At 36.4% G+C, this 72,089-nt stretch overlaps 10 protein-coding genes across 10 annotated transcripts in view; 6 read left to right on the forward strand and 4 right to left on the reverse strand.

The window, feature by feature from the left end:
* LOC116521389 (olfactory receptor 13G1-like) overlaps nt 1-41 on the reverse strand; it is a 1,960-nt gene extending 1,919 nt beyond the window's left edge. Inside the window, exon 1 of the mRNA XM_032236065.1 lies at nt 15-41. Within this exon, the coding sequence (XP_032091956.1) occupies nt 15-41 (27 nt within the window). The remainder of the gene's footprint in view (nt 1-14) is intronic.
* A 4,156-nt stretch (nt 42-4,197) lies between these two features.
* Nucleotides 4,198-7,577, reverse strand: LOC116521390 (olfactory receptor 13G1-like). The gene is made up of 2 exons (XM_032236066.1): nt 7,566-7,577; nt 4,198-5,157 (listed from the first exon to the last, which is right to left on the reverse strand). The coding sequence occupies exons 1-2, from the start codon at nt 7,575-7,577 to the stop codon at nt 4,198-4,200; spliced, it is 972 nt and encodes a 323-aa protein (XP_032091957.1).
* A 1,546-nt stretch (nt 7,578-9,123) lies between these two features.
* Nucleotides 9,124-11,024, reverse strand: LOC116521391 (olfactory receptor 13G1-like). The gene is made up of 2 exons (XM_032236067.1): nt 11,019-11,024; nt 9,124-10,086 (listed from the first exon to the last, which is right to left on the reverse strand). The coding sequence occupies exons 1-2, from the start codon at nt 11,022-11,024 to the stop codon at nt 9,124-9,126; spliced, it is 969 nt and encodes a 322-aa protein (XP_032091958.1).
* A 9,234-nt stretch (nt 11,025-20,258) lies between these two features.
* LOC116521392 (olfactory receptor 13G1-like) lies at nt 20,259-22,975 on the reverse strand. Its single transcript, XM_032236068.1, has 2 exons — nt 22,940-22,975; nt 20,259-21,215 (listed from the first exon to the last, which is right to left on the reverse strand). The coding sequence occupies exons 1-2, from the start codon at nt 22,973-22,975 to the stop codon at nt 20,259-20,261; spliced, it is 993 nt and encodes a 330-aa protein (XP_032091959.1).
* A 2,588-nt stretch (nt 22,976-25,563) lies between these two features.
* LOC116521393 (olfactory receptor 13G1-like) lies at nt 25,564-27,804 on the forward strand. The gene is made up of 2 exons (XM_032236070.1): nt 25,564-25,791; nt 26,851-27,804. Exons 1-2 carry the CDS (start codon nt 25,564-25,566, stop codon nt 27,802-27,804), a joined length of 1,182 nt encoding a protein of 393 aa, XP_032091961.1.
* Nucleotides 27,805-31,872: 4,068 nt separating this feature from the next.
* LOC116521394 (olfactory receptor 13G1-like) lies at nt 31,873-34,022 on the forward strand. The gene is made up of 2 exons (XM_032236071.1): nt 31,873-31,878; nt 33,081-34,022. Exons 1-2 carry the CDS (start codon nt 31,873-31,875, stop codon nt 34,020-34,022), a joined length of 948 nt encoding a protein of 315 aa, XP_032091962.1.
* A 7,563-nt stretch (nt 34,023-41,585) lies between these two features.
* LOC116521395 (olfactory receptor 13G1-like) lies at nt 41,586-42,728 on the forward strand. The gene is made up of 2 exons (XM_032236072.1): nt 41,586-41,591; nt 41,772-42,728. The coding sequence occupies exons 1-2, from the start codon at nt 41,586-41,588 to the stop codon at nt 42,726-42,728; spliced, it is 963 nt and encodes a 320-aa protein (XP_032091963.1).
* Nucleotides 42,729-49,856: 7,128 nt separating this feature from the next.
* LOC116521396 (olfactory receptor 13G1-like) lies at nt 49,857-50,544 on the forward strand. The gene is given in 2 exon segments (XM_032236073.1): nt 49,857-50,024; nt 50,027-50,544. Coding segments are annotated over 2 exon segments (636 nt in total). The 5' UTR covers nt 49,857-49,906.
* Nucleotides 50,545-51,258: 714 nt separating this feature from the next.
* On the forward strand, nt 51,259-56,639 carry LOC116521397 (olfactory receptor 13G1-like). Its single transcript, XM_032236074.1, has 3 exons — nt 51,259-51,330; nt 55,188-55,199; nt 55,683-56,639. The coding sequence occupies exons 1-3, from the start codon at nt 51,259-51,261 to the stop codon at nt 56,637-56,639; spliced, it is 1,041 nt and encodes a 346-aa protein (XP_032091965.1).
* An 11,852-nt stretch (nt 56,640-68,491) lies between these two features.
* LOC116522793 (olfactory receptor 13G1-like) lies at nt 68,492-69,412 on the forward strand. The gene has a single exon (XM_032237831.1). The coding sequence runs from the start codon at nt 68,492-68,494 to the stop codon at nt 69,410-69,412; it is 921 nt and encodes a 306-aa protein (XP_032093722.1).
* Nucleotides 69,413-72,089: the final 2,677 nt, after the last annotated feature.

Raw genomic sequence — 72,089 nt, forward strand, 5'->3', positions numbered from 1 at the left:
ACATCCTGGCATACCTCACTACTGAAGATAGGTTTCTTCATTACTCATCCCCAAGGCATGGTTTCCACGATATTTGGCAGGTAAATCCTTTGCATTGATCCCCCATCCTATACTTTTTGTGTAATAAATCTGGATAGAATATAACTCATTTTGCTCTGGAAAGTGAATAGACAGTGTTAGACTGGGTGAACGGGGGAGGCAGACTCAGGCTCAGTAACAACAGCTCTTTATTCAGTGACTACAATCCAGTGAAGGTCCTGTCCGGCAGCACCCTTTTTAGAGGACTTCGGTAAGGCCTTCAGCCAATCAGATTTAAATGAGTTCCCATTGGTAGCAATGGACCTTGGTGGAAACTACATGCATTCAAGGTGCTTAACATACTCAAACTACTTAACACCCCTGACCTCTTAGTTGGGTTCATCCAGCTTATGACGTAGTCATGCAGGTAGGTGGGTTTTTGGTGGCTCAGTGCAATCCCCCAGCATAGTTGTGGACGTAAAATCGATCCCCTACACTAAAATGTCTAACCTTGCTGTTTGAATCAGGCGGCATTATGGCAGAGTAGTTTGGGTGTAACTGGTCTAAATGCAACCTTAGCCGACAACCCATTAGAAGCTCAGAAGGGCTTCTCCCAATGGTAGAATTCAGTGTGACGTGTTGAATTAATAGAAATTGATCAACCCATGTTTGCCAATCCCCCAGCCACATCCTGGATAGGGCTTTTTTAGCAGATCGCACCATTCTCTCTGCCTGCCCTTTACTGGCTGGATGGAATGGAGTGACCAGTGTATGCCTGATTCCCTGTGCTGTAGGAAGGTCTCAAATTGCAGGGCCATAAATTGGGGCCCATTGTCAGAGACAAAGACATTGAGTAGGCCGGGAGTAGAGAAAAGTCTGTGGTGCCTTGATAACTGCTTCTGCCATGATGGAGTTATAAGGACTACCTCTATCCATTTCAAATATGCATCCACAACTACCATGAATTTTTGGCCATGAACTGGGCCGGCAAAGTCAATGTGCACCATAGACCATGGTGCTTGAGGTCACTCCCACTGCTTAGCAGGCACCTATGGGGGGAGGGGCTGGTCTGGGTTCCTGGCATGGTGTGCAGGTAGCCACCCATTCCTCAATCTCCTTGTCTATGTTAGACCAACTCCTGGTCAAAGATTTCATCCGGACAATTCCCGAATGCCCTAAGTGCCCTAATACTGCAACTCGCAGCTTGGCTGGAATAACAACCCAGTCCCCATACAGTAAACAACCATTAACAATGGATTGTTCATCCCTTTTAACAAAAAACATTTTAAACTCTGCCCAACCGGTCCCTTGGGCCACCCACTCCACATCCAGTTCAAAACTTGTTTCAGAGTCTAGTCTTTAGCTGAGTGGTGGGCGACTTCGCTGAAGGAACAGGACCAGCCTCCAGGCAGTCTATGAATAGAACTGGTATCTCGGGAGTCAAATCAGCAAGCAGTTCTGGTACAGGGCACTGGCTGAGGGTGCCAGAATGCCCCAATGTGATGCCCGGTCTGTGAATAAGGCAGTAACTGTATGCTGCAAGGAAAATAGATCAATGGGTTATCCATGGTGACAGTGAAACAAGTGTAGGTCGGTTCCCAGCCAGTAGACCCAGAAGTGGTTCCTGATGATTTTGAAATCACAGCCATATGGAACCATTTGAATCCTTACTCCATCCTAGTAGTTTATGTCCCAAGTAGGTGCAAATTATTTAAACCCATATAATACAGAATCAGTATCATACTTTATTCAGGTCACTTTATTCAGTCTGCTACTGGTTTGTTTCATGTGTGCATGAAACTTTTGTGATGCAGTTATCAAATGCAATTGTATTTCTATGCATCCAAAGACTTTCAAGTAATCTAGAAATTTTAACTGAGATGGATAATATATTTACTAAGAACAAATTGAATATGAGGAAATACATTGGTGTGTGAAGTTTCTTGAAAGTAGATATGGCAAAGATTATATAAAATTATACATAGTAATGTTTTACCTGTAAATGACTTTTTTTGTTTTAATCACAAAAATACACAAGCTAACAACCGATTTAAACTTAATATAAGTTGTTCTAAACTTGACTGTAAAAAATATGATTTCTGTAATACTTTGACATTCTGTAATGTCAAAGTCTGGAATGCTCTACCTGATTCAGTTGTTTCAGCTACAACTTTTCACAGTTTCAGTCACAAATGAACTTCTATGGACCTTATATTATACTTAAGTGGTAAGTAGAGGGGTTGGCAGTTACAGCTACAATATAGATAAATGCAAATATCCAGAAATGTATCTGCAGCTCAAGGGATAAACTCTGTAATGGCAGAATGTTTTTTTTATTTCAACAACTGTGAGTGAATATATTATTAATTTATTACTGATGTAACCAGTCCATCATTTGTAATATTAAAGGTAATTAATGGATGAATACAAAGGGTTAAAACATTTTACTTTGAAAATTCATGATCAATCAAGATGATCAGATTCATTCATTTTATATATTTTAAATAAAAAATAAAAAATAAATAATCTTCAAATAAACAACACAGTAAATAGCTCTTTGAACTGTTTCATTAAATAGTAGATGCAATTAAAAATGGAAAATTATTAGGACTGCCTATTTACTGTACTGCCATTTAAAAATAATCTTACCCATTGTAACCTTTAATAGACTATCCACGATGAGACAATTCATGAAAGAGTTATTTATTGATTGATTGCTTTATTCATTCACTCATGTATTGCATATAATAGCTAACCTTTGAGCTGGACACCAATGAAAATGAGTTATAGGCTTAATGCAAAGCTAAACAAGTGAAAGATAGAAAAGAAGCATCCTAAGTGGTCATAACATGGCACTCTCTTGCTCCAATTGTTTTTAAATTCTCTTCTAAACATAGCTGATTCAAATGTATTTATTTATCTGTCTGAATAAATAAATAAATTTAAATTTAAAATAAATTTATTTAAATAAATAAATTTAAATTTATCTGAATTAGCAATTGGAGTTACAACTGAATAAAGGAAAGTAATAAATTCACTTATCTAGAAAAGATGAAGGGAGGTCTGATATATGTGTGGATAACTGAGAAAAAGTAGAAACTGATTACAAGGAGTTGTGAAGAACACATGGAAAATGCTTTCTTCTTCCCTTCAGCTGAACAGATTCTGAAAATAAAAGTTGAAAAAAAAATAGGATGGCAAATAAGAGATGTGGCATTTTTCAAATGGGCCAATCTGAACACACACACACACACACACACACACACACACACACACACACACCATGTTTTCTCTCCACTTTTCTTAGATTTTTGTAGTAGAAGAGCAGGAAGAGGTAAGGGCAGAAGAATAAAATAAGTAATCAGTTTAGAGATCCAAATGAATTCCATTGACCCTATCTTGAACTAAATTATTGCTGACCATTAATTGTGTATAAGTAAGTATAGGTGAGTGAATCTTCTACCTGTGTATAAATTAGTAAATCTTCTATTCTGCAATTTTAACAAATGCTATTGATTTTGTGTGCCTAACACGTTTGGTAGTAACATGAATGTCCTGTGCTAATGTGTGGTTTTCTAACTACACAAGGCCTCTGAAAACAAATGTCCTCTAAGGGCCAACTCCTTGTGTCTTATTTCTAGAGAAACTTGTTGATTCTCCAGAACTTCTTCTCATTTGCTATTATCATGAATAGTGCAGCTTATCACATAATTTATCAGAAACCTGATTTCGTGGCTTCCTTCAACTTTTAATCTTTGAGACAATATTTTGTAAATATTTTGCAAACAATATGATATAAAATGCAGACAAAAGACTATTGTCCTTACAAGCCAAAGCAAAACAACTTTAAGTTCATGAACATTTCACCCAAACAAACATGAAAATGACTTGCAGGCTTTATGCAAAGCTGAACAGAGGAAAATAGAAAACTGGCATCCTAGGTGGCTATAACATGGCTTTCTCTAGTTCCAATTGGTTTGGATTTTTTTGTAAATTTCTCTTCCAATTTTAATTTATTCACATGCATTCATTGTCTCAAGATGTATTCTGAATATAATTTCCAGTTTATCTACCTGGTATTTATGTGTTTTCTATTGCATGAAATATTCCCAATAACAAACAGTAACATATTAGGAAACTTTGCAAATTAGAACTTTAGAAAAATGTTGTAACTGAATCTTAAGGCCTAAGAAACATTTTAAGATTTACAGTAAGCATTTTCAGTGCATCTTTAACATCTTTGTTCCTCAAAGAATAGATGAGTGGATTAACAACTGGAGTTACCACTGTATAAAGAAGAGCAATAAACTTGTCCTTGTCTAGAGAAGATGAAGGGGGCCTGATATATGTGTAGATGACTGAGGAAAAGTAAAAACTAATTACAAAGAGATGTGAGGAACATGTGGAGAAAGCTTTCTTCTTCCCTTCAGTTGAACGTATTCTGAAGATAGTCCTCAGTATAAAAAAATAGGATGTTAGAGTCAAGCCACAAGTAACAATCCCAAACAACACATCTGAGATGATTGCACTAACATGAATGATAGTGGTGTCTGAACATGTAAGATCTAATATTGGAGGTATGTCACAGAAGAAATGATTGATGATGTTGGAATCACAGAAAGAAAGCTGCAGCATAAGGACAGCTTGTATTGAAGTGTTTAGCATTCCAGTAATCCATACAAAGATTGCTATGCCAACACATACTTCTTTCCTCATGATAATGGTATATTGCAAAGGGTGGCAGATGGCAGCATAGCGGTCAAAAGCCATAAAAGAGAGAATGAACAATTCTGTTCCCAAAGTCCATATAAAGAAATATATTTGTGTGATGCAGCCATGAATTGAAATTGCTTTTCTGTTAGTCAAAAGGCTGTGGAGTAATCTAGGAGTTATAACCGAGATAGACAATATATTCACTAAGGACAAATTGAATACGAGGAAGTACATGGGTGTGTGGAGTTTCTTGACAATGCATATAATAAACATGAGCAGAATATTAGCAGCTAGAGCTGTGGCATAGATGAAGGCGAACACACAGAAGAGAAACATCTGCAGTTGAGGGGAATCAGTGAGACCCAGTAAAATAAATTCTGTAATGGCAGAATGGTTTTTTATTTCAAACATTCTGTGTCCAAAGACCTAGGAAGATATATTATATTATTAATTATTTCTTGAATTAACCCGCTTTTCACTTTTAATTTTAAAGGATATTAATATTTAAATAATGGAGAATGAAGAGCCAGAATAATGTTGTGGGGAAAGTCACTGGGCTGGAAATAGGGACTTTGTGAATTCTAGTCTTGCAATAGACACAAAGCCAGCTGCATGAATTTCTCATTTTCATCCTTAAGGTAAAAGTGGTAAGAAAGGCTTTCAAAAATGAAAGAAAGAAAGAAAAAACAATTAAACATAAAAATAAATAAAAACTAAAAATTAATGGAATCAAACATGTATGTATGAACAAATATATACAGAAATTCATACACATGCAAACACAGATGGTGAAGAACTTTAGGTAATTATTGTATTTTTTGGAGTATAAGACGCACTATTTCCCCGCAAAAAAGATGTTGAAAATCTGGGTGCATCTTATACACTGAATACAGTATTTTTGGCCTCCCGAAACCCTGCCTCACGCATCCTGGTTTTTTTTGCAAAAAAAGGATACACAGATGGCACTTTTTTTGTGTGCAAAAAATGAGCCTTTTTCTACTCATTTTTTGCCCTCTCTAGCCCCTAGGAACACTCTACTGGCCTTCCAGACACTCTGGATGCCCCCCTTTTTTGCAAAAACTGGGTTGTTTTTTGCTCGTTTTTGGCCTTTCCAGCTGCCAGGAGCACTCTACAGGCCACTACACCCTTTGCACTCCCCATTTTGCAACAAATGGGCCCATTTTTCACCTCCCAATCCCCCCCCATGCATCACATATTTTCCCTTCCCAACCTTTAGGAGCATTTTGCAGGCCTCTCAAACTTTCTGTGTGCTCCTTTTTCACAAAAAATGGGATGTGCAGAGGCTTTGGGAAGCCTGCAGAATGCTCCTAGGGGCCGGGGAGAGCAAAAACGTTTTTTTTTTAAAATTTACTTCTTCAAAACCTTGGTGCATTTTATACTCTGGTGCATCTTATAGACCGAAAAATATGGTTTATCCAGTTTCACATTACGCATTTTTGTATATATTACAAGTTTGGTGCAGATGTCAAATATACTTGAATTACAGGACCTTTAATGAGTCCTAATTCAGATTCATTTTTTCATCAGCTGTTCCTATTTCCTCTGTTAATTTGCTCTTTAGGGAAAATTGATTAACTGAAGGGTAGGACAATGTATGCAGGAAATAGTGCATTAGATACATTTGGAATGCTATTTAGTATCAGTAGTATTTATGTTTAATTCTTGGAGTCAGTCATTTTTTTGTAATTGTACTAAATGTAATCAAATCTAGATTATATACATTTATGCTGCAATTTGATGCTTACAACATTGATATATGTTTTCTATTGATTTAATATTTGAAAGATTATACAATGACTTATTATCTCTATTAATATTCTGTTCATTTTTAAGCCTCAATAACTTATTTAGATTATAATGAACTTAAAAAATATATTACTGACTTTTCTTAGTTATTCTTACTAATAAAATGCTATTAGTAAGAAAAAGAAGTAGCATCCTGGTTAATGTGTTTAGCTATTCACAGTTCTGGTCACAGTTAATTGTGTTGCATGTTTGACCTCAGTCCTTTTTGATTGATGAAGTCCTGAAATTAAAAAAAGAACATTAACATGTTTTTGTAGTTGAACAATAAGAAAAGAGGGAAAGACAATGATGGGAGTTCTATACTATGAGCATGCATTCTCCATACAAAACCTCTTTCTATTCCTGATACAGTCTTTGCAAATCCCACATATGAGAAATATATCATGGTGAGCCCATTTGGGAATATATCATGGTGAGCCCATTTGAGATGAAAATATGGGCATCTGAAACTGAGTGAATAATATTTAGAAATATAATTATGTTTCTACAAAGAAATATGGCATTTGTGGAAAGAATATAATACTCTGAAGATAATTAATTCAAGTATTTCCAAAATATTAGAAGCAGAGCATTTTAGTAAAATTGCAAGTAAAGATATGGGAGAAAAATGAGGTTAATAAGAACATCAATGTGAATTTCAGTTAATATTACATATAATGTTGAATATATTTACCTTCATTCTAATTTCCTCTTTGTTCTTACTGAATTATGTTTCTGTTGGATGAAACAAAAAATTATGGTTAGCATCTATCAGTTGCAAAACAAAGGAGCCGATCAATTTTCATCAGTTTAATAGGGAAGACTGTCATAGACATCTTTACCTCACATGGTACCCAGGTACAAGGTTAGAAGTCTTTCTTCTTATAAACTAGTGTTGCACCTGGAAAAAAGATCTTGGGGACTTCAAGGGAGTTGATAATTGGATGTTTCCAATTATGAAACAACAGTTCTCTTTAAGAATCAAATTATTAAACTGTGCTCAGAGAAAGGTTTGGTTTAATATTTACCTTCAAAGTCATGTTAGCTAGATTTTGAAATCCATATCATATGTATTCTCAACAATAATTAGTGTTTCTGTGAACAGTAAACATACTGTAGTTTGTAAGATTGTCATTTTTATGTCTCCATCAGTACAACTGGTATTATCAGCATCCCAGTAATCTATAGAAAGGTTGCTGTGCTGTTGTAGGTTAGAGATATTAATCTAGTATGATAAAATTGTTCTTCTGGAATTTATTAATGTCCAAAAGGCATTTTATAATCCATTTCCAGTATAACTGACTGAGAGAGGAAGTTGACAAATCTCTCATTCTCATGAAAGATTCCAATTATCACTTGGGTCAAGCTGTTTCTCCCAATCCCCAGAGCTCTGAAATCCACTGATGACACTACTTTACAGTCCCATAGTAGGGAATGCTATAAGGAGCCCTTTGGGTCATCCCAAATGCTCTTCTTTTCTCAAGAGGAATTAATGGAACTTTGCTTACTCCATTTATCATCATATTCACCAGCTCCACTAAAAGCAAAGCCATCTTAGTTTGCCATTATTCCCCAGAAGAGATAGATTTCTGGAGGTCTTTTCCACTACCCATTGTTATACTCCTTAGATATTTTTCCTGATCCCTCTGCTTCTTTCACATTCTGAAATAGGCAGGTCCACATTTGGTCCAGAGATATGGTTATATTGACAAATAGGAGACAAAACCCACAGAAGGTTATCCCACTGTGAACTCTTCCATGTTTTCTCCCTATTTTCCTTATTCTTTGGTGATAATGTTACCCATGTAGTTTTCATGCTATGCCACCCCTCTGGAAAAGAATGTTGTTCTAGTTCCTGCTCCTTGTCTCTCTTTTGAAGAGAAATTTGTGAATTCTCCAGATTTTTCCTCATTTGGTATTAGCAAGAAGGATACAGTTTATTACACAATTTTACAAAAAATCTGCTTTCATGGTTTCTTTCAAAGTTTGAATGTTTTAATTGTAATTCATATATTGTGAAAGAAAATACTTCTTTCTTTATTTCTTAGTGTTTATTCATTTCTTTCACATATTTTCCATTATTAGGTACATGCCTGAATAATCAATTTTTCAATGAACAATAACCAAAATATCCATTTCAGTCTAATTTTAGCTGAAAACTTCAATATAGTTTCCAAAACCAGTTAGCAGATAACAGGAATCTCTTATTCGATTTATATTATGCTGAACTAATTCAAGACACATACAGGAAATTTATTTTTACATATCTTTCCCTAATATATATGAGGGTATATTTAACAGATGGATGATGAATATCTTGAATATAGAATATGATAATTAAATAAATATTGTAGACACTCATATTTAAAGCACTAAATACTAAAGTACTAACACTAAAGAATGTATCCTATTTACATTAAATTTTATGATTTCTTTCTTCAAAAATGTACTAATAAATCCAGTATTGTATAGCTATTGCTACATGCATTTTATATTACATAAGAGGTTTCAAAGTACAATATGTAATTTATAAAGAGCAATTGTTTTCTGCACATCAAAAGTGAAGCAGCACTTTGTCTATGAATTTTAAGGTTTTGGAAGCAACCTTAGATAACCTGTGAGAATTTTCATTCTTTCTTTAAAATCTTTATTTCTCAGTGAGTATATGATTGGGTTAATAACTGGAGTTATCACCAAATAAATGAGGGACACAAGCTTGTCTTTGTCCAGGGAATACACTGAAGAGGGCCTGATGTATGTGTAGATTAGTGCAGTAAAGTAAAGACTGATTACAATGAGATGTGAGGAACATGTGGAGAATGCTTTCTTCTTCCCTTCAGCAGAATGGATCTTGAAGATGCTCCTCAGTATAAAACAATAAGAAGTTAGAGTCAACCCACAGCTACAAATCCCAAATACTACATTTGCAAGCATGGTCATAAATTGATTTATACTGGTGTCTGAGCATGCAAGATTCAACATTGGAGGGATATCACAAAAGAAATGATTGATGACATTGGAATCACAAAATGAAACGTGCAGCATAAGTCCAGCATGTACTGCCGAGTTTATCATTCCAGCAATCCATACAATGGTTGCTATGAAAATACACACTTCTTTCCTCATGATAATGGTATAATGCAAAGGGTGACAGATGGCAGCATAGCGATCAAAAGCCATAAATGAAAGAAGTAGCATTTCTGACCCCAAGGCCCATATAATGAAAAATACCTGTGTGATGCAACCATAAAATGAAATCATTTTTCTATTGGTCAAAAGACTTTGGAGTAACCTAGGAATTGTAACTGAAATAGAAAATACATTCAATAAGGATAAATTGAGTATGAGGAGATACATGGGTGTGTGGAATTTTTTGAAAGTGGATATGGTAAAGATAAGGAGAAAGTTGGCACTTAGAGCTGCAACATAGATGAATGTGAACAACCAGAAGAGAAGCATCTGTACTTTTGGGGAATCGGTGAGATCCAGTAGGATAAAGTCTGTAATAGCAGAATGGTTTTTTCTTTCAACAATTCTGATTCCAGTGACCTACAAAGATCCAAAATTATGTGCAGTATTTTTATGCTTCTGAATAAATGTTATTAATTTTCTGCAAAAGACCAATCATCCAAGAGATATAGTTTGTTCCTAAATCAAACAACACACAACCTAATTGTATATTTGCCATTGATATTTATGACGATAGTTTCCATTGCAAATCAGACAGATGTTTTCTTTTCTGTTAATTAAATTGATACAGTGATATGAGACCATTGTAAGATTGAACTGATACACTTTAGCTTCCTTAATAAATTATCTTTTTGTCCTCACAAAATGCCCAGTTTTGGGGAGAATTATGTACCCAAGGAAAAACTATCCTTGCAGCATATTGTCATTTGCACCTTTTTCATTTTGATTGAGCTACTTTTTCAATAGAATATTTAATTACCTTTAAATACAGTCCCAGTGTTTTTAATGTGATTATTCAAAGTATAATGAAATCTGGATGGAATACTGTTTTTTAAACTGCAACTTGTTCCTCACAAAATTATTATCCTCCTTCTATTTGATATAATTCTCATAAGATTAGAGAAAGAATCAAATTTACTTTTTCATATTCTTCTCATTATGATTTTTTTTTAAAAAAACCTAAGTAAATTCTGCTTAGATTGAGAAACTGTTTCTGACTTTACTTGTTCCTTTATATTGACAAAAGATATTATTAATATGAAACCCAGGAATTTTCTGTGGTTTTAACTATATACATAACTCAAAATTTAGTGAAATCTAAGAATGTTCAGAAGCCACAGTTATTTAGGTTGCTGATTTATTTTCATTTAATAGAACGTATCTGTTATATTCCTAATAGAAAATATGACACTTTGTGTGAGCCACAAAGTTCTAGTAAAAAGTGGAGGTAAAACTTAAGAACATCAATGTAAAATTCAGTTAATAATTCACATAATACTAAAAATATTTACCTGCATTCTTATTTCTTCTTTGTTCTTACTGGACTTGGATCTTCTGTTGGCTGGAAGGTTTGGATATTATGGTTTGGCATCTATGTGCTTCAAAACATTGAAATCAATCACATTTCATCAAGTCTGATGAAAAAGGCTGGTTCTGTGGTAGGCATTCTTATTTCTACAATAACCCAGGTTTCAGGTTAGAAATCTTTATTCTCATAAAAGGATGTTGCACCTGGGAGAAACACCTTGGGGACTTCAAATTAATCCATAATTGAATGCTTCCAATTATAAAGCAATATTTGTTCAAACTCTAAAAAGAAAAGTAAAGAAACTCCCAGTAGCTGTATCCGTTCAACTACGGTACTCAAAACTATTACAACAAATACAAAAAGATTTAGAAAATTGGGCAAAATTACAAATATCTTTGATTGGAAGAATTGCGACCATAAAAATGAATATTTTACCAAAAATTCTATTCTTATTCTAAACTGTACCAATAAAGTTAGGGAATTTTTTTTGTAGAATTAAATAAAATAATTTTAAAATTCATTTGGTTGGTGGGGGAAGCTAGGATAAACTTCCACAGGACTCTAAAATGCAAAGATGGTTTTGTCTCCCAGATTGGGAAATTTACTACCAGGCAGCAGCTGTAACATGGCTCAAAATAATAAAAATATTGATGATAGAGGGTCATGATTTATACCTGGGTTGGTACACCTTTATCTGGGAGTGTAAGAACAAAGCCCATAAATATTTTCAGGACACCAAGTGAGAGATGCCCTATTAGAGATTTGGATGAAAATTAAAAGAATGCAAAAAATCCTAGGTGGTTATCAACCATGGAAACAATGATTTACCCCAATGTAATGGATCTGAACAGGCTAGTGACCTACAGAGAGTTATTGGATGGGCAAGAGAAACTAAAATCAAATGAAGAATTAAAATTGCAGAGAATTGAAATAGACTGATGGCCATACATACAGATTCAAACAAAATATAAAAAGGATTTGGAACGATACGGGTTTCAAAATGATCAGCAACAATTGAAAAAAATAGTAACAGGGACAGAAGAAAAAATGATTACTAAAATGTATAATTGCCTTTAAAAATTCAAAATGGAGGAGGAAATTGTGAAGGAAACAATGGTTGTCTGGGCTAAAAATTTTGGGTACAACATTGAATTGGAGCATTGGGAGAAATTGTGGGAAAAATATAAATTGATAATGTTGGCTGTGTATAAGGAGAGTATCTACAAAATGTTTTATAGGTGGCATTTACCTCCAGCGAGATTGGCCCCAATAGACCTCCAAATTTCTGGAAATGCAACTATCAACAAGGGACCTTCTACTACATGTAGTGGACATGTCCCAAAGCTAGAGAGTATTGGTAAAAAAATTAAAAAATAATTGGAGGAAATAATGGAACAAAACTTGATATGAACCCAGAGCTGTTCCTTCTAGGAATAATAAAAGGAAATAAAACTAAAGAAATCCAATATATTATGCTTCACATTATTATTGCAGCCACAATTACCCAAATTTGGAAACAAAAAAAGTCCCCTCAAATGCAGAGATTAGAAAAAAAGGTGTTAGAATGCATGGAAATGTATAAATTAACAATGGAACTAAGGGATAGAGATGAAACAGAGTATTACAAGATGTGGAATAGGTGGTATAATTGGCTTGAAAAGAGATACAAAATTAATGCATAATGAATACATAGAAAATATAAGAAAAGGAAATAGTATATATTTAGAGACTAACAGAGGTGTAAATGTTGTATATGTTATATAAATGAGTAACTATGAAATAAGGAGGTATATGTATAAAACAATAGGTCTTAGAATGGAAAATTTGAAATCAGAAAAAAATACCAATAATGGAAAGTTGTAAAAGTGTAATTGTAACTTTAAAGTTTAAACAATGTTGAATAAAAATTATTTAAAAAAATAAAAAAAGATTAACCAATGTTGATTCATTCATTTATTTGAATTTATTAACTGGCCAAATTCAATCACTTCTGGGTGGCATATAAAAGCAATGAATGAATAAATAAATAAATATTTTTTTTAAAACAGTTTGTTAGTCCTTTCAGTTAGTCCAGAGAAGAAATGTCAACAATAATTATTAATATTACCCATATTGCAAGGTTACAATAACAGAATCTTGTAAATTTAAAAATACCACTCTCTTCTTTCAATTTTTCTCTGTCCAAATCTAGAGAGGGTCCCTCATAAAACACTCTTCCCTTGACCATTCAAACTTAGATTTCATTTATCAGACAAGATTGTTGCCTAAACTGCCACTCTTTCTGTTGTATAGTTAAAGTTAGTCCTCGCTGTTACGAATGACAGCTCGGCAGCAGCCAGGCGCGTCTTAGCCAATCAGACGCGCCTGTCAGTTGCCGGGCTGTCAGGCGCGCGAGTCTGCGGAACTATAAAAGGCAGACTCGTTCAAACTGTCAGTTGTTCAGCACCAGAGCAAACGAACACTCCAGTCCAGCTGGAGCTGCTTCTCTGCCTCTCTCTACACAGATCATCCTTCTGTTGCTACATTGTTAAACCAGCACCCTGCCTGGTTGTTTTCTGTTAATGTTACAAGTTGTGTTAAAATAAATTGGTTACAGAGTTACCGGACACGAGCCTCTGTCTCATTCCTGAAGATATAATACTGGCGACGAGGATGGGACCTGTAACCAGAAGAAAAAGGAACCAACTGCCACTTCTAGTCACATCGTCTACACTCCAACCAACTGCTATGGCCGGAATGCCAATGTTTGCCCCTTTTGGGGTTGGAGGTGAAACCTGGGAGGCATTTCTTGAACGGTTTGAATGCTTTTTAATCGCTAACAACCGTCAAGGTCAGTCTCAAGCGAGGAAATGTGGGTTCTTCCTTACGGCTTGTGGCCCAGAAATGTTTGCCACCGCAAGGTCCTTTGCCGCCCCTAGAGCGGTGTACGACCTCACCTGGCAAGAACTAACAGATGGATTGCAGGCATACTACGCACCTACTCCATCTCAAATAGCCAGACGCTTCGCTTACCGCAGGCGAGTCCAAAAGCCTGCAGAAACGGTAAATCAATTTTTGCAAGCCTTGAGAGTTGCTGCAGCGCAGTGTGAGTTCCCAGATCTTGAGGCAAATCTCGCAGAGCAATTCGTCTGTGGCCTAAAGGATATTTTTCTCAGGCGTATACTTTTGGGCAAGCCTAAGGTCACATTAGCTTATGCCATAGACGAGGCTCGCGCTGCGGAGTTGGCAGATTCATCCTCCAACGAAATAGAACGCTACCTCGCGCAGATGACGGTTGCTGGAGGGTTACCTGCCACTCAAGCCTCAACCGTTCCAACTCCTCCTCCGCTCCAGCAGCCAACGTACATTACAAATCTAATTGATGAGCTAGCCCCCCTGCCTGACTATCTACAACAACTTCAGGTAGATAGACTTGGGGCACAACCCCGCCGTCAGCAGCCTCGACAGAGTCAAGCCATCAGCCGTTTTCCTTCAAACTCCTCTGCTTGCATTGGCTGTGGCGGAGCGCACGCCCGGGCTAATTGCCCCTTCAAGGCAGCGGTTTGCCGCCGCTGCGGGAAGAAAGGACATTTAGCCCATGTCTGCAAAGCCTCACTTCCTACTCCTTCTGCAGCAATCGAGCCACCTCCTCCATATGGTCCTCCTCCACCCCCGCCGAAGAGCTCGCAGCAGCGGAAACCTGCTCAGCGTCAAGACGAATGCTTTAACATCAATCAAGCTTCTTCGTCCCTGCATGACACCTCCATCAACTCATCCTCACAGGGTACGGACAAAGTCAATATTAAAATACTGATTGAAGGGAAGCCGTGTCAGATGGAAGTGGACTCCGGCTCATCAAAATCCCTTCTTTCATGGGACACTTTTTCTATGTTGTGCCCCCACATGAAACGTTGTCACTTGTCACCCCTTAACGCAATTTTAACAGACTATCAAGGCTCCCATATCTCTATCCTTGGTTCATATGCCTTGAGGGTTTCTTATGGCAAGTTTTGCGCTGTTTTACCTGCTTTAATTGTTCAGAAACCCTTACCAGCAATTCTGGGGTTAGAGTGGTTTTCTCCCTTGGGTATCTCCCTTCAGGGGATTCATTCTACTGCGGACACGCCCCCAGACATAGCAGCAGTCTTGTCAGACTATGCTGATATTTTTGATGGCCAGCTAGGCCATTACAAAGGAAGCCCCATATGCCTTAGCCTGGACCCCCAGGTTGCACCAATCAGACTGAAGGCCCGCAGGGTGCCCTTTGCATTAAGGCCAAAGGTTGAAGCTGAGCTCGATAAGCTCGTGGCGCAGGGCATACTGGAGCCCGTCGACCACTCACCTTGGGAGACCCCCATTGTGATTGCGGTGAAGGCCGACAGCTCCATTAGGATCTGCGCCGACTATAAGTCGACCATCAACCTTGGCCTTCAGGCAAACCCCTATCCAGTCCCTGTTGTACAGCACCTGCTCCACTCCTTGGGGCAGGGCCGTATTTTTGCTAAACTGGATATGGCGCAGGCCTACCAGCAACTCCCTGTGGATGACGATGCAGCGGCTGCCCAAACCATCGTCACTCACCGGAGGGCTTTCCGTTGTCGCCGCCTTCAATTCGGCGTTTCCGTTGCCCCGGGGATTTTCCAGAGCCTCATGGAACGTCTGCTCCATGGGCTCCCTGGAGTGGTACCTTACTTTGATGACGTCCTGATCGCTGCTGACAGCCGCTCAGACCTCATCAAAGTACTGAGGAAAGTCCTCGACCGTTTCAGGGGCGCGGGTCTTAAATTTAAACGCAGCAAATGTTTCTTCGCTGTGCCCCAAGTGGATTTCCTGGGCTTCACAATTGATGCCCAGGGAATTCATCCTACCCCTTCTAAATTGGCAGCTATCAGGAACGCTCCCACTCCTACTACAAAGGCGCAGCTCCAATCGTTCCTGGGGCTTCTAAATTTCTACGCGCCTTTCATCCCTCACAAGGCATCACTAGCCGAGCCGCTACATCGGTTGCTCGACCGATCCGCGCCTTGGCAATGGGGCATGCGTTCGCGGCTGTCAAATCCCTGCTGATGTCAGAGGCAGTCTTAGTGCAATATAGCGACAAGATGCCCCTGACTCTAGCATGTGATGCCTCCCCCGTCGGTTTGGGGGCTGTTCTGAGTCACGTCCTGCCCAACGGCTCAGAAGCCCACATAGCTTTTTATTCCAGAACACTGTCCTCGGCTGAGAGGAACTACAGCCAGATTGACAAGGAGGCTCTGGCTGCAGTGTCTGGAATCAAAAAGTTTCACGACTACCTATATGGGCGGCACTTCACCCTATTCACAGACCATAAGCCACTCCTTGGGCTACTGGCTGGTGATAGACCGACCCCTCCTATCCTGTCCCCAAGGATGACCCGCTGGACGGAGTTCTTAGCGGCGTATTCTTACGCCCTGTGCTACCGTCCGGGCAAGCAAATAGGGCATGCAGATGCCCTTAGTCGCTGCCCTCTTCCGGACACGGAAGATCAAGCGGTTCCTTGCCATTCTGTTCTGGCAATTGCTCAGTTAGAATTGCCATTGACTTCTACCCATGTGGCCGCCTACTCTCGGTCTGACCCCACACTGTCACAGCTATTGAACTGGGTCCTGAGAGGCTGGCCTGCGGGTGAGTTACCACCTCAGTTCAAGCACTTCAAGAACAGACAGTGGGAGCTTTCTATACATTCAGGCTGCCTACTGTGGGGTGACCGTGTGGTCATCCCAACGGTCCTCCGACAACAGATTCTGCAACGCCTCCATGAAAGTCACCCCAGAGTAAGCAGAATGAAGGCCCTTGCTCGCAGTTTCGTTTGGTGGCCAGGGTTAGATGCAGAGATCGAAGCCTGGGTCGCCAAATGCGAAACCTGCCAGCAGTCCCGACCATCTCCTCCTTCCTCTCCCTCCCGGGAATGGGAGATGCCTCGGGGTCCCTGGTCTAGAATACATATAGACTTCGCTGGCCCCTTTCACGGCCAGACTTTCCTTATAGTTGTGGACGCGTACTCTCGATGGGTGGAAGTATTGCTCATGCACTCCACCACATCTGACAGTACTGTGCGAGTCTTGCGATGATTGTTCGCAACCCACGGGTTGCCGGACACAGTGGTGTCCGACAACGGCCCGCAATTCACGTCCACAACGTTCCAAACATACCTGGCCGAGCAAGGGGTCCGCCATGCGCTGGTTGCCCCTTACCACCCGGCCAGCAATGGCCGAGCAGAAAGGGCGGTTAGATCTGCCAAGGAGGCTTTGGGCCGTCTAAACCGTGGAGACTGGCAGGCAAGGGTGGATGCTTACTTATTGGCACAACACTCCACACCTTGCCCCCTGACACAGAAAAGCCCCGCGGAGATGTTGATGGGCAGGCGCCTGCGGACCACCCTGGATAGATTGCATCCCGTCTATTCAGGAATTCAGTCTGGCAACCTGGGGCCTCCAACCCCCTCCCGCACTTTTAAACCTGGGGACCTGGTTTGGGCTAGAAACTATGGAGGAGAGATGAGATGGGTGCCCGCAATTATAACCGAAATAACAGGGCCCGTTTCCTACAGGATTCAAGTTTCAGATGGATCAACCTGGAGAAGACACCTGGATCAATTGAGACAACGATGGTCATCAGAAAATAATTCTCAAGCCGACACGCAAGGTCCTGGCTTAACCGTTTCTCAGCCAGACCTGAATCCGCAACCGCAGTTAAATAACCAGAACTCTCCAGCCTTCTCCAATCCAGGCCAGCCTAGCTCAGTATCACAGCCCAGCGTTGCTTCTCAATCCGGAGTCGAAAACCCCAACCCATTACGTTCAGGCCAACATAGACCCAGCCTTCCCCTTCCAGAGGCCGCCTACCGGCCTAGTCACAAGCCGACAACATCCTCGGCCGCGCCCCCTTCGCCCAGCTTACCATTCAGTGGGAGTCATCCATTCAGGGTTCCTCTGCCATCAGACGTCACCTGGAGCTTCACTCCCCAAGGGGAGGAGCTCAGACAGGGACATCACTGCGATGATCCGCCTGCAATGCAATTGCGGCGTTCGGGGCGTGTCCGCCGTTCTCCTGTGTACTTACAAGACTACGCGTGCGCAAACATCACGCATGCGCACAGCTGGGGGGGAAGAAGTGTTGTATAGTTAAAGTTAGTCCTCGCTGTTACGAATGACAGCTCGGCAGCAGCCAGGCGCGTCTTAGCCAATCAGACGCGCCTGTCAGTTGCCGGGCTGTCAGGCGCGCGAGTCTGCGGAACTATAAAAGGCAGACTCGTTCAAACTGTCAGTTGTTCAGCACCAGAGCAAACGAACACTCCAGTCCAGCTGGAGCTGCTTCTCTGCCTCTCTCTACACAGATCATCCTTCTGTTGCTACATTGTTAAACCAGCACCCTGCCTGGTTGTTTTCTGTTAATGTTACAAGTTGTGTTAAAATAAATTGGTTACAGAGTTACCGGACACGAGCCTCTGTCTCATTCCTGAAGATATAATACTTTCTCCTTTCTCTCAAGGTCATTCCCACATAACTATTACATAGATTAAACATCAAATCATTCAAATAGCATACACTGTGTGCGATAAAAAAAGGAGTCCCAGAAATACAGTAATACTTTGATACATTAACCTTAGCCTTGGGACCAAAGGCAGATTTTAACAGTTTTCTTGAGCCCTAGAAGAAATGGCATGGTTCTTATCTTGGGGAGTGGGGGTTAATAATCCAGAGGATGGGGCTGCAACATAGAAAGTGTGCTTCCTCAGTCTCACAAGATTACAGCATTTAATGGAGGAGACCAAAAGCGCACCCATTTGTCCCCTCAGATATTCAAATTTTCAAAAAGTCCATAAGATGATTTTGGTATTGTGACCAGTATGTAATAGGTAGTATAGCTGCTACAAACTACTCCAACTGTAGGTTTTCAAAACTTAAAAATAGTCACACATTCCACAAATGGTAGTACTAAACTCATGATATAATAATATCTGATTATTTAAGCTGTAAGAAGAACATAATCCTAGCATTAAACAATTATTAAATATTTAGCATTATCTAAAGAGAAAATATGAAAGCCCCCGAATACTATCAATATTTCCGCAATGATTGTAGAATAAATAGCTACTATAAAAATGTGTAATTTAAAAATTCCACATGGCCTTAGATAAGAAAAGAAAAACACAGAGAGATATTTTATTATTTTAAATGGTCACAGGTATCCTACAAATTGATTGAATTTGATTGAATTTCACATATCAGAAATTTGGTAGATAGCAACTTGTTTGCCTCAGGAGATGAATAGAATTATGAATATACTCCCTTTTATAGGAGATGACTCAATGCAAAGGAATCTTATAATGATCCTCCTTGCCTATTTCACTCTGTGTCCTTAGTCTTAGAAATTTATATCAGCACCTGGCTTAAAAAAGGGTACTCCCTATTCTCTGTATAAATTGGAGTCTTTACATCCTTGGTGTGTATTTTTAAAAACAAATACACAAATAGAATTATGCATTTAAGATTGAAGAAATCTTGGAGGAGTTCAGAAATACATTAGCAAAAAAAAATTCATATATATATATGAATAACAGCTAAAAGTTCTAAGTATGTTTAGCTTAACAAGGAAAAAAAGAATGAGGGGAGACATGATCACAGTTTTCCAATACTTGAAGGCTTGCCACAGGGAAAGAGGTATCCATAATATTTGAGGTTAGAACAATGAGTTGAAGCAGATCCTACCTGGAAATAATTTCCTGACAGTGTCAGGAATTTCCTGACAGTGAAAACTATTAAGCAGTGGAATAATTTGCTTCTCAGAGTTATTGATGCCCCAACACTGGAGGTTTTACAAGAAAAAATTAGACAAATATGCCTATGTCAGCTTCTGGCTTGTACAAAGTATTAGACTGGAAGACTTCAAAGGTTCCCCCGAACATAATTATTGTAGAATAGACACTAAATTAATATTCTATTTATTTTTAATATACAGCTCTTCCATCCTAAATTATGTAAATTTTAAATAAATGTAATCCATACAAAAGTCTATTTTGTATTTTTATTAAATAGTAGTGACAGTACAGATATTTTAACAATTATTGTAACAATAATTGTAACAATAATCACAAAAATCATGCAATAGCACTTAGATTTATATACTGCTTCACAGCGCTTTACACTCCTCTCTAAGTGGTTTACAGAGTCAATAATTTTTTTTTAATATTAGAATTGTAGGAGTATTTTGTAAATTAATCTCACGTTGGAAGGAACTTGAGTTTACCGGTAAACATTTTGACTGCTTCTTTAAAATCTTTGTTTCTCAAAGAATATATGAGTGGGTTAACAACCGGAGTTACTACCAGATAAATGAGAGAAACAAGTTTATCCTTGTCTAGGGAATAGACTGAAGAAGGCCTGATGTATGTGTAGATGATTGCAGAAAAATAAAAGCTGACTACAAAGAGATGTGAGGAACATGTGGAGAATGCCTTCCTTTTCTTTTCTATGGAACGAATTCTGACAATGGTCCTCAGTATAAAAAAATAGGATGCTAGAGTCAACACACAACTACCAATGCCATACACCACATCTGCAACCATTGTTGTAAAATGATTTCTACTTGTGTCTGAACATGCCAGATCTAATATTGCAGGGATATCACAGAAGAAATGATTGATGACATTGGAATCACAAAAAGAAAGCTGCAGCATAAGTCCAGCTTGTACAGCTGAGTTTATCATTCCAACAATCCATACAAAGAGTGCTATACCAACACATACTTCTTTCCTCATGATAACAGTATAATGCAAAGGATGGCAAATGGCAGCATAGCGATCAAAAGCCATAAATGAGAGAAGGAGCAGCTCTGATCCCAAGGCCCATATAATGAAAAATACTTGTGTGATGCAACCATAAAATGAAATTGTTTTGCTGTGGCTCAAAAAACTCTGGAGTAACCGAGGAGTTGTAACTGAGATAGACAATATATTCACTATGGACAAATTGAATATGAGAAAATACATAGGTGTGTGAAGTTTCTTGTAAGTAGATATAGTAAACATGAGGATGAAGTTGGCAGTTAGAGCTGCAGCATAGATGAATGCAAATACCCAGAAGAGAACTATCTGCAGTTCAGCGGAATTGGTGAAACCCAGAAGGACAAACTCTGTAATGGTAGAATTGTTTATTTCTGCAACTCTGATTCCAATGACCTAGAAAGATAAATTACATTACTGATTCTCTTATTGGATTAATCAGCCCATCACCTTTAATATTAAAGGTTATTATTGGGTATAAGAGAGAGGGGATGGAGAATATCAGTAGTGGGATACGACCAGTACGCCCCAGTACAGGCATACCAGTGCCTGCTGGGAGCACCAAATATTATTCAGTACAGTGCTCTGGAGGGCCCGCCCACCTGCCTGCTCTTCTTACCTGGATTTGAGCTGATCGGGGCTTTTGTGCACATGCACAGAACATATGGAGCCTGCACGATGCTCGCTGAGCAGCTGGAACATTTTGGGCAGTAAATATGCATGCACGCAATGTGCATGTGCTATGCGTATGCATGTGGTGGACGCCGGGCCCCGTTGCAGCGTATCGGTTGCAACAGGATCCGGAACCCACCACTGGAGAATATATACATTGCAATTAATTTCCTGGTAATCCTTTGAAAGTCTAATTGAGAAATAAAATCAAAAAATGGATAGTTGGATGTGCAATCTATGAGTCCCATGGCCATAAAATAATATATTTTATTGACTTTTATATACTGGGTATTTCATCAAAGAGATGAAGTAAACTGTCAAAAGGTCTTTTGAATGTATAAGACTTTGCTATTGAAGCATAAAAACTGTTAACTGCTTTGAAATCTGAATCTACCTGTTTCTATCACAAAACATTTTTCAGCTTTTCCTTTAAAATACCAAACATATTTGAATGGCATTTCATTTAATTCATGTGGAAAAAGAAAACTTGATTGTAACTTTGAGAGCACTATTTTATAACTTTTATAACTCAGTATCTATGAAATCAAATTAGAAAGTGATTTTATGAATCCAAATTGATTTGGATTGTAGTAAACAAAAAAGAAAAAAAAACCCTCTCAATTTATTTAGGTTAACAATAATGGGTGAACTTCAGAAATTAAAACTATAAACAATGTTGTAAAATGATTCTATTTCTATTAACAAATATGTTATAAGTGCAGTGAAGATCATTAATCTGAGGCTTTTTAAATATAAGTACAAATATTGGAAAAAATGTAGCTAACAAGTGTGCATGTCTATATTACAAATAATATCACAAATATTAAAACCAGTGGGACTGCCTTGCACCAAGTTTAATTTACATCTAAATCATTAGTATTCAGGAAGCTGAAATAAAGGTAAAGAGTATGCAGAAATTTCATATTTAATTTTATATAAACACACACATTTATATACCTTCATTCTTATTTCATGTTTATCTCTGCTGGACTTTTCTTTTCTTTTGAATGATAATATACAATATTTTTGTTTGGCACTTATGAGTTGCAAAACATTGAAGTCAATTGACATTGAGGAGGGATGAGTCTCTGAGAGGCAGCCTTTTCCACCACAACCCAGGCTCATGGTTAGAACACTTTTGCCTTATAAGCTGGTAATGCACCTGGGAGAAGGACCTTGGAGGCAGAAGCAATATTTCTCCAAACTAAGAGAGAGAAAGAAAAATAACTCCCCAACCCTGTACTCCAGGCCTTTCCTTCCCTTTGCAGTGAGAGTGTCAGACTCTGTTTTGCTTGCTATGCTTGCTTATTATCGGCTGCCATAGGAACGGGGTGGTGCATAGTATTAGGAAAGGGAATTATATTGTACTGGAGGAGCCTTGTTGTCACCATCTTCTGTGCATGCTGTTGACTGATTAGGACTTGGTCAAGGCCAACCTTTCTGCATACCAACTTGATGAGGCTGCTTGAAGATGCAGCCCACATGACACCTTAGGGAGTTGCAGATTGGACAATGGGTTGGGGAATTGGGGGGGACGGTGCTGGGTAAACGTTTGATATGTATATGTTCCCGCCTTTCTGGCTCAGCTCTTGCTTTCCTTTTGCTGTTTTCAATTAATATCTAGTAAAAGTACTTTATCTCTATCAAAATTGAGTTGAGGTTTTCCTTTCTTGGATATTGAAGGAGGCATCCTCGACGTCCAGAAGCCTGACACTCTGCCCCCACTGGAGATGAGTCTTCTTAAAGGTCACCTACCTCTCCTCTCCCTTTTAGACACAATGCCCAATGCTAAGCAGACTAACCTGCTCCCCTACAGGACATTGTTGGTCAGGTGGCCCACCCTCAATAAAATGGCCTACCCCACTTCTTTTTCTACCATCCCTTGGCTAGACCACGCTCCATTAGGTTCGAAGAGGTGAGTGGACTGGCACTATTCTCAGCAGGCAGGCTGTATGTGAAGAGATCCCATTCTGAGCATTGTTCTTCATCCCTCCTCCCTTTCTGCAGACTTTGGTGGCAGGAACACTTTGCCCATTACACTCTCCATCCAGAGAAAAAACAACCTTCCCCACTCCCTCCTGCTTGGCTGACATATTACTTGAAAAGGGTCTCTCTCCTGCTTCCTCTCTGTTCTTTTCACTTTTCCATTCCCTTCTTGTCTTTACTGGAAGCAGGCCTGAATTGGTTCATTCTCAGAACTAAAAAAAAAGGATAAAAATTATTCTGGCTAGCATTTTAATAGAAATTGATTTAGTTCATAAAGTATACAATGAAATGTGACTATAGTTTTAGATCTCATGCTCATTTTTTATTATGAACATAAAATGTTTTGGATGAAATCTGCAAGTAATTTTTGTTAGCATCTTTCTCAATGGGCTGAAGCAAGGAATTACTTTTCACCTATGGAAAAAAAATCTAAATTTTGCTTCATTTCCCTGCCCAATTCTGCAGTCCTTCCTCACCATGAGGATTATATTTCTGGCATAGATGACTGAAGAATGCTGGCGAGCATATGTCAAAAGAATTTGGTTTCTGCATGCGCAGAAGCAAAAAACAAGATGGTGGTGCCTATGGTGTTGCCAGGAGAACTGGTTCGGGGGCATAGGATTCTGGGTTGCTGCTGGTTCCAGTGATCCAGGCCGCCAAACTATTACTGGTACAACTGAAATGGTCCAAACCAGTAGGAACCCACCATTGGTATACATACTGTGATGACCGGAGCAAGGCATAGAGGCAACACAGGCAGTTTTTCAAAAGAGTTACACATTGCACAAATTATAGCAGTGAGATTATAACATAAAATGTTTTATTATTCAAGCTATAAGTGGAACATAGTCCCAGTATTACATGATTATTAAGTATTTGTTACACATAGAGAGAAATATGAATGCACCTGAATATTATTAATATTCCCACAGTAACTGTATAATAAACTGCTACTATAAGAATGCTTTATGGCAATTAGCAATAGTCTTCCCCATAATGATGCAGGGTTGTGAGAGTTGGACATTAAAAATGGCTGATCGAAGAAGAATTGATGCCTTTGAATTGTGATGCTGGTTTAAATTATTGCATATACCATAGACAACCAGAGTAACTAACAGGTGTTAAATAATGTAAAATCATTTGAAGCAAAAATCATAAGACTACCTCTGTTTTACATTAATCATCTCATGGATGCAAATTCATTGGAGAAGTAATGATGTTAGGAAAAGTGGAACAAGAAGAAGCAAAGAACAGGATGGCTTGCTAACATCAAATCTGATACAAAGTTGAACATCCAAAAATGGAAAGAAGATGTGCTTGACAGGATAGCATAGAGAGGACTTGACTATAAAGTTGCCAATAATCTGATATGACTAAATGGTTAAAACAATAAACAACAACAACAATTAAAAATGAATAACTTAAAAATTCTGCATGGTCTTACATATGAGAAAGAAAATACAGAGGGATACTTTATTATATGAAAAGGTCACATATGTCCTTACAAATGGGTTAAATTTTGAAATATTATATTGATATAATTGGAATCTTCAATGCATAAGTGCATTTCATGAGAATATTACCAATCTCTCTCCAATCTTCAATTTTCCAAGAAAGCTCAATGGCTAGATTTGTAACCATATTGAGATTTTGTGGTTGAATTTTGAAATAAAGTTATGCCATCATAATCAAGTCATGATATAACATAGACATAATCAATCAGAAAATGATAATACTGTAATCTTGTTCTTAAAATAAGCCTAAAACATTGAATTTAGAAAGTTATGCCTGGACTGAGATCATCAGAAAGAGTGAGGTTTGATGTTCAAAGACCATCAGACAAAGTATGAAGCAATGCATAGATATGGTGAAGACAACGATGACAACTACAACAAATAGTATTCTTTTTCACTCCTGTTAATTAATTTTCAGAGTCCAGTCCATCTTAAATTTAAAAAAAAAGAATTATATTATTTAAAATTAGTATGAGCTAAATAAACATTCAATCATGTTGTCATTTATTTAGATTACATTCTAAAAATCTAACTACCAAGTATATTTGGGAAGCAAGCTTGAAGAACTAATGATGTCTCAAAGGTATCACTTCATACCAATATATCACTTAACAGTTCTGGCTTCGTTCCCAGGTAATGCTTATAATCAGAACAAACTAGTTGTCAACAGCCATTATGATAGCAGAAAGGAAGAGAAACTGATCCTTGCCAGAGTTAACCAAAAAGAAAAAAGAAAAAGAAAGCAAAAACAAAGCAAAACCCTTCAACGTTCAAGGGGACAGAAAACAATACCCATGAAGGCAAGTATTTAGTATAATCATTTTTTTCCTATAATACCTTGAAATGGTTTTGAGATGATTTTGTGACCTATAATGGTGATAAGAAGATTGGACATAGATATGACACTTGAATCTAACTTTTGGTCTATAATGAGCCTACTTAAAGTTAGACAATTGTAATCAGTATGATTAGTTGTTACTGTATAAATTTAATCCCATTTGTTATATTACTACTATTATTGAGGTTGTGATCATGATTATAAAATTTTTAAGTAATTTGAAATCTGGAATCAATCAACAACTCTGGGTGTTGAATGAAACAATCACAACTGATTTACCTTTTTCTGGAACTTGATGTCACTTTGCAAACACAGCCAATAATTTTAATAACTTTAAGGTGGGCTGGATGCCTGCTCTTCTTCCAGTATAAGTATACCAGAAGATTTGCTTAAAGCTGTAAAGGAGACTACTCCGATAAAAGGGGAAAATAATGCATCACTTATCATTGTCTTTAAATGTTTGCAGTAGCTTGTGGCAAAGCTTTGCCCTATTGTTTAGAAAAATAAACTACCCCTTTGAAATATTGTAAAGCTCCAGTAAGGCTTGCCAAGTAATTCTATAAAAATCTGTTTAGAATTGTGCAATGAATAAGTGAGTAGAAGAATTTGCTTTTCATATAGTGTAAGAGGCAGATAGAGAATGAAGGCAGAAAAAGAATGTGTGTGTGTGTGTGTGTGTGTGTGTGTACATGTACGTGCACACACACGCGCGCGCACACACACACACACACATTTGTATTCCATTGTATATGTATTCCATTGCTCAAATCGTAGCTTTCCTTCCCTTGTTCTTCTTCCCCTTCCCTTTCTTGTAAATGATGTAGTTGAAAGTGGAACAATCCATATTTCCTTTGTTCACCTTTCCAATTATTAGAACATTTTATGAAGTTTCATAGCTTTCAATAAAAGTTCAATGTTCATTGCTAATCTCTCTTTTAGTTATATACAATAGTGGGGTTCTGGAGAGAGCTTGGTGGAGTATTATGATAACTGATTCACAAGATACAATTTGTTTGTTTAGGTTATAAACATCAGAGACTTTGAAAGAAAGAACCATTCAGCTATGAGGGAATTTGTGTTATTAGGCTTAACACAGTCTCCTGAAATACAAAGAATTCTATTCTGGTTATTCACACTTAGCTATGTTGCAGCTCTGATGGGTAACTTCCTGCTTATATTTATCATATGCACTTCTAAGAAACTTCACACTCCAATGTATTTCCTCCTTGCCAATCTCTCCTTGGTGAATGCACTCTCCATCACAACTACAACTCCCAAATTGCTGCACACTCTTTTCTCACACAGATATACCATCACATTTTATGGCTGCATCATTCAGGTCTATTTTTTCATATTGTTCCTGGTGACAGAACTGATGTTGCTCACCAGTATGGCTTTTGATCGTTTTGTTGCTATCTGTTACCCATTGCAATATACACTGATCATGAGGAAAGAATTGTGTGCTGCAATAGCGGTTGGAGCATGGGTTTTAGGACTGACAAACACTACAGTTAACTCTGGGCTTCTCCTACAGCTGTCCTTCTGTGAATCCAATATTATCAATCATTTCTTCTGTGATGTGCCTCCAGTTTTGAAGTTATCATGCTCAGATACCAGCTTCAACGAAACAATGGCTTTTGTGGCAGATGTAGTTTTTGCTGTTTTTAGTTGTGGACTGACCCTAACATCATATGGATTTATTATAAGGGCCATCTTCAGAATTCGTTCCACTGAAGGGAAGAAGAAAGCATTCTCCACCTGTTCCTCCCATCTTATTGTAGTTAGTTTTTACTTTTCAGGAGTCATCTACACATATATCAGGCCCACTTCAGTCTATTCTTTAAACAGAGTCAAATACATTTCCCTCCTTTATTCAGTGGTAACCCCAGTTATTAATCCAATCATATATTCACTAAGGAACAGAGAAGTAAAAGAAGTTCTCAAAGACTTTATTGGAAGAGGTAGAATGTTTTAAAGACATTAATGCTAATATACATAATGTTCTAAATTACAATTTGGAGAATTAAATATTTGATTGATTAACTGAAACATATTTGGTAGGAACAAATTTATCACTTTGAACATATGTGGTAAGAATTATGTAATAATTGTGATAGTCAGTTTTGGAAAATGTGTCTTATATTGAAACATCAAGAACAGTAAATCAAATAATTCTGATGGGAATTCTTAATGTTACATATACCAAATAAACCTGAAAACTATACTGTGGAATCTTAAAAACTAAAATGTGCCTCTATGTCAGAGGTGGGTTCCTACCAATTCGCACCTATTCGGTAGAACTGGTTCATCAAATCTACCGAACAGGTTAGAAGAGGTTCCACTAGTGGACCCAGAAAGCAGGCCACACCTACAGAAGAGGTTCCAATTTTTTTTTAAACCCACCACTGGTCCTTGGATATGATTATTCTACACTATCATGTTCATATTTATAAAACTCAGTGCCTCTGTGAAAGGTAAGGATGACTACTGCGTTTGTGGTGCAATCAGAACATTGCGTGTGTTGAAGTTGTTTTAATGGAAACCAAAGATGCCTTTAAAAAAAACAAGTTTACATCAAAATCCTTTGCATGCCAGTGCTGTGTGTGAGGTAATTTAAAGTGGTTCTGACAAGTGTTGCCGGCATCTTCATATCCGGTCACATGGGCAGCAAGCCACTCCCATCTGGTCACATGGGTGGCAAGCCACTCCCACAATGGAGGCCACACCCATAGAGTAGGTTTGAACAATTTTTGAAACCTACCATTGCTCTATGTATTTACCAACACTCCCCCTCTCATGGCTACAAAACAAATTATGTGTTTACTGTATAGATGTATATCCACATACATTTATTAAATTGCTAAATTTTAATGTTAGCTCTTTGATATCACTGAGCGGCTGCAAAGTGATGACAGTTAACTGTGGTTTATTGAACAATTCAAAGAGACCTTGTTTGCACCTATTATAAATTATACATTGTGACTAAGCAAAACAAAAAAAAATATTTATTAAAAAAAATCACATCACCTTCTCCAAGATGATAGTTATATATGTTTCTATGTTCCTTCCCGGTTTTTCCAAACATTTTCTTACATTATCTTCCTTGCCCATTAAGAACAACTTTTGCATGGGATTTAATTCTTGTCTACTTTATGAAAATATTTACAAATTCATTAAAGCAGTCCTATTGATAAAGTACTGTATAATTATAATATTGGTGATACTTGATACGAACATGAAAAAAAAATAAGAAGTTACCACTCAAAGGATAAAGAATCAAAATGTCAATTGTAGAAAGACATCAGATGAATGGGAACAGATTTAGAGGTCAGCAGAAAAAGAAAACATACCTTTCCCTTCTTGCTAATAACTTTAATTGATTGAATAAAACAAAATACTTTATTTGGTCAAGTGTCATTAGATGCACAAGTTTGTCTCTGGTTCAGAAACAAATAAACAGAACTGTAAGAATCATAATAATGATATGAATAATATCCATTTAAGACATGGGCACTTTAGATCAGCAGGGCAACCTGCTCCCAAGAACAGTCATATAATTCCGGATGCACTTTGATGCCATCTCTGCTTACAGTTCTATTTTTTTTCATTGTAAGATTGGAAATATTTGATTACTGTATGCTTTAATGTTTAAAAAGAATAATCTTTATCAGTATAAGCAGAGGTGTATTCTTCAAACTTTAATGCAGTTTGCAAAAATCATTGTAGTAAACTGAATAACACTGTAAAACATCATTTCTCACCCAAAATGCAATTTAATGAAAAGGAAAGTAAGATTTTAGAAAGCAAGAACAAATGTATAGAATAGGTGGTACCTGGCTCAACTGGAAGTAACTGTGAGACGGATCTGTGAGATAGAAACCTATCAAACAGATCCAACCTAGAAATGAGAAATTAGAGAAATTGGATACCTTCAGAAACTGTGGGTATACCATCACTGGAGGTTTTTAAGAATAAATTTCTCCATAATAGTCTCATCTATTGAGGCTAATAGGGTCTCATCTCATGCTTCAGCAGGGGTTAAAGTAGAAATCCTCCAAGGTCCCTTCAAACTCTGTTATTCTTCATAAATCTCTCCACTCAGTCTTACCAAGAGAATGGTGATAAACAATATTTGGAAATGTACATCAGGTGGTCTTCTGACAGCAAAATCTCATCTTATTGGCTAGTATCAAGGGGAAGATGACTTTGAAAATGCTTCCACCATAACATGCAAGACTAGGCGAGGACTGGCTGGGAGGGGAGGGGCAAGGAGAAGCCAGGTGAGGTGCCCCTCCATGTGAGTGACATCGAGTTGTGCCATGCCCACCCAAACCCATGACCATAATCACCTAGTCATATCCACATGGCTGCCAAAACACTCCTACCCAGTCACATGATAAGCAAGCCACACCCACAACATATGCGACACCCACAAAATGGGCCATGCCCACAAATAGGTAGTTAAAAATTAAAAACCACCCTGCTTTCTTCCTTCCCGCTGTCAAACTCAGAAATAATTTAGAAGACCATTGTCTAAGTTGACACTTTCCCCCTTTTCTCCAAAGATAATTCCCATATGCCATTATACAGTGACCAAAACATGGGCTCCAGAAATGCCCTATAACATTGATAAGTCAACCTCAGGCTTGGGACAAAACCCAAGTTTTTAAGAGCTTTGTTGACCCTAGAAGAGATGTCATAGTTCTTGTTTCTTGGGGAGGGAGATGTTGTTCCAGATGATGAGGGATGCCACAGAGAAGGCATGTTTCCTCAGAAACAAAGGATGACAACATTTAATAGAGGGGACCTAGAACACACCCACTTTGCAAGAATATAGTGATCCCTCAGATTTTTCAAGAAGCCCATGAGGTGATCCTGGTGTTGTGTACTGATAAGCAGTGGAGCTGCTACTTACCACCCCAATTATAGTTATACATTCAACAAATTGTGGCAGTCAAGTCATGATGTAACAATATCTGATTTTTCAAGCAGTACATAGCATATAGTCCTAGTGTTACATGATTACTAATTGGAAAGAAAGAAAGAAAGAAAGAAAGAAAGAAAGAAAGAGAGAAAGAAAGAAAGAAAGAAAAAAGGAAGGACCTGAATACCATGAATTTTTTCACAGAGACTGTAGCATAACCTGCTATTACAAAAAAAATGTATAATTTAAAAAAAAATCTGCATGGGCTTATATAAGAATCAGAAAATACAGAGATGGATTTTATTTACCTTAAATGATCACAGATACCCTACATATTGATTGAGTTCTGAAAACCTACATTCATATATTTGAGATATTAAATGCACAAACTGCCTCTTATGAGAATATTACCAATCTCTCTGAACAATGTTTAGTTTCAAGGAAGTTCATTGGTCAGATTTGTACCTTGCTGCATAATGAGATTTTGTGACTGAATTTTGAAATCAAGTTGTCATCAAGTCATGATTTAACATAGGCATGAGCAGTCAGAAAGTGGCCATACTGTAGTCTTGCTCGTAAACGTAACCCAAATAAATGAATTGAGAAAGTTATGTCTGCACAGAGTTCCTCAGAAAGAGGAACATTTGATGTTCAAAGACAGGCAAAGCCAGGAAGATGAGTAAAATAAATAATTTATTATATTCTAGAATGTGGTAGATTTCCTTTTCTCTTCTTTTCATTCATTCATTCATTCATTCATTCATTCATTCATTCATTCATTCATTCAGCTTTTATTCTAAAATATAATATTTACCAGAAAAGTATTTGGAAAGCAAAGATAATGATGTCCCAAAGGTATGTTCCTCAACAGCCCCATCACCTTATAACAAGAAACCATTCAATAAAATTGGTTTGGTTCCCAGGTAATGCTTATAAACAAAGCAAACTAGTTGTCAGCATTATGATAGCAGAAAAGAAGAGGAATTGATCCTTGCAAGAAAAATCCTTTGCAAGAAAAATCATTCAACCTTCAAAGAGGGGGAAAATAATAGCTATAATATGAAGGCAAGTATTTAATCTTGTTCTTCTCTGAAATGGCAAATAATTTTAATGGCTATAATGATGGTAAGGATATAGGGGGACACAAATATATCATTGGAATCTGATCTTGATCCAGAATTTCTTTACTTAAACAATTGCAATCATGTGATTAGTGGGAACTGTATAACTAACTGTACTCCCATTTGTTATTACTATTGCTATTATCAAGACTGTGAACATGATTATAATTTCTCCACACTACATTTAGCATCTATAGTCAGCTGATAACTCTAAGTACTGTACATGTATGAAGCAATCACCACTGACTTGCCTTTTCTTGGAACTTTCTTTCACTTGTTACTTATTTTTTTTATAAAATGTATTTGCTACCCATCTCACACCCAATGTCTTATATCCATTTTTCAGGCACAGGGAGTTCTATCAAAAACTTGAAAATAGTTTGATGAATGTTCCTCTTCCAAGACATCATCTGAGAGTTGGTTAAAGTTGCCTCTGGAATGAAAGGGAAAAAAGCAATGCATCAACTCTCTTTGCATTTAGAGGTAAGCAGTAAGCTGGAGAAATGCTTTCTCCTAATGTGTAGGAAACTCAAGTAACCCTTTGAACTACTCTTTGGTATTTTAGACATCCACTAAGGCTTGCAAAGTAATTCTATGACAACATATTCAGAATTAAATGTAAAAAATAACTTAATAGAGGAATTTACTTTCAATAGTAAAGAACTATCCTTTTATTATTTGATACATTTCTGCTTTTGTTTCAGACAGACTTTTCTTTCCTGACAGAATTTCTCAAATTTAGAATAGAATTTAGAATAGACCTTAGACTGACAAAAGTCTCAAATTTTCTCTTTTAAGACTTTACAGTTTTTTTTTAAAAAAAATATAGGTTAAATCTTCAGCAAAGTTTCTATCTTGTTATTAGTTCTTGGCAAGCTTGAAGTTAAGTAAAATTGGTTTAGACGTACTATGGATGTAGTCCATAACTCACATAGTAAGATTTTATCTAACCCTAGCTCCCCCATCCTTTTCCCTCTCCTCCTCCTTCTTCTTTTAGATGATAAAAATGTAGTGGAAAGTGGCAGAGACTATATATTTTTTCATCTTTACAATTATAAGAATATTTTATATTGTTTCATAGTATTCTATTGTCTAATAAATGTTAATTGGTACATTATATTTCTTTATTTATTGTAGAAGGGTGAATGGAGAAAGCTTGAAGGGGTATCATTATAACTGATTCACAAATATAATTTGTTTGTATAGGTTGTCAAACTCAGAAGCTATGAAACAAAGAACCATTCAGCTATGAGGGAATTTGTGTTGTTAGGCTTAACACAGTCTCCTGAAATACAGAGAATTCTATTCTGGTCATTCATACTTAGCTATGTTACAGCTCTGATGGGTAATTTCCTGCTTATATTTATCATATGCACTTCTAAGAAACTTCACACTCCAATGTATTTCCTCCTTGCCAATCTCTCCTTGGTGAATGCACTCTCCATCACAACTACAATTCCCAAATTGCTGCTCACTCTTTTCTCACACAGAAATACCATCACATTTTATGGCTGCATCATTCAGGTCTATTTTTTCATATTGTTCCTGGTGACAGAATTGATGTTGCTGACAAGCATGGCTTTTGATCGTTTTGTTGCTATCTGTTACCCATTGCAATATACTCTGATCATGAGGAAAGAATTGTGTGCTGCAATAGCAGTTGGAGCATGGGTTTTAGGACTGACAAACTCTGCAGTTCACTCTGGGCTTCTCCTACAGCTGTCCTTCTGTGAATCCAATATTATCAATCATTTCTTCTGTGATCTGCCTCCACTTCTGAAGTTATCGTGCTCAAACACCAGCTTGAATGAAAGAATGGCTTTTGTGGCAGATGTAGTTTTTGCTGTTTTCAGTTGTGGACTGACCCTAACATCATACGGATTTATTATAAGGGCCATCTTCAGAATTCGTTCCACTGAAGGAAAGAAGAAGGCATTCTCCACCTGTTCCTCTCATCTTATTGTAGTTAGTTTTTACTTTTCAGCAGTCATCTACACATATATTAGGCCCACTTCAGTCTATTCTTTAAACAAAGACAAATATATTTCTCTCCTTTATTCAGTGGCAACCCCAGTTATTAATCCAGTCATATATTCACTAAGAAATAAAGAAGTCAAAGAAGCTCTCAAGGACTTTATTGGAAGGTAGAACATTTCATTCATATATATGAAACCCAATATTTTTACTGTTGCCTTTGTTATATTTGTGTTTTTTTATTTGTGCTGATACATAAATAAAGGGAGACTAGTATAGATCTGTTTCAAGCTATTTAGCTCTCATCAGCTAGCCATACCCTTACTGGGATTCGAACCTGTGCTGTATTGCATCTTAGGCAAACGTCTTAGCCATTATGCCACAGGTCTCCTCCTTATCAGCTGAAGCCAGGGAAGAAGGTATATATTTAGTGTCACAACCCCTGGTAACCCCCAATTATGGGAGGAAGCTAACTGCTTCCATCATCTGTCAATCGGCTCATCACAAGAGTCCATCACGACAGAAACCCAATATTTTTACTGTTGCCTTTGAGGAGACCTGTGGCACAGGTTTGAATCCCAGTAAGGGTATGGCTAGCTGATGAGAGCTAAATAGCTTGAAATAGATCTATACTAGTCTCCCTTTATTTATTTATCACCACAAATAAACAAAACACAAATATAACAAAGGCAACAGTAAAAATATTGGGTTTCTGTCGTGATGGACTCTTGTGACGACCCGATTGACAGATGATGGAAGCAGTTAGCTTCCTCCCATAATTGGGGGTTACCAGGGGTTGTGACACTAAATATATACCTTCTTCCCTGGCTTCAGCTGATAAGGAGGAGTCCTGTGGCATAATGGCTAAGATGCAATACAGCATAGGTTCGAATCCCAGTAAGAGTATGGCTAGCTGATGAGAGCTAAATAGCTTAAAATAGATCTATACTAGTCTCCCTTTATTTATTTATCAGCACAAATAAAAAACACACACACACACATACACACACACACACACACACACACACACACACACACATATATATATATATATATATATATATATATATATATATACATACATACATACATACACACACATACATGTATGTATGTATGCATGTATGTTACGTTACTAACTAAAGAGTTAAAGAATAAAAATATGAAATGAAGTAGCTCATTAGCTGAATGAGGAAAACAGATAGAGGGGCATGTGAAAAAATTATATGAGCAGATAAACAATCCATATCTTTCCTTGCTTGCAAATAATTTTATATCATAAAAGTGAATTGCACTCTAGATAAGCCTGTTCCCAATAACAAACCATATGATTTGGGACAGAAGTCCAACTTTGAGTTTTATTGATTATGAAAATGCTAATCAGATTATGTCTTTTGAGTCATGGCAACAGGATGCAGGATGCTGCATGTTATCTCCATATTGTATATTACAGAATGTATCATTATATGTATTAGGTTCAAATATTTATCGTGTACAAAAGTAACAACTATACCTAATTTTCCCTTTATGCTTTGACATGCTATATTGTATTTATGTGCCATTTATTGTACATCATCAGTTTTTCCAACCTATATACAAAGAAAACTATTGCTTTGAATATAATTTATTTATTGTCTCAATTCACATTGCTCAGCTGATTTTCAATGTAAAAGAAGATAAAACCAAGAGAGAAAGGGAAGGAGAGAATCATAACTGTAAACTATTAATGCCTGACTAAAAAGTTCTGCCTTATGTGGATTTCAACAGACAAGAAACTGAAGGCCAGATGAGTTCCTGAAAGGTTTATGAAACCACAATAATATTCTATAGAAATTCATAATATGATAAATCACCTTTAAAGAGGTTAATAACAACTTACAAAAGTTAATCATTAATTCAATTCTTACAAAGGAAGACCGGATGAATGACACCCCAGGGTTCTGAAGGTATTCGCAGAGGGGATCTCAGAACCACTGAACTATATCTTTCAGAGATCCTGGAGCACCGGGAAACTGCCAGAGGACTGGAAAAGAGCTGATGTGGTTCCCATCTTCAAAAAAAAAGGGGGGGGGAACAGATCCAGGAAACTACAGACCTTTCAGCCTGACCTCAGTATCAGGAAAGATTCTGGAAAGGATAATCATGCAACAAATTAGCGAACACCTAGAAGTAAACAAAGTAATAGTCAAAAGCCAACATGGGTTTGTCAAAAACAGATCATGCCAGACTAATCTTATTGCATTCTTTGACAAAGTGACAAAATTAGTGGACCAAAGGAATGCCATCGATATAGTTTACTTGGACTTCAGTAAGGCATTTGATAAGGTACACCATAACCTACTACTAGATAAAGTAGAAGAATGTGGGTTAGACAGCATCACCACCAGATGGATTCATAATTGGCTGACCAACCACACTCAACGTATAGTCCTCAATGGAAATGCATGTACACAGAGATAAGTTTGCAGTGGAGTACCCCAAAGCTCTGCTTTAGGCCCAGTACTCTTCAACATCTTCATCAATGATTTGTATAAGGGAATAAATGGGAAACTCATCAAATTTGCAGATGACACCAAGCTGGCAGGAATAGCCAACACTCCAGAAGATAGGCTTAAGATACAGAAAGATCTTGACAAAGTTGAACATTGGGCACTATCTAATAAAACAAAATTCAATGGTAAAAAGAGTAAGGTTCTACATTTAGACAACAAAAACAAAATGCACAGGTACAGTATAAGTGGTACCTTCCTCAATAGTAGTAACTGTGTGAGGGATCTTGGAGTCCTAGTGGACAACCATTTAAATATGAGCCAGCAGTGTGCAGCAGGTGCCAAAAAAGCCAACACAGTTCTAGGCTACATAAACAGAGGGATAGAATGAAGATCACATGAAGTGTTAATACCACTTTATAACACCTTGGTAAGGCCATACTTGGAATACTGCATTCAGTTTTGGTTGCCACAATGTAGAAAAGATGTGGAGACTCTAGACAGATTGAAGGGAGAGCAACAAAGATGATTAGGGGACTGGAGACTAAAACATATGAAGAACGGTTGCAGGAATTGGGTATGTCTAGTTTAATGAAAAGAAGGACTCGGGGAGACATGATAACAATGTTCCAATATCTCAGGGGTTGCCACAGAGAAGAGGGAGTCAAACTATTCTCCAAGGTAGCTGGGTGTAGAAAAAGAAGCAATGGGTGGAAACTAATCAAGGAGAGAAGCAATTTCTGAGGAGAAATTTCCTGACAATTAGAACAATTAATCAGTAGAACAGCTTGCCTCCAGAAGTTATGAATGCCCAAACACTGGAAGTCTTTAAGAAGATGTTGAATAGCCATTTGTCTGAAACGGTATAGGGTTTCCTGCTTAGGCAGGTGATTGGACTAGAAGACGTCCAAAGTCTCTTCCAACTCTGCTATTGTATTGTATTGTATTGTATTGTATTGTATTGTATCGAAGAGAAGAAATTCCTTAGATTATCAGTTGATCTATTACTTTACAAACAGACCTAGTGGTTTTGAACACTTATCAATATAGTGACACATTTCTTACAATGATAGGATTCACTTACCTTCGCTACCAGTTCGCAAATTTGAGCGTGCTCATACATTACATCAGGGTGGGTGGGCAGGGCCTCCAGCAGCTGCCTCTACCGGTTTGCCGGAACTGGTAAGAACCGGCAGAATACCACAACAGATTTCCCATATTGCTGTAGAAAAGTCATAATTTAAGATAATTATGAATTTTCAGAGAACATTATAATCACACAATTTCATTATAAATAAATAATGGAATAATCCTACATGAGTTTATATTAGACAGGAAAAAAATCCCATGACTACTTTTACTGATGTTAAATGATTAAAATATTTCCAAATATTTTAATTTAATTCTGTTTAATTCTGAAATTGGTTTTTCACATTTCTGTTTATTAAGATGTCATCAAAAATATTAATAAACTTAATACAAACTTTCTATGTCCTCTTCATTAGACATATTGGTCAGTCACTTTGTCATGTATTGTATTTCTTCATGAATTATGTTTGGCTTTCAATATCTACTTTTAAAAGAAGACTTAAAACTCATCTCTTCTAGTCAAATGAAAATGGAGGTATGATTATGGTAACATTTTAAATATCTGAGTTAAAATACTTGAGTTAATATGAATTATGTTTGTTGACTGTGAAAGAAATGCACGAAAGGCTTTTTGTAACCAACTGATACACTTTCTACAGTATGTTTGTTCTGAAAATAATATATATATATATTATATATATGTTATATATATATATATATATATATATATATATATATATATATATATATATATATATATATATATATATATATATATATATATATATAAAACCTCATCTCTTTAATCCTATCTTCAATGCAAACTGTGCTTTAATCCAATTTGTGCTTTTACTATATTTTTCCTTTCTCTTTCTATGTTTTTGTTTTGATTTATTATGTAACTCAAATGTGCATTTTAAACAAAAAGATGACTTCCAAATAAAGAAATATTGTTTGAAGAAGTAACTTTATTTCTCCATAAAGAATCTCAGAACATTGGGTATAAAATAACAGTGTATTTTAAATCCCATATGATTCAATATGCATCTCATTGTATGAACACCATCCAAGTTTCATTAATTTTGCAGCACTCACAATGCTGACCAGTGATACTACACAAATAATACATTCCTATAAAGAGAAGCCTAATCTGTTCTATGATTAAAAAACAAAGAAAACAAAAGTTTGCATGTAATACCTATGATATGTTGACTATCATGTAAGCCAGGACCCTGATTTGCATAATTTGCACAATTTGAAGAACATCCATGTGAATTTATCTCACATGCACATATTTTTATAAAGCTCTAAAAACCTTTCTATGTTCCTGAGCTGGGTGGTGGTGATACTATATGTACCAAAGGCCCTGTCATGTTGGCTATATTGTTAACAGCCAGAAATATTGTTTTTATATATACTTCAAATTAGATGTTTTAATGTTTTCTACCATTTTTTAATTATTTACATTGTTTAAAATATTTTTAAATGTTAATTGTAATATGTTTTGAATTGGGAGCTGTGCAGAGGCATTTGCTGAGATGAGCAGCTATTGAAATCAAATAAATAAATAAGTGAATGAATGAATGAAAATTGAGGCAAATGCTCCAATTTTAATGATGACTTAAAAGAGATACACATGATGTGGTAAATAAGGTTGCGTCAGTTTAAAGGACATCTCTTCACAAAACAAAACATCCCCCCACCCTATCTTCCTAAATTATTACCATAGATCTCCTTCTCTAGATGTCTAAATTATCATACACAGCAGAGGAAAAAATATTGCACCAATGATATGTAAAGAACGTTGTGTAAGCCTTTTATTTTTTGTTTCAGTGGAAGGATCATGAAAATACAGCTCAGTATATATGAATAGAATCAGAGGTGGGTTGCTCCCGGTTCAGTCTGATTCAGCTGAAACAGTAGTGGTGGCGATGGGATGCTCCACCAGGATGCTTCTGCACATGCCAGAAACTTCTGTGCATGGGCAGAAGCATTGCTTGCGAGCATGAGTATGTCCGCGAGCATGAGAGAACCATTAGTAAACTGGTTAGCAACCTGTCACTGAATAGAATGTTAATAACAAGCCACAGCCCCAGTCCCATTATATCATATCTGTGTCAGTTGCCATAAAGTCAAAGTTGGTGTCCTTTTATTTTAATCATCAATCAGACATATCAACACACAGCAGTACATCATAAATACAACATACAAGAAAAATTTATAGCTGTCCTATTAGTAATGGTAATGGTCTAATCTACATACCATAATAATTTACTAAAGTTTAGAAAATGTCAGAGACACTCTGGGACTTGCATCAGAGTCCTTCAGGATTGGGCGGCCTATAAATTAAATAAATAAATAAATAAATAAATAAATAAATAAATAAATAAATAAATAAATAAATAAATAATCTGAGCATGGCTTTGGAGTTGCACAAACATACAGAAGCCTAAGCCCAGCATGGACCATTCAAATAATCCAGACAAGTTTTCCTATTTCTATTTTCTTATTTATTTCCCTATGGTAACAATGTATTGCAAATGCTAATAAAAGTAATACAGTAATCAGCAGACACATCAGAGAGAAGCAAGTATTCTTTACCCATAGCCTTATTATTTATTTAGCATATGGAATATCATACATGGATTAACAACATATATTAACATTTTATCTAGATTAATAGAACATCATAAAATAGAAATGTTAAAAAGATCTATGTTCAAACGCCAATGTCTATTCCATCTAACCATTGAAGTGTAGCAGATGCTAGACTGTATACACTCTCAGCCTATAGCCAGTCATAGTGTTATCTACAGTTTGATGTGGAACCCTGCAGTCACACTGAGGGGGAGATATTTATATAGAGTCCTGGCACTATGTGAATCCTTTTCAAGATTTTCCATTTCTGATGTGGTAGTTCAAAGCCTGACACTTTTTTGTGAGATCATTTATGTATCTTCCTATGGTTAGGCATTCAGTAAACCATATGGCTTTCCATTGGGAATCTATTTTAAACTTGTTGAGCAGCTTTTGTGCAAAATGGGGGCTTCTTAAATTTTAATCTTCCTGCTGATAAATGAGGAAGGTTGGCATGTACAGTGGGAATGAATTGTTTGTAATGTTTCTGTATTCTCTCACTAGTGCATCTTGTCTTCTTAAAGATGGTAATATGATATGACTCAAAACAGGAGGTCAGCAAGGCAGAGTGGTTTAATGCATTCGCTGATAATCCTCATGGTGTCATTGAGTCTGGCATCTAACTTTTTAGTATAGCAGCTATTGAGATCTACAGAGTACTCTACTGTGAAGTAGATCAACCCTAATGCTGATGTGCTGAGGGTGGCCATTAAAGTCCCCATTTAATTCCACATAAATTATACAGCCCTAATGAGCAAAAATATAAAATAAAATGTTATTTTATCCAATCAAAAAACTATGGCACAATTTAGGAAGTTGACAAATAGATTTTTAAGATGGGCTGTAAGCTGCCCAGACTTAGCCTGAGATAAGATGGCCAATACATTTTACAAAAATAAATAAATAAAATTATAAAATAAAATAATAAATAACAAAGTGAAATGAAATAAATAAAATAAGGTGAATAAATGGGAAATTATGTGAGTGAAACTATGGGAAGTCTTACAGACTGAAACCTATCCAGTGTGATGAAATGAATTCTGGAGCAAATGTAATTTGTGAAAATCAGATAACACAAAATCTGAAAGTGATATGGAGCCTCATTTCATACTCCAGGGACATTCTGAGAACAAATGCCAAAAATTAGTATCATTGTCATCTTACAGAATTTGTAGCTTCAGCCCTGTAATAAATGTAATATGATGTACAAGTTAACATGAATAAAATAAAGTACAAGTAAGCATTAGGTTTCAATTCTTAATTTGAATATTTTGTTTTTTTTCCTGATGTTGATTAATAGATATCACCTAGGTGATGCCTCCAAGGTCTCCCTCCTAGTGGTTTCATTATTTTAATTGATGAAGATTTTAAAGTGATGATGCACATTCATTGAGATCATCACTCATTAAATTGTTAGAAGGAAAAAACAGATATCAGTCCAAGAAAAATCAAACAGCCAAGTATATGTCTCAGTCATAAGCAAGAGAATAATCCTTTATTGAGAAATTTAAAAATAACAGGGATGGAGGTAATCATTTCATTTTATTCCATGTTATAACATTTCATAATCTTATTTATTATTTGTAACAGTTGTAGATATTTTTTTCTATAAACATTTGAATGAATGAGAAAAAGTATCAAGCATACTAAAATTAATATTTAATTTGATACTTAATATATTTTAATGCAAACCTATGTATCTCTCTAGCACTCCAGCATCAACAATATTGACATAAAGAACAAGACTGCTGTATTGGAATTTATCCTTGTTGGGCTATTTACAACAACTGAAATGCAGATCCTTCTCTTTTGGGTATTCATTTTCATCTATGCTATGGCCCTAATTGCCAACTTCATCCTCATTCTTACTATATACTCTTATAGTAAACTCCACACCCCCATGTATTTCCTCATTGTAAATTTGTCCTTAGTGAATGTTTTCTCCATTTCAGTTACAATACCTAAATTGCTACACAATCTTTTGACTGGAAGAAAGACCATCTCATTTTATGGATGCATTGCACAGGTCTATCTGTTTATCTGGGCTTTGGGAACAGAACTCCTCCTCCTGTCATTCATGGCTTTTGATCGCTATGCTGCTATCTGTCATCCTTTGCAGTACTCTGTTATTATGAAGAAGGAAGTGTGCTTGGGCATAGCAAGTATTGTATGGATTTTTGGAATGATCAATTCTGGAATCCATGCTGGACTTATGTTAAAACTCTCTTTTTGTAACTCCAATATTATCAATCACTTCTTCTGTGATATACCCCCTCTATTGCAACTCTCATGTTCAGATACACATCCAAATGAAACTATGGCATTTATTTCGGATGTGATATTTGGGATTTGCAGCTGTGGACTAACTTTCACATCCTATTTTTTTATATTAAAAACAATTAGTTCATTGCGTTCCACTGAAGGAAAGAAGAAAGCCTTTTCCACATGTTCTTCACACTTCATTATAGTCAGTATTTTCTTTTCTTCAGTGATCTACACATATATCAGGCCCTCCTCAGTCTACGCTCTTGATCAGGACAAGCTAATTTCCCTTCTTTATTCAGTGGTAACTCCAATTGTTAATCCAGTCATATATTCATTGAGAAACAAAGATTTTATAGAAGGATTCAAAGCACTTATAAGGCGAATTAGATTGCTAAATTGACCTATATTTTGAAACACCAATCTGGAGAAAAAAATCTAGTAGACAAAGTCCAACACTTTCTCTAAAATACAACGTATTTTTCATTTGTTTTTTGTGTGTTTTCTCTAATTATATATAATAAATGTGTATATACATTATTATCCATAATAGTTTTTCCTTCTCTGTGTAGGACATTAAAATTCTAATATTTGTAATAGAAAGTTTTATGAAACACCATAGGTATGTGATGTGTGTGTGTGTGTGTGTGTGTGTGTGTGTGTGTGTTGTATTCAGATCTTTTCCCATGTAAAATTGAGATTGTCTTGGCAATGTTTTGGTAAGGTCCCACTCACCATCTTCAGGCTGGTGTTTTTGGCTTCGTGCTTGTGCAAGTAAAGCGTGAAATTGATTTTGAAGGAACCAAATTATCTCCAAAACAGAACACTTCAACAAGAGAATTATTATGGAAGCCATCGAAATAGAGAAACACCCCCACAACATGAATAAATGTGACAATACTTCCTGCCTACCAGACATCTGAAAACCAGCCCTAGTCAACAAATGAACCCCACCCACCACCCAGATCGTTACAACACAAAAGAACAATGGACACACAACCAGCACCTCAGCCACACAGGATGATACGAAACAGCCGACCAATCTACAAACATCAACTCCATCTACCAATCAGGATGCATCTACACAGCCAACCAACCCACTTACAGCACAAAGCCAGCACTCCACCCTCCTGCAAGATTTATAGAAAGACGGCAGCTCTGACCACGCTTTACTTGCACAAGCATGAAGCCGAAAACACCAGCCTGAAGTTAGAACACAAATCTAACAAAGGCAACATAAAAAGTGGCCTTCTGCCTGGATGGCTCCTAGGGTGATCTGAAAGACAGAAAAGGGAAGCAGTATGCTCCCTCCCATATTTGCGCATACCAGAAGTTGTGAAACTACACACACACACACACACACACACACACACACACACACACACGAGTGTGTGTGTATCTCCTAAGTTGAAAAATTATTGGGATCAACAGATATAGCATCCAGATCTCTTTTGAGTTGTTCTCATTCAATGTTCCTATATTAGAACATTTTCACTGAATAATCTTGGTCTCAATGGTAAATGATCTCAGTTAGAAAACAGATCTACACTCAGATGCATATGTAAACTTCATGCAAATGAAAAGTTGATGAAAAGATGGAATGGAGAAGATGGACTGATTATATTCAAAATAATATGGGACTAAGAATTTTCAGTTAGCTTATGAATGAATGAACAAGGAATGTTACAATTCATCTAAAGTTAGATTACAAAAGGGGAGTTAAAGTACAAATGAAGGTACGATGCCAAAGTTAGTTTATTTAGTGTATGATTGTTAAATGTTTATACCCTGTATTTGCTCTGGGATGTTGGGGGGGGGGGCTAGGGGGTTGTGGGATTGTGGGGGAGGAGGGAAGGGGAAAGGTATACTATTGTAAAACTTATTAAACTTTTTAATAAAAAAAGAAAAGTTCTAGTCAAGCTATATCTTCCCTTAGTAAATTTTATATCACTGTTTACTTCTTGTGCCATTATCTGTCTTTGGATGTTGGCGATCCTATTTTTATCAACAACTGCACAAAAAAGTGCTGTTTAGTTTTGTCCAAACCAGTCCCTTAGATTTTGAAGCTATGAAGTCAATCTTTCCTTGGAGGATTAAATGAAGTAGCAATATTTTTCTGAGTTGTTACATCACATGTCCAAAATACTCTAACTTTCACTTTTTTATGTTTTGATGAGGGGTAAGCATTTAGGCAAATATTTCACCATGTTACACTAATATTGTGAATTTTTTGCAAATATCTTGGGTTTGTGAATATTTAAAATTTTCCATATTGCAGAGGTCAAGTCATAACATAACAAATTTAAGTAGTCAAATAATATGTCATATAACTACACATAATATTAGTTTTCCACAGAAAGGGAATAAGGCAAGCAGGTTGCATGATATATGGTATGTGTGGATTTTGAATTTTTCTTCAAAGCAGCTAATAATTGTATACAAGATGTGCTTTTGAAGCATAGTCATTGACTCTTGGATCCCTTGTGAAGTGGCTCTCTCATGAAATTTCTCTTTTAAATTCACACAGTTGTAATGTGTGTTGTTTTCTAAGGCTATTTCAGCAATAAAATTGCTTATAGATAGTGATCCTCAAATTGAAGTTGTCAGTGGGAACTTCAATATAAAAGGTGATCTTCCTCCCAAGACCAATGTGGCTAAGGACCAAGGCTAAAGTTACAGGGGGGGTACCCTTCCCTTTTCATTTTCTCAGTAAAAGCAACTGAGTAATATTTCACATGTTTTAATGCTAAATACTCTTTGATATTTGAATTATTAAAACATTAAAATATTGTATTTATGTTTAAGGTAAAAGTTCTTCTTCGACATATGTGTTAGTCATTCCCCGACTCTGGGGCGGTGCTCATCTCCATTTCAAAGCCAAAGAGCCAGTACTGTTCGAAGACGTCTCTGTGATCATGTGGCCGGTATAACTAAATGCCGAAGGTGCCCAAAATGCTGTTACCTACTCACCAAAAGTGGTTCCTATTTTTCTACTTGCATTTGTACATGCTACATGGAAACAGGGATGTGGTGGCTCAGTGGCCTAGATGCTGAGCTTGTTGATCAGAAAGGTCAGAAGTTTGGTGGTTTGAATCCCTAGTGCTGCATAATGGAGTGAACTCCTGTTACTTGTCTCAGCTTCTGCCAACCTAGCAGTTTGAAAGCATATAAAATGCAAGTAGAAAAATAGTGACCACATTGATGGGAAGGTAACAGCATTCCATGCTCCTTCAGCATTTAGTCATGCTGGCTACATGACCTTGGAGATGTCTTTGGACAGCACTGGCTCTTTGGCTTTGAGCATGGCCCTCTAGTCAGCTTAAAAAAATAAGATCCCAATGCAAAAACCAATACCTTCTTTCTTATGAAACAACAATCAAATCAACCACTTGACAGGCTCCATCACAGGCCCATTGACAAACTCATGTCTTTAGGATCTTTCAAAGGAATGTCAAAGTGGGGAACAATCTTATTTCTGTGGAAATGATGCTATACACAGAGTGAGACACTATGCAGAAGGGTCTTTTTGGTCCTATCAAATGGACCTCCTTAATAGAGGGAGCCTATTAGAGGTGGATTGCCAATTTTTTTTATTACTGGTTCGGGTGCACAATATTTTTATGCATGTGCAGAAATGTTTTGCACATGTGCAAAAGCGTCTGGGTGGGTGGGTGGGGCCTCCAACTGCCTCTACTACTGGTTCACCTGACCCGGGCCAAACCGGCAGCAACTCATCTTTGGAGCCCATATCCTGCCTTCCTACTCTCAAGTAGATATAAGTGGGAAAAGACAAATAACCTGGTCCCAAGCTATGTAGGGCTTTAAAGGTGACAATCAACAACTTGAATTAGTCCCATAAGGAAACTGACAGCAAATTCAATTCTTGCAAATGAAGTCACACCTGTGCAAATCTAGACTTGCACAGAACCATGTAGGTCACCATATTTTGAACCAAACAAAGGACAGACATGACAGTAATACTTTTTCAAGGACAGACATGGCTGTAATAAAGACTGGGCTTGGGTGACTGTGAGTAGAGATTTTTAGATTATCTTTCAGGAAAAATATAACAAAACTTGCTTCAAAAATTAAATCATGTTCTCAATCGACAAAAATTGACTTCAAAATTAAATCATGCTTTCTATCTGGAAGACTACCTGGGGGAGTAAGAATACTTTATTTCTGTATATCAGTTCTGGGTTTTGTCTGTAAAGTAAGCAGATTTTTTGAAATAGCTGATTATTTGGAAATGTTGCCTCATTCCAAAGAAACAAAAGCTGAGTAACACTAAGTTACACTACATGACTAAGTTGCTACAGAACTTCATCTACCTTGAAGGGGAAAAAAAGACACAACAAAATTGTCCAACAATATGTTCATTAATATAATTGCATCAGGAAATTCTGAAAAGCCTGATTGGAACAATTTGATGAAGTCCCAGAGATCACATTCCATTGGCATCCTGATTTATATAATGTAAGTTTCCACTCATCCCTGGCTTGATTCATAAACAAGATTTATAACAGGACAAAGCCAATCGTCAAAGGCTATTATGATGTAGAAATGATTAGGAATTGAACCTTGCCAGATGCCAGCGCTGACATTAATTATAAACTAACAAAGGGGGAAATGGCATAACTTTCAACAATGAAAAATATGAAGGCAAGTATTTCATATAATTATTTTCCTTCATCCCAGGTATTTCCATAATTCATATGTGAAACATCAAAGAGTCTCAAGGCTTTTGCTATATGATGGTAAAAAAAATGATTTCACTGGCATCTAGATTTGGAATTAAAGTGAGCTTAAATCATGAGAGTCAATTTAATGTAGTGGATAAGACATCAAGCTAGAAACTGGAAGTTCTAATCCTGCTTCAGACCCAGATCCAGCTGAGTCACCTTAGGCCAGTCATTTTCTGTCAGACCTAGGAAGGAAGGAATGGTAAAAGCAAGCTTCTGAAAAACCTTGCAAAAAAGACTGTAGGGATTTTTCCAAGCAGTCTCCAAGAATCAGACATGATTGAATAACAACAATGAAATTTAATTAGGATGATTTTTGGGGAATAGTGAAGTTCATAAGTAAGCAAAGTCTCACATATTATAGTTATCTACTTGACCACAATGGATCTATTTCCAATCCATAGCAATAATATTGTGAACTTGGTACCAATTTGCCTTTCATGGTAACTTGAGTCACCTTGAGCACTATAATAAAATTGGAAATGCTTCAATGCAATAGAAATAGAAAATATTTTCATAGAAAATATTCCAGTGCTTTGTTCTCTGAAAAATGAGCATCAGTTTCTCAATATTTCATCTGAATATTTTTCAACATTGAAAGGTAGACAATGGGGCAGGGGAGTTATGTAATGGTGATGATAAATAAATATGATTTATTAAGAGTATTTAGAAAGTGTAATTGGTCCAGAATGCAGCAGCACAGACAATTTTGGAAGTCCCTAGGGTGGCATTGTTATGCAAGCTGCTTTGGTTGATTATCTGCTTCTGGGTGCAATTCAAGGTGTTGGTTATTACCTTTAAATGTATTTATCTCATGGGTCCTGTATATCTGTGCAACAATCTTTTCCCAATGAGATTGACTTGCCCCATGCATGTTGGCAAAAGTGTTCTACTACAGATCCCACCAGTCAACTTTCTGGTGGAATCCAGGAAAATAGCCTTTTCTGCCATGGGTCTTCTTGTTGGAACATCTTGACCCAAGAGGTAAAATCTGCCCCCTGCCCCCTAAAAAGCCTTTCTTAATCCCTTATAAACTAGCTATGTCAGTTGGCATAAATCCTGAAGGAGATGCTGTTAGCTGGAAGTAGTTGGGTCAGAGTAGGTACCCCATCTCTCCTTTCCACAATCTAATTTTAATCCCTTTTATATTTACAATTATTGTGATATATTGCTTTATCTTGAAATTGCCTAAACCATTGAAAAAAAATGATAAATAAATACAACTAATATTATTTAGATCAGTGCTTCTAAGCTTGTCAGCTTTAAGATGTGCGGATTTCAACTCCCGGGATTCTTTCATGGTCCCTCTTCTAGAGAGATAATCACTTTATTTCACAAGTATTTCAAAATGTCCATATTAATATAATCCATTCATACTCATATAAAGCAATTATTATCTTCCTAATGTCAGTACAGAAAAAAATTAAGCAAGTAAGCATACCCCCAATAATAAGAAACAGCTTCCATCATAAGACAATTTTTCATATTTATTATTCTACTGGTAAGAATAAATAGGGATGAAGGCAATCATTTCACTTCATGTCATATCTTAACTTTTTCATCTTCTTTCTGTTTTGTATAAAGTATCTGAACAGAATTAATAAATTTTAAAAGTAGAATTATCATATCATGGCAAAACATGAATGAACAGTTCATATGATTCTATATAATACTAGAGTTACATTTTTTCTCTATAAAAGTGGAGGGGGGAACAATAGAGGTAAAGAAATTTAGCACCTTAATATGTAAATACATTTTCAGTGCTAGAACAGATAAAATGTTATATTACAAATTGTATGTGATATTATTAACCTCATCTTATTACTAAAGCTTCTATTTATTATTATTCCACATTCCAAAAATATGTAAGAAACATTTTATATATATATAAAATCTAATAGATACCTTTCACCCTGGCTTCGCTGATAAACGGATAAGAGCCTGTGGCCTAATGGCTAAGATCTCTGCCTAGTATGCCTAGTGTGCAATATAGCCGAGGTTCAAATCCCAGTAAGGGTATGGCTAGCTGATGAGAGCTAAATAGCTTGAAATAGATCTATACTAGTCTCCCTTTATTTATTTATCAGCACAAATAAAAAAACACAAATATAACAAAGGCAACAGTAAAAATATTGGGTTTCTGTCGTGATGGACTCTTGTGACGAGCTGAAGGACAGATGATGGAAGCAGTTAGCTTCCTCCCATAATTGGGGCTTACCAGGGGTTGTAAAAAAATCATTCATATATATATATATATATTATATAAATTATATATAAATATATAAATAAAAAGAATTTAGTGAATTTCAGTTCTGTTGATTACCACTGATATTACCAGGACTATAAGGGTTCAGAAACACCCAGGTCCATCACTAATGTGAGTGGAAGATTTTTCCATATTTTAAAATAACCACATAAAATAATCAGATTTCAATTTTTGATATAAAATTAAAAGAGGTAGAAAGAAACTGAAGAATAGTTAGATAAATTATTGAATTATGTTGATTATTATAGTAAATCATGTTTCTCTTTAGGATAGCAGCTACAACAATATTGAAATACAGAACAAGAGTGCCATATTGGAATTTATCTTGGTTGGACTATCTACAACAACTGAAATTCAGACATTCCTCTTCTGGGTATTCATATTAATCTATGTTATAGCTCTCACTGCCAATTTCATTCTTATCCTTACCATATGTACTTTCAGGAAACTCCACACACCCATGTACTTCTTCATTGTCAATTTGTCCTTAGTGAATGTAATCTCTATTTCAGCTACAACTCCTAAATTGCTCTTTAGACTTTGGACCAGAGGAAAGACCATCTCATTTTATGGATGCATTGCCCAGAGCTATCTGTTTATATGGGAACAGAACTTCTGCTTCTCTCCTTTATGGCTTTTGATCGCTATGTTGCCATTTGTCACCCTTTGCAGTACACTATGATCATGAGGAAGCAGTTTCCATAGCTATTGGCATATGGGTTGTAGGATTGGTCAATTCCTCTACACATTCTGGACTTATATTGCAGTTGTCTTTTTGTAACTCCAATGTTATCAATCATTTCTTCTGTGACATACCTCCATTGCTGCACCTCTCGTGCTCAGATATAACTCTAAATGAGATTGTTTTATCTTCCTCAGATGTTATATTTGGGATTGGTTGTTGTGGGTTGACTGTAACATCATACTTTTTTATAATAAGAGCTATCTTCAGAATCCGTTCCACTGAAGGGAAGAAGAAAGCATTTTCTATTTGCTCCTCACATTTTATTGTAGTCAGTATTTTCTATTCCTCTGTCATCTATACTTACATCAGGCCCTCTTCAGCCTACTCTCTAGACCAAGACAAACACATTGCTCTTCTTTATTCAGTGGTAACTCCTGTGGCTAATCCAATCATATATTCACTGAGAAACAAAGATTTCAAGGAAGGATTGAGAGCACTCACAAAGACAATTGGACTTCTCAGTTGATTCAATGCTGAGCTATATTCTACAGTGTAATTCTGGAAAAGCAGAATTTGTAATGATAAGATATAATAGGAATAGGAAATAGGAATAGGAATAGGAAAGTTTATTTATAGGCCGCCGCAAATGTGCAATACATATATTGCACATTTTTAACCAGAAAATATACATGCATGCCAGTGGTGAGTTGCTAACTGGTTTTCTACCAGTTTGGTTATGTTTGTGCTTGTGCTCATGCTCGTGCATGTGCAATACTTCTGTGCATGCACAGAAGCATCCGGGTGAGTGGGCAGAGCCTCCCACCATTGCCACTATCGGTTCAGCCAAACTGGACTGAACCAGGAGCAAACCACCTCTGATGCATGATTATGCATATGCAAATGCACACACACACACACACACACACACACACACACACACACACACACACACATCAAAACACAGACATTTGTATATTTCCAAAGTTAATTGAAAACACAAATGTATATATCCAAATAAATGTTTTGAACTCTTAATAAAGTTTTATGCTCCTCTAGCAACCACTAAAATTAAGACAGCAACATACTTCAGTTTGCACAATTTAACAGGAAAATTGATACAAAACATAAGGACAAATTATGAGTGGCATTAGAAATAACAAAAAATCAAGAAAATTCATCCAATAATGGCTCAATTTACTTTATCCCAGACCTTGGAGGAATATTTAATAGCTTTCTGAATATGATCTACATAGGGACCATCTTGATCTCTGGGGATAAATCATTTCACAAGGCAGCTGTCATAAGGGAGAAGGTATGCTTTCTGACACTGCTTAAGCAATGGGACTCGGAGCAGAAACAACCACAGAAAGATGTTCCCTTATATAACCAGGATCTATGCTATGAAGGACTTTATAGGTGAATCTGAACTCTGATAATTATGATGCCTGGTTTAAGGATTCTTTTGTTGAAATGACAGAAATAAAATTCAGGGTTCAGAGTTGTGGAAACCTTGATAAAGAAACCAAAGCTTACAGTTGAACTACAGGAGGGAAGCACAAACATTTTTATAACTTTTAAAACTTATCTCTAGTAAGCAATCTTCCTGTTAGGTAACCAAATAAAACTAATAAACCTATATATGTTTGCTTAGAGTTGCATTTGGGATTTTTGCAGCCTTATTAGAAGACCCATATTTGTCCAGTACTAACTTTGTCCAGCACTAAATAAATGTGTGTGAGAGAGAATCTGGTTTCTGCCTTTTGTTCATGTTGAGCAACATCTGGTCTCTGATTAACAGCACCTTGAATTGCAACAAAAAAGTATTTAATAATCATTGCAACATTCACGTGAGTTACATGTACATTATGAGATATGTCCAATACTGCCTGTAGCATTAAATTCTGGATTAACAGTAGCTTTTGAATGGTCTTCAAGAATAGCCTCATATAATATACCTTAACTAATCTATTTATAGGATGTAAAGTAGGGGGCACAGTAGGTAAGACACTGAGCTTATCAACCAGAAAGGTCAGCAGTTTAGCAGTTCAAATCCCTAGCACCATGTAATGGAGTGAGCTCCCATTACTTGTCCCAGTTTGAAAGGATGTAAAAATGCAAGTAGAAAAAAATAGGGACCACCTTTGATGGGAAGATAACAGTGTTCCGTGTGGCTTCGACATTTAATCATGCCATTGATATGACTATGGAGACATCTTCAGACAGCGCAATCAGATAGATAATAACAAATTGGGAATGACTAGCACATATGTACAAGGGAACCTTTGCCTTTATATTTAGTCTAATAGGGGGGAAAAACTAAGGGTGACATGATAGCAGTGTTCCAATATCTAAGGGACTGCCACAAAGAAGACAGGATCAACCTATTTTCCAAAACACCTTAAAGCAGAGCAAGAAGCAATGGATGGAAACTAACAAGAAGAGACCCAACCTAGAACTAAGGAGAAATTTCCTGATAGTGGGAACAATTATTCAGTGAAATGACTTACCTCCAGAAGCTGTGGATAGCAATAGCACTTAGCATTTAGACTTACATACCGCTTCATAGTGCTTTTACAGTCCTCTCTAAGCGGTTTAAAGAGTTAGCACATTCCTCCCAACAATGGGTCCTCATTTTACCCATCTCAGAGCGATGTAAGACTGAGTCAGTGAGATTTGAACTGCTGAATTGCAGCTAGCAGTCAGCTGAAGTAGCCTGTAGTATTGCACTCTAACCACTGCACCATTTCAGCTCTTGTTTAGAAGAATTTTGAATCTTGGATCTTTACCAAGGCCTTTGGGGAAGAAAGTTGAGACTCCCTGCTTCATCACCCTTGCCATCTTTTAGTCTTTTTAAAACATTTTATTGATTTTATGTCATTTATTTGATTGTTATGGATTACCCAGAACCATTGAGTTATCCCTAAGTTAGGGATAACAGAACAGAATAAAAGAAGTGGAAAGGATCTTGGAGGCCTTCTAGTCCAACCTCCTGCTCAAACAAGAAATTCTATGCCATTTCAGACAAATGGCTACCCAATCTCTTCTTAAAAACATCCAGCATTATAGTATGTCAATTGCGCCTGCGTGTGATTCAAGGTTATATTTAAAGCCCTATATTAGGAACAACCTGTGTTCATAACATCTTCTTGGACAATTTGACCAGAAAGAGTATTAAAATGATTTCTTATGTTAAACAATATCCTCTTTCATTAGTGCTCTGTATGTGCTCTACAGTAGCACTATCCTCTGGAACAATAATACTCCAAGATCCAGATGACTTCTGTTCTACTTTTGTTTAGAAGAAATTTGAAGCCTGGGTCTTTACCCAGGCCTTTGGGGAGGCAGGTGGAGGCTCCTTGCTTTATCACCCTGGCCATCTTTTATTTTTTTAAAACATTTTATTGATTTTATTGTTATTTATTTGATTGTTATGGGTTGCCCAGAATGATTTAGAATTAGGTGGTGTACAAATTCAATTTATTGTTCTTGTTTTTGTTATTTATATCCTAAATATGATGAAATTTGTGTAGAGGTTAGATCAGGGTTGGGCTGCTCTTGGCATTACTGAGTCAGTTTAGTGAGTGCAAAAATGTTGTGAGTGCATAAATGCCAGATGTGCACTCCTCGTGAGTGCTCATTTGCACAAAAATAGGTTTACGCATATGCAAAATATTTAAAAAAATAAAACAATATTTTTTGCAATTACAATTGTTCTGTGCATGTACAGAACCAAAAGTCAGATGGCTGCCCAATAGGAGAACCAGTTCAGGGGCATGCCAGGTCTGATCGCTGCTGGTTTCAATGACCCAGGCCACCAAACCACTACCAGTTCTACCAAACTGGTCCAAACCGGTAGAAAACATACCTCTGGGTTAGATATGCGGAATCAATAGTATAACCAACAAAATAAGCAAAGGATATTTATTCTAAAAATAAATTTGTTGCATGGTTACTTTAATTATGATGATGTCCCAAAGGTCAGTTTCCCAGTGGCATCATCATTACATGCAAAAAAGTCTCTTCATTAGTCATTATTTTGATCAACAAAGTATGTTCTTAAATGAACCAACTCATTTTTCAGCAGAAATTATGCTCCTTAAAAAGAATAGGAGCTGATCATTTCCAGATGCCAAAGCTGAAAATAATTCTGAACTTCAAGAGGGAAATTTCAAGAAAAACTCATCAACAATAGCAATGATGGCAAGTATTATCATTTTCCTTCATCCTAGCTAATTCCTCCAATATTTCCTCCAATTTCAACAAATAAGGTAAAGGCTTCTATTAAATATTTGTAGACCAAACTATTTCATTTGGATGCAGATTTGGAGTGCAGATAGCCTACATAAATTAGACTCTTTGCAATTAGGATCATATGTTGGGAGTCATTCATTTATAACTAAGCAAAGTCCCACATATTTTGGTTGCCTATTTTTACCATGAAAAATATGTTCCCAGTCCATTGTAATAAGTACTGTGAGTGTTAATATAAGAGTATATATTGGGGTTGAAATATGTAGTCCTTGGTATTTGAGAAATAAGGGGCATTTTACTTTTCAGCAAATTCAAAGCAATAGTAGAAACAGAAGCATTCTTTCCAGCTCTGTACTAACTAGTAATTCTAGTAAGTATATAGTAATTCTGTAGTACAGTATAAGAGTCAATTTACTATAATGTATATGTGGTTAGTGTGTTGTCTTTTAAGACATATGATTAAGAAGGAATGGAGAAGGAGGAGAGAAGGTAGGAACGAATTACAATGATCAATTGAAATAACTTTTGATTAGAATCAAATCAAAATTTCCCGATAAGGAAATTTTCTGCAAGTGAAAATAAATCTCATCAAAGAGACCTAGTCAGTTGACTATTTTACAATTTCAAAATAAAATAAGAAATAGAATTATAACTGAAACAAAATTTTTATCCATTCTTATCATGTGACCTGGGAATGTAGAAGTCAGTTGAAATTGCTTTGAGGATGATTCAACTCATATTTCACAATTGACAGAGGAACTTTCTCCTATTCCTCTTCTTTCTGCTTGTTTGTTAAAATGGTATGTAAACAGTAATTAGGTTCTTTCAAAAGCCTTCTGTCATTTCTTCTGAAGAGACAAATTTTCTGAAAAGATTTCTGAACAACTAATCATATTGACTCTTTTATGTTCTTAACAGTTGAATTCTGAGGTAATTCAGGACAGTATTGTTCTTCATACAAGAACATCTCTCTCTCTCTCTCTCTCTCTCTCTCTCTCTCTCTCTCTCTCTCTCTCTCTCTCTCTCTCTCTCTCTCATCTATCTATCTATCTATCATCATCTATCACATAGAGTAACAGGATTACATAACACAGTATACATATACAGTATTTTGGTTACCCTGAGCAGGATAATCATTTGCACTTAAAAAAAGAATTTGATTTTATTTTGACTCAGCATTTCCGGATGGAAAAATGGATACAATAATAATCAGGAAAATCTAGTGTCTGTATGTTGAACAAAGCACAAATTTTCCACATTTTATTGTATCTATATTGTGAATTATAAACATATAACATCATTAGATGTTAATTTTGTTGCTAAAGGAATTAAGAACAGTTGTCACATGTAGAAAAATCCCAATATTATGCAACTATACATTTATATTTAATGTAAAACTATTTACCTCTCTAGAATACCAGCATCAACCGTATTGAAATAAAGAACAGGACAACCGTAATGGAGTTCATCCTGGTTGGTCTATCAGCAACAACTTACATGCAGATATTTCTGTTCTGCATATTTATAACCATCTATGTTACAGCCCTAAGTGCCAACTTCATCCTCATCCTTACCATATGGACTTTCAGGAAACTCCACACACCCATGTACTTCTTCATTGTCAATTTGTCCTTAGTGAATGTATTCTCTATTTCAATCACAATACCTAAATTGCTCCAGAGTTTTTTGACTGGAAGGAAGACAATCTCATTTCATGGTTGCCTTACTCAGGCCTATATGTTTATATGGGCTGTAGGGACAGAACTTCTGCATCTCTCCTTTATGGCTTTTGATCGTTATGTTGCCATCTGTCACCCTTTGCAGTACCCCATGATCATGAGGAAGGAAGTGTGTGCTTGTATAGCTATTGGAGTGTGGATGGTAGGACTGGTTAATACTTCAACTCATTCTGGACTGTTGAACCAGCTATCTTTTTGTAACTCCAATGTTATCAATCATTTCTTTTGTGACCTTCCCCCTTTATTGCACCTCTCATGCTCAGATCCAAGTCTAAATGTATATGTGTTATCTGCCTCAGATTGGATATTGGGAGTTGGTTGTTGTGGGTTCACTTTAACATCATATTTATTTATAATAAGAACAATCTTCAGAATCCGTTCCACTGAAGGGAAGAAGAAAGCATTCTCCACTTGTTCCTCACATTTTATAATAGTCAGTATTTTTTACTCCTCTGTAATTTATACTTATATCAGGCCATCGTCAGCCTACTCTCCAGAACAAGATAAGATTGTTGCTCTCCTTTATTCAGTGGTAACCCCTCTTGCTAATCCAGTCATATATTCACTAAGAAACAAGGATTTTAAGGAAGGATTTAAAACACTTATAGGGAGAATCCGGCTGTTGGAGTAGGCTTCAATGCTGAGAATAAGTCTGAGAAAAGAAAAAAAATGTTAACAAGACCACCTAATAAAAGCCAACACATTGTACATAAATAGAACACTTTTTCATTTTATATAGTTGTATTTCTAAATTCTATTCTGATTCTTCTGTTGTCCATGTACAGCATAATGACTGTATTTATTTATGTATATGTTAATTTAATAATTCTGAAACTTACATAGAAGGTGAATACTGGGAAATATATATAGATGCTAAATATTTTCCTCTTTGTGGTACCCCTAACTGCAGTGACATGCAGTTAGGGGAGGTAGGGGAGACAGGGGAGGCAGGGCCTCACCACTGTCATCATTTAAAAAAAATTAAAAGGAAAAAGGTTGAGGTAGTTGCTTAATGACTCTGCTTAGTGCTTAATTGTTTAAAAAAGCCTCTTTAAAAAGTGCCTTCTGAAGGGGGAGGCGAGAGAACGACGTGCCTCATTTAGTCTATCTTTAAGATCACTTGAGCAGAGTTAAGCAAGGGTTAAAAGGCGAAAAATTCCTTATGTAGATGAGGCATGTGGTTCTCTCGCTTCCTCCTGTAGAGGGCACTTTTTTAGAGGCTTTTTTTAAACAGTTAAGCAGAGTCATCCATTGGAGGCTCTGGCAGCAGCTAACCCAGTCTGACTTCAGCAGTTCTTGCCTTGTTCTTTTACATTTTTACATTTTCATCATGGCAGACAAGAGGAGAGTGAAATCCTCTGTGAAACAGCTGGAAAAGGTATGTGGGTCGGAGGGGAGTGGGGAGGAATTCAAAATTATTGTAATTTGTTAATAATTGCAATTTGTATTATTGTAAGTTGTGTGTGTGTGTGTGTGTGTGTTACCCGCCTCTGCTGGTGCGCGGGCTGGCACTTTTTATTTTTAAAGCTCTGCCTCTGTGTCCACCATAGATGTGGTTGCAGGGCTTTAAAGTGGCAGCAGAGGCCCGGTGGCAGGGCTTTAAAATCCCAGTGCCGCGTCTGCCTTGGAGCAGGACGCATTCCGCTCTATGGCAGATTCAGCAGCAGGGCTTTAAAGTGGCAGCAGGGCCCTGGCGGCAGGGCTTTAAAGTGCCGGCAGGGCCCCGGGGGCAGGGCTTTAAAGTCCCAGCACCGCGTCCGCCATAGAGCGGGACATGTCCCGCTTTATGGTAGACACAGTGGCTTTGGCACGGCTTTCTGAAAGCCCCGTTGAAGCCCCCGTGCTGGCAGACAGAAGGCAGCTTTAGCCCACTTGCCTCACCGGCCATGAATCTCACCTCATGTCACTGGACCTCTGTATATGATGTCCTTCAAGAAAGGAACCTCACTCACATACAATCATGTATGTCTATGGTTTTTCCTACTTAGATTTGTAGTGAAGGTGCCATGCTTACCATAAAGTATCATTTGAGTAGGGATAGTAGGTTTAAAGTGCATATCTTGTGTCCTTATGGTATGTGCTTCAGTATTACTAAACACTGGTAGGGCTCTTTATTTATTGTGTATTCAAAAATATCAACACTTCTTGTTAAACTGTTTTGTGCTTTCATGTTTTAAAATTGTACTTTTATTTGGGTAGCATACAATATACATTGCCACATCATGCAAGATCACTTAATTATGAAAAATAAAAATGTTTCTTTCAATTATTTTATTTATTTATTTACTCAATTCAGATAATATATTTTTATCCAGAATGTTTCAAGGAAATTTGGTGACAACGTATATCAATATCAATCTTTGTTTGACTCAAAGACTTTAAAGATATGGATAAGGACAATTTGTTTATTCACCAATCTCTACACACACACACACACACACACACACACACACATTCTATTTTGGCTATTGATTGTTTATAAGTTGTGATGCTCCAGCACTGGAAGTTTTTAAAGAGATTAGACAACTATTTGTCTGAAATGGGCCATGGAACATGCAGTCAGGGGAGGCAGGGGAGTCATAGCCTCACCACTGCCATTATGAAAAGAAAAGAAAATGTAAAAGGAAAAAGAATGCGCTAGTTGCTGCCAGAGTCACAGTGGATGACTCTGCTTAGTGTTTAAATGTTTAAAAAAGCCTCTAAAAAGTGCTCTCTACAGGATGAGATGGGAGAATGAGGTGCCTCATCGAGTCTGACTTTTTGATCACTCGAGCAGAGCTAAGCAAGGGTTAAAAGCCGAAAAATTCCTTATATAGATGAGGCATGTCGTCCTCCTGCCTCCTGTAGAAGGTGTTTTTTAGAGGCTCTGGGAGCAGCTAGCCCAGTCTGACCTCAGAGCTCATGCCTTTTTCCTTTTACACTTTTTTTCTTTTCATGATGGCAGGCAAGAACAGAGTTGAAATCCTCTCTGAAACAGCTGGAAAAGGTATGTGTGTGGGTCGGAGGGAGGAATTCAAACTTCATCCTCAAATGTAGATCCCTCCTCAAGTGTAGATACCTCCCCAAGTGTATTTTGATTGCATGCAGAGCTACATTGCCTTTACACACACACACACACACACACACACACACACACACACACACACACCTGGATAAAAGTATATAAGCCTAGCTTCACTAGGCTTATGGTGGCGCAGTGGTTAAATGCAGCACTGCAGGCTACTGCTAGATCAGCAGTTCAGCGGTTCAAATCTCACCGGCTCAGGGTTGACTCAGCCTTCCATCCTTCCGAGGTGGGTAAAATGAGGACCCAGATTGTTGGGGGCAATATGCTGACTCTCTGTAAACCGCTTAGAGAGGCCTGAAAGGCCTATGAAGCGGTATATAAGTCTACTGCTATATTATTCACTGATTCCAAGTTTGAAAAGGCAATGTGGCTCCACCTGCAATCAAAGACTCAAATCGAAAGGCAGCAGGGGAATGGGTGGGGGAGTATGGCAATGGAGCTGCTTTCAAGCCATTGGAAAATATATCCAATCCAACTTCTGTGTTTGTTTTTGTTTGAGATTGAGTGAGTGAGAGAGGGATCCAATTTCTCTGTGTGCGTATGTCTGTTTGAGACAGGGGCAGGGAGGGGGAGAGGGAGGAAGGAGGGGGAGGGAGAAGAAAAAGAATGAAGGAAAACTTTTTCTCAAAGGAGAAAAACAAATGCTGTCACTTTAAATCGGAACTGAACATGCCTGGCTGTGGAATTCTGGGAGTTGAAGTCCACAAGTCTAAAAGAAAATTGAAACTCCTGTGTCAGTACCTCACCAGCCATAAACTCACCGCACATCACTGAAAATGGCATAATTTTTCCTGCTGAGAGGAATTGGACCAGAAGACCTCCAAGGTCCCTTCCAAATCTGTTATTCTGTTATAGTGGGTATATTATGATTTTTCAATGAAGGACTGGTCAAGATAGATCAAGAAATATTATTACCCCATTCTTCATATATAGGGTAGAAAGGTAGGTTGGTAGGTTGGTAGGTAGGCAGGCAGGCAGGCAGGCAGGCAACAGGCAGGCAGACAAACAGACAGACAGACAGACACAGACAGATGTGTGTGTGTGTGTGTGTGTGTGTGTGTGTGTGTGTGTTACATACACACACACAGCTCCATTGATTGATCCATCCATCCATGACATCTTATGATATTAGTTTTTTCTTCCTGTCTGCCTGTCTGTCTGCCTCTCTGTCTGTCTGTCCGCCTGTTTATTAGTTCCCACAAGTGAAGAGGTTTTTCTTCCTTTTTTCCACCTGAACTTGCCACAACATTATGAGGAATCTGTTTAATCCAGATGCAACCTATTATTCTCATACTATCTTCAATGACATTGATTTTGTAAACTTTTGATAATGACAAGTAATTGTTCAAAAGATGTTGGAGAATTTCACAACTGGCAAAACAAAGCTGAATATTTGCAAAGCGACATGCATTTTACAAACAATATTTTCTCCATCACCATTTCTAATGAAGGCCTACTTAAAATGGGCTTCTTCTTCTTATCTTTTTTTTTTTGCTTGTTGCAATATCCAGTATATAAAGTAGTGAACCACTACTTTGAATAATAAGAAATAAGCAGTATCTTTTACATATTGTGTCCAGTATCCTCTACAACCAAAGCTGGATTTTAGAAGTAGTCCTCAATTTACAACAATAGCAGTAGACTTATATACCGCTTCATAGGCCTTTCAGGCCTCTCTAAGCGGTTTACAGAGAGTCAGCATATTGCCCCCAACAATCTGGGTCCTCATTTTACCCACCTCGGAAGGATGGAAGGCTGAGTCAACCCTGAGCCGGTGAGATTTGAACCGCTGACCTGCTGATCTAGCAGTAGCCTGCAGTGCTGCATTTAACCACTGTGCCACCTTGGCTCTAAATGAACAACAGTTCATTTAGTGATGGTTAAAAGTTATATCAGCACTGAAAAAAGTGTCATGACTGTTTTTCACATTTACTATCTTTGCATCATCCCCATGGTCATGTGCTCAAAATTCTGTTGCTTGGCAACTGACTCATATTTATATGGTTGCAGTATCCTGGAGTCATGTGATCACTTTTTGTGGCCTTCTGGCAAATAAAGTCAACAAGGAAGCCATATTAATTTAACAATTGTTTTACTAACATAACAACTGTGGTGATTCACTTAACAATTATTAGATAGTGCCCTGTTCTGCCCCCCCCCCCCTTGACAGCTCATTAACAAACACAGGCAGACAAAACTTAAGAGGACTTTTTATCAGTTTTTCAGTTCAAACTGGCTTCGAGCCCAGAAAATAACATAAACAAAACTCTCCGATAAGAATTCAAAAACAAAAGCTCTTACAAACTCGGCAATTCTTTCGCAGTCTTCACAGATCAGATTTACATGAAAACACCAAAGCATTTCTCCAAATGTAACAGGCAAATCACGACTAATAAGCAAGCAATATTGTATCAGACACCAAACACACGAAGGAACGAAGGAACGTATGTTGACTCCAGCAACTGGGGCATGGCAGCCTCCCTCCTTTTATCCCCAAACCTGCCTCAAACCCGGCGGCAGCTGCATAATGAATCTTGATCCTGAAAAAGCTCTCAGAAGAACTGCTGAATTACCACACTGAATTTTGTATGCTGAAAAAACTCTCAGCATAACTGCTGAGTCACAACAGTGCCCAATGTTCAAGTTTGTCAAGATCACTTATCAAATGTCTCACTCAAAAAGTTTGGGCTAGAGGACCACCTGTATTCCAAGCTATTTGTGCTATTTTACTAAAACCAGAATCTCTAAAAAATATCTTGCAAGACAACTTCAATAGTTGTATTTCTTTTATGCTAAATTTAATGATGGTGATGCAGGTGTTGGTAATGCACTGTTAGGATGCCTAAGATATTGAAGGTGGGGTTAGTTGTCAGAAGAAAATAAAATTCTTGAAGATATGGAAAAATTGTTCTAATATATAGTAGGTATACCTTGAAATGACAATAGATTTATACACCGAGCAGTGTATAAATTAGTCAAAACTGTAGTATATAAAATTAAATAAACAGCTAAATACACTGTGATATATTATTTTAAATTCAATACTTGCCAGTTGTAAGCATAATAGGAACAGTGACACCATCCGAAAAAAAATACAATTTTTAAAATGCCCAAGACAATACAGGAATAGAAAAATATTTACCTTGTGCCTAAAGCTTGTTTAATAGAAATATTACATTCTCTGCATGAAATAAAACATTATATGTCCATTCAACATTGAAAGATCATTTCAAGATTCTTGAGAAAATGACAAAATCTTTGGTAGTACAATGTCTATGGAGTGTCTCAGTTATGGTTGTCACAAAGGTACATTTTATTTATTTTATTTATTTATTTTATTTGTCAATCGTTTGCAAGATAAACAGTATCAGAATAAACATGAATAAGAATGAAATGGATATGAATAAATGGGGACAGTAAGACAGGGATGGTAGGCATGATGGTGTGCTTATGAATGACCCTTGTAGAACTCCTAGGAATGGGGTGGGGTCTATAGTAGACAGTTTAAGGTTAATGTTATGGGGTTTTGAAGGTGTAACAACAGAGTCAGGTAATGCATTCCAGGTATTGATTACTCTGTTGCTGAAGTTGTATTTTCTGCATCAAGTTTGGAGCGGTTTACGTTGAGTTTGTATCTATTGGTTGCCCTTGTATTATTGCGGTTGAAGCTGAAGTAGTCATTGACTGGTAGGATGTTGTAGTGCATAATTTTGTGTACTACAAAGTCCAGTGTAGGAAGCATAGTTCTAGGTTGTCCAAGTCCAAAATTTCAAGCCTGGTAGTGTATGATATTCTGTTTGCGAGCAGAGGAATGTAATACTCTTCTATTGAAATATCTCTGGACTTGCTCAATTGTATTAATATCCAATATACAGTGCAGATTCCAGACTGATGAGCTGTATTCTAGAATTGGTCTAACAGAGGTTTTGTATGCCCTAGTTAGCAATACAATATTACCAGAGAAGAATCTTTGTAAGATTAGGTTAAAAACTGTTAATGCCTTTTTGGCAATTCTGTTACAGTGTGCTCTAGTGCTTAAATTGTTTGATATGAGTACTCCAAGGTCCTTGAAAGAATGAGGGTCATCTACAAGGTCCTATCCACATAGTATTTTGATTTTTTTTTACCAATGTGTTAGACAGAGCATTTGTTTCTTGAGATTTGGAGTTGCCACATTTTTGATCATTCAGACACAAAGTCAAGCACGCCTTGAAGGGCAGTAGCATTGTTAGTGGTGTTGAATAGTTTCATGTTATCAGTGAAGAGGACACAGTTGCTTGTAAGATGATCTCAAAGGTCATTTATGTAGAGTATAAAGAGTGTAGGTCCTAGGACACTGCCTTGGGGGACACCACTGTTAACTGGTACAGGGTTTTTCAAAAGGGAAATAGATTTTGTTATTCCTTAAAGAGGTTTCACTTCTTGGATGAGATGTTAAAAGTCATCAAGGAAAAATAAAGTCTAGTTGCCTCTTGAAAAAGCACCTTTGGGTCTTTAATAGCAGATTTTAAGTTGCAACTACATCCAAAAAGATTTAGTATGATATCACTAAGAACTGCTTGATTTAATTACTGGTAAGTTCATTCAAAATTTGATAATAGTAACAACACCATTAAACAACAAGATTCCAGGTACTTGGGAAGAACTCAGTAAGTGAATTAAAATGCCAACTCCAATCTAAACACCTGACTAACTATTCAAAATGGTCTCTTCACTGGAATCTTAATACAAAGAACTTCTGTATTTAAAGTGCTTTACTTTAAACCTGTGCTAGCAGAATGTTCCCTCCCATATTTGGGTAGACTGGTCTCACCTGAAAAGCACTGTGCTAGCTGTGTTTCTTATATTTTTGTGCCATTATCTTCTGCTACAATAATTTCCTTTGATCTCTTTTTCTGTGTCCATGAGTTATTCACAGAATTTCAAGTATGGCCATCAGTCCCAAAATATTTAGAGTCCCTGTTATAATGTATATTGAAACTACTTACAATATATGGCAATATCTCCTATTAGTCATATAATCTCATTTTGTGATTGCATTTGGAAAGTGGAAACAGCTGTTTACTGTCAGGCCTGCAGCCATGTTCCTTTTGGATCTTTGGCCTGCCATACTTCTATTCTACTATGCTGCTTCTACAGTGGGGAAATGGGAGGGGGGTTAGTACTGAGTAGAATGTTACAATAAAATTCCTCTCTAAATTGCCAAGATCATTCTTTGTCTTGGTACCTATGCACCTGACCGGAACTGGATGGGTGGAACTGCCAGCATGGCAGTGGAAGATTGGGCCATGTGATGGACTTGTGGGGGCAAGATCATGAACTTTAACTTGGGGTGGTGGTGGAAGAAGCTTCAATTTGGATTTCCCCCCAAATGTGCCAACATGGCTCTCTTAATAAATTGGAACTTTGAGCAGCATGCTGCTTTGGATTCCAATTTAATTTTGGATGCTATCTGGAATGCTAACATTTACAGAATCCTGTGGTCATGTGACCCTGATTTACAATATTATTTCCCGGAAACTGGTGCTTACTTCCAGTTTCCAGCAAAAATTTTCCATTGTGGAAAATTTTACAACTGCAGTGCGTGCTTAAGAAATGTGGCATTCACTTTACAAATACATGTTCACTTAATAACTGCTGTAAAAAAGGTTGTTAAATTGAGCATGGTTATGTGACCCTTAAAACTGGCATGGTTTACAACTGTAATTCTAGTCTTACTTATGGTCATAAGTGGAGAACTACTTGTATTTATAAAAGGTTATTTGTCTTTAGAACTTGAAACTATCTAAAAGTTGCATCCCTTTTAGATAATTTATGTATGCATGTATGTATGCATGTACGTATGTACATACGTAAATAGGTATGTATGAAAAAATATAAAAATGTCATTGTTGTACCAAACCAAGAATGTTATTCATCTGATCTGTTCTGATTAGAAAAAAATGGTGAGTTCCTTATTACTTAGGCCTGACTTTGGATCACTTTGTAAAGAATGCTATGTTATCCTAACAAGAGAAACAGAGAACCTAAGTAATCAAAGTAATGTTTACCATTAATTAAAGAAAAAGTTGAAGTATGGGAATACCTCTGATACAATTCAGCCTAAACCAAAATTGCTCCTTAAGGATTCTAGATGAAGTTATTGTTGGAATACACTTAGGAAATTGTTCTCTCAGATGCTACCTATATACCATTCTACATATCATCCATTATTTTTCACAGTATGAATACTGAGTTCTATATTGTACCAAATTTTTATTTTTGATCCACTGTAAACTGTTAAAGGTGACAGAGCTTAGATTTCATATTAATAGAATAAAGATGAATAAAGATTTAATAAGAACTTCATCCATCTTTATATTATAATATACTGTAATATTTCTATTATATATTACAGTCTACTGTAGCATAATAATACTAAGAAACTTCTCCTCTCAATTACTTAATACAGATTCCTTTTCTAGAGAAAACACTGCAAAAATGGAAAAGATATATTTTGACTACCTGTAAGTATACTCCTTTTTAATCCATATAGAAGGGTTTTTTTAAAAAAAAATGAAGCAAGAGAGATTCATAGGGCATCTTTTCTTATATTGCAGACTGATAAAGATAGAATATGAGAAAAAAAATGTCTAATGTAATGTTAATCAGCATTCACATTTGCTACTGTTTACGTAAATAATTTTGTTTTTAAAATGGTTATGAATTAGATGAGTTTTTATTGTATAATATCCTGCATTACATCTTTCCTCATAAAACCTCATTATGAATGCTGTATGGAAAAGATTTAAATAACAACTTTTCCCATGCATACTTCTTTTTTCCCTTACATCTGTGCAGGTGTCTGTGTATGGGGTGGGGTGGGATGCATGCATTCACATGCATATTGTTTTTCCAGGAAACCCTTTAAGATAGTTCACTTAATATTATATGTAGATTTTTAATCCTTAACTGTCTCCATTAAAAATGAATACAAATGTATCACAATCAACCATGTTTAGTTTCAGTTATCCTTTTAAAAATCTTGCAAAATATTCATTTTTTAATATTACTAAACATTATGTTTGTCAAGTACCATATATAGGAATGTTTAAATATACATGCTTGTTTTTAAAAATCTTAATGACTGATAGACTATACAAGTAATTTGTGCATTTGAGGCACAAATGACCCCCACTCTGCATCCCCCCCCATAAATAGATTAAAGTCACTTTGCATTTACATTTTATTTTGTTGCTATTTACCCAGAGCCCATCAAGATTGATGGACTAAGAAATAAATAAAATCCACTACATAAGAGAGGAATGTCCAAGATATTGGGAATTATATCAGTATTTCTATCATCCCTCCCTCTGCACCCCCACCATTCTTATGTAGGAATGAAAAATTGAAAAATCATTTCAAAGATGTTGCTTATTAATTTGCATGTGATTGAATATATCTTTGAACACAGGCAATAGGGACAGATTAAAAATTAGCAATGAGGAACAACAGTGATGTCCTTTCAATTTCTGCTAATTTAACAATAGATAAAACCCCATTTTATTGAACTCAGGGTCATTCAGATTTCATGTAGACAATCATTTGGAAGCATTCACTGCAATTTTATAACTGATGGGGTATGTATGAATATGTGAGAGAAGTTAACTTCTGACCTTTATACATAATCTGTCCAGCACAGATGGAGAACTAATATTTCTTTGATTGGATTCTTGTTTTATTTGGCCAATTTTAAAAGACATGGTACAAAGTTTACTACCTAAACATTTATTACAGTTGAATTTTAAATACATTTAAAAATAAAATAGGGAAAGATGAACAATCACTTAAGAACTGTATATGACAATACAGGTATTATTGTTACAGTTGTTTCATGATGTACTTTGTCCCTTTTTTATAAACAAAAAAAATGGATTTTTTTAAAGGAAAACATGAAGCAATAACAAGAATATATTATCATGTCTTTCATTGCCTGATTTAAAAGAAAGTATAGATAAATTTAAGCCCAAGTTGTTTGCTCTCTTCTTTCTTGAACAGCACAGAGAGCATAAATTTATAGGTTTTGAGATAAACTATTATTTTTTAAAAAAACTTAAAAGAACAGCTATTTGAGATTATTTAGATATATAAAAGTAACAGTGTTGATGATCAGCATAATGATAAATTTGCTGTAATTATTAAATGTGCTGGACTTTGAGTGAAGAGAGTAGTGTTCTAAACCCAGCTTGGGCATCACTTTTTTCAGATAGAGGAGAATATTATAGGAGATAGATAGATAGATAGATAGATAGATAGGTAGGTAGGTAGGTAGGTAGGTAGGTAGGTAGGTAGGTAGGTAGGTAGGTAGGTAGGAAGATAGGTAGATAGGTAGATAGGTAGATAGGTAGATAGGTAGATAGGTAGATAGGTAGATAGGTAGATGATAGGTAGATAGGTAGATAGGTAGATAGGTAGATAGGTAGATAGGTAGATAGGTAGATAGGTAGATAAGTAGATAGGTAGATAGATAGATAATGCCCCATCTCATCCCAAATTGTTCCAGTACATATTGGAGGAAAATATGGAGAAGTCAATGAATGGAAGCCAAACAAAAAAGGAGAACTCTCTGAATGTCACCTTTGTTCTGCAATTAGATTAATGCAATTCAAATAAATAAATAGTAATTAAAATGTAATGAAAATGAACAGCTAAAGATGTAGTAATGTGATGATGACAATTAACACTTTTTGCCTAGAATCACTTAACTGCTTTGGAGCATGTGTCTCATAAACCTGTCAGCAGGCTCAATGATCACAAACTTTGGTTGCTGAAATCCAAAACACCCCAAAAGAAGTCCACTGCATATATTTTCTCTAGATGTTAGATACAGGTTTAGCTTCATTTTAGGAAGGCCTAGTGAAATATGAGGAACTAAATCTGTTGTAATTAACTGCTATCACATTAACATTAATGAATGTGTTCTACGTATGAATAAGTGTTCCTTCAATAGACTCTATTGTCATATTCTTGTTCTTAGCATTGGTACCTAAAACTGATGGATACTGATAAAGATAGGTAATGCCAGCACTGATTTTATTTTGGACCTTGCAGTGAATTATTAATATGTTCTATATTATTGAATATGTAACAGATACTGTGTAAAAATATGGTAATCATTATACTTTTCAATAGTTACTTCAATACTGTAAAGGAAATAAAAACATTTTCATGTAATTTTCTTAGAATTAAATTTCCCTTTAAAGCAATTGAAATAAAAATACATAAGAAGACAGGATTCTATGTGTCTTATATTAAAACCTTAATTTATTTATACTGTGTTTTAAATATGAATGAATAAATGAATCAAAGAGACTGATATTTTAAAGAAATTGTCATGGAAATTATTTTGGATCAACAGATCATGTGAGAAAATTGGAATGAGAAACAAAAGCTGTGTGACTACTTTCGTGATGATAGGTCTCTCTGAAAAACCTAAGCTGCAGTTGATGCTCTTTGTTCTATTCCTTGTTGTTTATATTATTGCCTTAATTGGAAATCTTGCTATCATTGCTGCCATCATTTCCTATCCTAAACTTCACAGACCAATGTATTTCTTCCTCTTCCATTTGGCTGTGGTGGACATAATCTGCACTTCTGCCATTATTCCCAAGATGCTAGGAAATATAGCAACCTCCAGCAAAGGTATCTCCTACTCTGGATGTATTGTTCAACTCTATTCATTCACCTGGTGTTTGGGAGCTGAGATGGTCCTCTTCACCATCATGGCTTATGATCGCTATGTGGCCATATGTCATCCATTGCATTATACCATCATGATGAGCAAGAAAGTATGCATGGCACTATCTACAGTGGTGATTCTTATAGCTATTAGTAACTCATGGGTTCATACTGGTCTAATTATGAGGCTCACCTTCTGTGGTCCCAATGGTATCAACCATTTCTTCTGTGAGATTCCACCACTTCTGGCTCTCTCCTGCAGTCCAGTAAGATTAAATGAAGTCTGGGTCTTCACAGCAGACATCTTCCTAGCTATGGGAAATTTCATGTTAACATGCTTATCTTACTGCTTCATTGTTAGAACAATCCTTAAAATTAAGACATCTGAAGGAAAGAAAAAGGCCTTCTCCACGTGTTCATCTCATCTTATTGTTGTGACCTTGTATTACTCTACAGTCATTTATACTTATATACGTCCAGCTTCCAGCTATAACTTTCAAAGAGATAAAGCAGTTGCAGCCTTATACACATTGGTTACACCAGTTTTAAATCCCATAGTTTATTCTCTGAGAAATAATGATGTCCAGGCAGCTCTTAAAAAAGTTTTCTTTATAACATGAGTTAGATAAGCAAGTCTCTCCATGTTCTTTCAGCAGAAATTCAGTGTTATATTTTTGTCTTGATTTATTTTAAGAATTGTACTAATTGTAAATGTGAATGTACAATATATATTATTTGTTTATTCAACATTTTATGACTTGAAGCTCAATGAATGAACTAACATTGTTTCAAAGTATGTTTGCAGGTGAGATGAAATAGGAGCTTTTTCTCTACAGTATTTTATGTTGAGTCACACAGAATGGTAGCATTAAGAGTTGAACACATTTGTGTAAATCAATCTTATGTAATTTAGAAAGGCCAATTCCAGGGTTCTTGTTTCCAGTGAAGAATTTTGGTTGACATGACTGCATTATTTTCTTGGAATTATTATGGTCCTAAAGCAAACAAACTAATGAAAAAAATCTGTGGCAAGATTAGTACAGTAAATATAACAGTTGGCCTTCTGGCTCTATTTATACTTTCTAAATAAGTATGTTGGGTATCAAGACTCTGAAGAAATTGAAATAAATTATTAGACTATCTTCTAAAATAGGAAAATGTTCCAACAGAAAACTGAAATTCAAATACTGTTGATTTTGTCAATGATAAGCAAAATTTGAAAAAAAAATACAATATAAAAGTAAGATAAAATAGATGAGATAAAATACTATCGTAATAAACAAAAAAGCATACAAATGAACACTCCTTATGTTGGAGATATATTGTTACATTTTTCTGGTTTTCTCAAGTAATATTTAAAAATTCTTGATGTTTCTTTGTATATCAGTTTCAAAGGAACTGCATTGTAAAATATATTCAGTTCATGTAATTGTTTTATTTGTAAATCTCCTAAATAAATAAAATAAAATAATAAAATAAAATACAATCCTACATTAAGCATTGAAATAGTACTATTTACCCCAGACTTCAAAAGTGTGCCTCCAAATGGATTACTATAAGGAAATTATGTGATGATAAATTGTGTTGCATTCATTGTTTTTTTTTTCTAATTCTCCTTTCCTAATTTCTCCTGTATTCTTTATAACCTAAAATTTTCACAATCATTGGAACTATAATTCCTAAATTTTCCAGCCAGTATGGAAATGTCTGATTGAAAATTTGGGTGATTGTAGTTCCAATAACTTGTAACAATAATTGTAATTATATTTGTAATAGAAGCAATATCAATAGCATCAGTGTAATTTGCAATATAAATATTATAGCTATGTTAATATTATTTAAAAATGCAATGTGGGAGAATCCAAAATGTATACAGAATAACATAATAATAGAGTTGGAAAAGACCTTAGGCAGGAAACCCTGTACTGTTTCAGACAAATGATTGTCTAATCTCTTCCAAAACCTCCAATGTTGAACAAATAAAGTTCAGAACTAATAGGAATAACTTGTTACAAATATGAATACTTAAAAATATGCAAAAACAGAAAAGGGCCAGGTGGGGATTTAAAAAAGGATAGAAGTAATGGACAACAGCCAACAATGGTATATGAGATTCTCATTATTATATTTAACTGCAATAAATATAACAAAAATATTCTGTCTTTCTGAATCATCCATAGTCATTGCACTTCCTTTAAAGGCAGGTTCTCATAGAAGCATTTATGTTGTTGCAGGTTTGATGTAATAATTCTCTGCATATTGAAACTTAGATCTCCTTCTTTATATTCAATGGCAAAATATAACTTATCTGAAGTTGAGCAAATATATTCCTGATGACTTCTGCCACTTAAGCTTCTATAATTAGCAGTAAATCTAGAAGTTTGCCAGTATTGATTTGATAGTTCAAAAGAATAGCAAATCCATTCAATATCAGATGAATCCCTCAATCCAGTTCAGTGAATTTCATTCATAGCGTGTTGAGTTTGAGCTGATTAAATTTCAGCAACTTCACCTAAGCATATTCATGAGCTCCAATGATTGCATAGCATTAAAATGTGGAAATGAAACAAAAGTTAACACAAAACAAATCTAAAACAAAGCTATAGCCTTGTGTAATCTGAATAAAGATGAAATAATGTACCCAAATCTCAAGTTGTCTATCTATTGTATACCCTCCATCCTCATATCTAATAGATATTAAATATTAATAGAGGATAAGATAGAAATTTGGGGTATTCACAATGCAAAAACAATAAATACAGCAGTACTGGAGATTCTTAAGGTAACCTTCTGATGCTGACATCCCCAGCAATAGTTCTTTAATTAAAGACAAATTATCTGGAGAGATGTTATTTAAAAAATAGTCATTATGTTATTAGGTAGATCAATAGCTAGCTTGAAAACCCACATATGAATGTTGCTATGCTGCTTCCTATATAAGGACTCTAGACATACTTGATTTATCTGATCTTGAACACATTTCCATGCAGAAAGCAAGGGAGTCCTTGCTTAAAGTCCATTCATCCAATGAATATTTGAGGTTATGATAACTCTGAAAAAACAGACTTGCAACTGTATCCTACAATTACGACAATGCCTGACGCCCAGCACATATGATAAAAATTTGAACCAGACCATATCTTTGACTGTATCCTACTTCCTAGTTGGTTTTCTTTCTTTCTTTCTTTCTTTCTTTCTTTCTTTCTTTCTTTCTTTCTTTCTTTCTTTCTTTCTTTCTTTCTTTCTTTCTTTTTTGCCTGACTCCCCTCACTGGGGTCACCATCCTGGCCACTGGGT

The sequence above is a fragment of the Thamnophis elegans genome, chromosome Z (assembly GCF_009769535.1).
Source record: "Thamnophis elegans isolate rThaEle1 chromosome Z, rThaEle1.pri, whole genome shotgun sequence".
NCBI classification, from domain to species: domain Eukaryota; kingdom Metazoa; phylum Chordata; class Lepidosauria; order Squamata; family Colubridae; genus Thamnophis; species Thamnophis elegans.

Coding starts and splice junctions, on each gene's coding strand:
- LOC116521397 (XM_032236074.1), top strand. CDS start 51,259: ATGATCTACATAGGGACCATCTTGATCTCTGGGGATAAATCATTTCAC.
- LOC116522793 (XM_032237831.1), top strand. CDS start 68,492: ATGAGAAACAAAAGCTGTGTGACTACTTTCGTGATGATAGGTCTCTCT.
- LOC116521392 (XM_032236068.1), bottom strand. CDS start 22,975: ATGTGGGCTGCATCTTCAAGCAGCCTCATCAAGTTG. Junction 21,216..22,939: donor CAAGCAGCCTCATCAAGTTG/GTATGCAGAAAG, acceptor TTATCTTTCTAG/GTCATTGGAATCAGAGTTGC.
- LOC116521393 (XM_032236070.1), top strand. CDS start 25,564: ATGTCTCAAAGGTATCACTTCATACCAATATATCACTTAACAGTTCTG. Junction 25,792..26,850: donor AGAAAACAATACCCATGAAG/GCAAGTATTTAG, acceptor TTGTTTGTTTAG/GTTATAAACATCAGAGACTT.